General features: G+C 38.7%; 1 protein-coding gene across 3 annotated transcripts; it reads left to right on the forward strand.

The window, feature by feature from the left end:
* The first annotated feature begins 11,644 nt into the window (after positions 1-11,644).
* Positions 11,645-20,608, forward strand: LOC114305637 (protein ATAF2). Of its 3 annotated transcripts, none has more exons than XM_028250758.2 (4): positions 11,645-12,008; positions 12,306-12,571; positions 13,429-14,087; positions 14,333-15,708. In XM_028250758.2, exons 1-4 carry the CDS (start codon positions 11,795-11,797, stop codon positions 14,415-14,417), a joined length of 1,224 nt encoding a protein of 407 aa, XP_028106559.2. In that variant the 5' UTR covers positions 11,645-11,794; the 3' UTR covers positions 14,418-15,708. The 3 variants fall into 3 exon arrangements, with proteins under 3 accessions (XP_028106559.2, XP_028106562.2, XP_028106563.2); XM_028250761.2 differs by lacking the exon at positions 14,333-15,708 and adding an exon at positions 15,733-18,166 and having other exon boundaries at positions 11,648-12,008; XM_028250762.2 differs by lacking the exon at positions 14,333-15,708 and adding an exon at positions 20,105-20,608 and having other exon boundaries at positions 11,650-12,008.
* The last annotated feature ends 51,481 nt before the right edge of the window (positions 20,609-72,089 follow it).

Below are 72,089 nucleotides of genomic sequence, written 5' to 3' on the forward strand. Positions count from 1 at the left end.
TAAGCCTTATCATCCCCTCAAATTACATCCCAAATCTGTGTCCTGTGTTTTCCTTGGTTATCATCCTTTTGCTAAAGCTATAGATGTCTTGATCCATTCATAGGTAGAATCTATTTGTCTCAACATGTTGCGTTTAAAAGGATATGTTTCTTCTTGTTTCACTGCCTTCTTCTTCTCACTCTCCATCACAATCCTCTCTTTCTGTCATTACCTTATTCTTTTGGCCCTCATCTTCTTCTCTTTTTTCTTTTTTCTCTCCGTCTTCTCCTTCTCTTGTTGAGCTTTCTTTTACATCATCTTTATCCAATTCAAATTCTCCTCACGCTCCACCTCACTCTTTTCATGCCTTAGTTATTTCTGTTGTTTCTATTCATTCGATTGCTATTGAATTACCTCTTCCACCACATTCAAATCAGCATCCCATGGTTACTAGGGCCTCATTTGGGAACCCTCAATTTTAGCTAAAAAGTCAAAAAGTTACTAAATTAGCCAAAAAGCCAACAATCCATACCAAAAAGTCAAAGATTCTCTTTTCTCTCTACTTTTTATACATTTTTTCGTAAAAAGCCAAAAAGTCATCCCAAACATACTAGTTTTTTTTAGCTCATATTTTAGTCAAATAGCCTGTTCCTAAACGAGGCCTAGGTCCAAATTTGCAGCTGGTTCTTATTGTTTGGTTGCTTCTACTGCTTCTTATTCAAATTCAGAACCACCTTCTTACAAAGAAGCTTTACTCTATCATTTTTGGCATAAAGCTATGCTTGAGGAATTTTCTGCTCTTCAGAAGCAACACACTTGGTCTTTGGTCTCTCTACCACCTGCCAAAAATGCCGTAGGTTGTAAATGGGTTTTCAAGGTTAAAAGGAACTCTGATGGCATAATTGCCAGGTATAAAGCTCGGTTAGTAGCTAAAGGGTACTTACAGCAAGAGGGTATTGATTTCCATGAGACTTTTAGTCCAGTGGCTAAGCAACCAACCATTAGAATTTTACTTTTTCTTGCGTTTCATCACAAGTGGTCCCTGAAATAGTTAGACATTCCAATGTTTTCTTCATGGCCTTCTTGAGGATGAGGTGTTCATGCTTCAGCCATCAAGATTTGTGAATTCATCATTCCCTACTCATGTGTATAAACTCCATAAGGCATTATATGGCTTGAAACAAGCTCCAAGAGCTTGGTATTCTACATTTTCTGCCTTCTTGTTGTCTCAGGGCTTTACTAATAGCAAGTGTGATTCCTCCTTATTCATTCAAAGAGCATGCACTTCAGTGACTTATTTGTTTATATATGTGGATGACATCTTGATCATTGGTGATAACTCCTCTTATATGCAGACTCTCATTACTCAAGTGCATAGTGTTTTTTTCCTCAAAGAATTGGGAGACATTTCTTACTTTCTTGGAATCTCTGTATAAACTACTAGCTCAGGTTATCTTTTATCTCAGTCCAAATATGCCAATGATATTCTTCTTAAAGCTGGTTTATCCTCTTGTAAGCCTTGCTCTTCACCTATCTTTGTCAAGCCTAGTACTCCTCCTAATGCTTCCTTGCCATTTTCCAATCCTGCTCTCTATAGAAGTATTGTTGGAGCTTTGCAATACCTTATTATCACTAGACCTAATTTTTTTGTCTTTGTCAACCAAGCTTATCAATTTATGCATGCTCCTACAATTGGAAATTTTGTTGCAGTCAAGCGCATTCTCAGATTTGTTCAAGGCACCCTCACTCATGGCTTGAGTTTTTCTCCTAGTACCTTTGATGTTCATGGGTATTCAGATTCTAATTGGGTAGGAGATGTTCATGATAGGAAGTCTACATTTGGTTATTATGTTTTCTTCGGCTCTAATTTGGTTTCCTAGTCTGCTAAACAACAGGCCTCTGTGTCCCGTTCATCCATTGAAGCTGAGTATCGCACATTAGCTAATGCTGCTACTGAATTGAGTAGGATTTCTATGCTCCTCACTAAAATGGGTATTTCCTTCCCAACTACACCTATTCTTTGGTGTGATAATCTATCTGCTCTAGCTTTGGCCTCCAACCCTGTCTTTCACTCGCATTCCAAGCATATAGAAATCGATTGTCATTTTGTTTGGGATAAGGTTTTTGCTAAGCAGTTTCAACTTCAGTACATTTCTAAAGTTGATCAGTTGGCTGATCTGTTTACCAAACCATTATCTGTATCTCGATTCCAGTATCTTGTCATCAAGCTCATGGTTCTTTATCATCCCATCAGCTTGTAGGGGAATGTTAAAGATACTGATATCCAAGCAGCTCTCCAAGCAGCTCCACTTGCAACTAATTTAGTTGTAACTGCTTCAGCTCCAACTGCATCACCTGCAATCTTAAGAAGATATAGCTAGCTCAGCAATTCTGTTATAACTAATTAAAGCATGTGCGCATTGTATTTTCTAGTGTATATATAGACACTGTATTGGTCCATTGAGACTATTCTTGAATAATGACAATTGAGTGTTGAATCATGCATTTCTTTACATTTTACCCCTCGTGATTTCAGGTTGAAGCACTTTACCTTCTTATGGTTTAAATATAGTCAGAAAATTTATATGTGATTTTGATTAAAGTGTCATTGTTTGTTTTCTCATTCAAAATGACGGAAGACGTATCACACACATCATTTTTTAGACTAAGATTGATTTTTTTTTAAATAAAGTGAAAATTTTGCACCATTTTCTCTAAACCTAAAATTAGATTGATATATTAATTAAAATATAATTAAGGATTGATTTAAAATATTATTAAATAAAAATATAAAAAAATAATTATGAATTGACCTGAATATATAAGTAAATTAAAATTTGATTAACATATTAAGAATTACAATAAATAATTAAGAATTTAAGATTAATTGTGATCTAAAATATAATTAAATTAAAATTAGATTTAAAGGTTAAAAATTACAATACATAATTAAATATTTAAGATTAATTGTGATCTAGAATATAATTAGAATAAAAAACTAAGGATTACAATAAATAATTAAGAATATATAATTAATTGTCATTTAATTGAATTACTGTTGAACATTATAAATTTTGTATGAAAAGAAAGAGAAAAAGAAAATAACAAAAAAGATATAAGATTTGAAGGTATTATAGTCTTCTAACCATATTTAAACCATAATTAAAGTACTCAAGTCTCAACCATTTCATAACCACAGCCATTTTGAACCATAGTTATAACTCTTGTCACTTTTTCTCATAACTAAGTTTTGACCCATACCATTTCATAACCACAACAACCATTTTGAAGCACAAACAACCCCACTTTCTACATAACCATTATCAACCAACATCAAGTTGTCTAGTAACCACACCACTTCACTATAACCAATATCACTTCATTCAGAATCTCAACAAATTTAAAATATAACCAATATTATTTTTCTCTTAATTTGTACCGCTGAGTTATAACTAACACTATTTTATTCAAAATTTCAACCAATTTAAGATAAAACCAATATTATTTTTCTCATAACCTACACAATTGAATTATAATTAACACCAGTTATCTAATAACTAAATTAACTCTCACTAATTCGTTAAGTAATAACCGATTAGTTTAGATTAGTTAACCGATTATGACAAATAAGAGAGAGATCATAGAATTGTATAAGCAACCAATTTAGTGGGTGGCCCATTTTTGTTAACGAAGTAGGTATAAAATAATTTAAACATAAATTTAAGATTAAATTTGAGAAATAGAAAATAACAATATAAAAAAATTATTTAAAATTCTTTGTACTAAAGATAATAATTATTCAAGGGTGGTGCTATTCCCACTTTTTATTGTACAAATGCACTCTTACTTTTTTTTGTTTTTATTATGTCAAAATGGCAATAAAACTCTTGCAAGGTATATCAAGTATTATAAATAAATAAAAAAAAAGAAGAAAATTATTTTAAAAAATCCAATCTAATAATTGTTAAAGACACTAGGTTCAGAGAATTTTATGTTATTTATTTATTTATTTTTGTCATCGGTTCACCCTTTGTGCAATAATTTGGTGAGAAATCCTTTTGTTGTTTTGAATGACATTTTATTTTCAGTTTTGTCCCTTAATCTATCTATTAATTTTTTTGACTATCTGTTTCATTTTTTTTGTCTATCTATTCAAATATTTTTTTGTCTGTTTAATTTTTTGTCAATTTGTTCAAATATTTTTTTTATTTGTTTAATTTTTTGACTATCTATTCAATTTTTTTCGCTTTCAGTTCAAATATTTGTCTAAATTATTATCTGTTCAATTTTTTTGCTTATCTATTTAAATCTATTTGTCCAAATTTTATTATCTCTCTCTATCTCTCTCCACAAACTCACTATCTAATGAAATATTTATATTATTTTCAACAGATCTAAGCCATTTTGATCTTTCAATCTCTTGTCTCTCTCTTATCTGTTTAATTTTTTTTTCTTTATCAATCAATAGTAATAAATCAAAAACAACATCAACTAAAAAAAAGAGTAGAGATTTGTTCAATTGAATAGATCGATGAAGGAAAATAAACATATCGGTGAAATCACAACATAGATTCAATCAAGGAAAATAAAATCAACACTATTAGCAATCAAACACATATACATCCAAGACTCAACAAGATCTGGATCTGGTTTTGATGATCTAGATTCGTTCACTCAACAATCTGTTTATTTTCAACCTCTGGTGAAGGAAAAACGAAGGGGAATGAGGGCGAAACAATGGCAGTCGAGCAACAGAGAAGGGCAACAAGGGAGCAGTAGCGGTGGAGCAGCAGAGAATAGAGGCGAATGAGCAGTGGCAGCGAGATCGAGGAAGAGAAACGAAAGTAGTAGTGTGGAGAGAGAGAAATAGAGACAGATACAGAGAAAGTCCAGATCAACAGACGGAGGTGGTGGTATCAACGGCAAAGATGAAGACGAGAAAGAAAGAGAGAGAGAGAGACACACACACACACACACGAACTATTTCATTAGGTTTTGTTTGAGAAATAATGTATATATACGTAATTTGGTCATTTTACAGGAGCTTGTCCTTATGGACAAAATATTTTAAAATGTGGATCTTTGGTCAAAGAAAATTAAAAATTGGGTTTATGGACTGAGTACCTTATAAAAATTGGGTTTATTGTAACTTTTGTATAATAAGATGAAAAAAGAAAATGGAGCGTATCGGGACTAAAGTGAAGTGGAAATGGCTCCATCCAATATGGTAATAAAATAATTATTTTTTATTTTACTTTGTTTCTCCCTAACCCCCTAGTAGGGAGAAAATACAACAAAATTACTAATTTTACTTTTAATAAGGTTAAAAAAATCATAAGTAAAGCAAGTAGTATGAAAATGTAAAAATAAATAAGATAAGATAATATAAGATTATATATATATATATATATTTGTCATTATGTAAAAGATGAAAAAATGATATAGAAACTCACATTTTAAACCCAGCGATATGTAAAAGCGATTATTGCTAATGATTAAAGAAGGCATGAAATAAAGGGAGTTGATTTAGATATTTTAATAGACTGTCACATCATTAAATTTGAAAGTTGCTCCGACTTTTGGGTTAGAGTTGATGAAAGGTAAAGTAAAATCTAAAATATCTTCCTTAAAATATAATGAGAGATTACAAATCATATTTATACACCAGTACAGTTAACAAACTAATTAACCTAACCATACCTCTAACTAACTACACATCATCTAACTAATTAACTAACTAAAGTTGTTACAAGCTCACAAAATCTATTACAATCTGTTAAAGAATATTGTCTACAACTGCAGCACATTACACTTGATGGACCAGCACATTACACTCAATGAACCTCTTGGACCTCTTCCTTATCATGCCCCCTCAAGCTGAGAGGGGGAAGACCAACACGAAGCTTGGAAGTGAGAAAAGAAAATCTGGCAGTGGACAGAGACTTTGTGAAGATGTCAGCCAGTTGATCCAAATAAGGAACATATTTGAGAAAGAACTGACGACGAGCAACCTTCTCATGAATGAAATGACAGTCCACTTCAATGTGCTTAGAGTGGCTGTGAAAGACCGGATTAGCAGCCAAGGACAAGGCAGACATGTTGTCACACCAAAGAATAGGTGCAGATGGTTGAGAAATTTGAAAATCAACAAGAAGCATTTGTAACCAAGTGAGCTCTGTAGCAGTGTGTGCTAAGGACCGATATTCAGCCTCGGTCGAAGGGCGAGACACAGTGGACTGTTTCTTTGAGGACCAAGAAATAAGATTAGAACACACAGTAACCAAAGGTGGAACGTCTGTCGGTGGCATCCCCAGCCCAATTGGAGTCAGAGTAGGCTGTGAGATGAAAAGAACCAGGAGCAAATAGAAGACCATGAGAAATTGAGCCTTTAATGTATCGTAAGATACGTTTAACAGCAGAAAAATGAGCCACAGTAGGAGCATGCATATGTTGACAGGCTTCGTTTACAGCATAGGAGAGCTCAGGTCGAGTTATAGTAAGATACTGAAGGGTACCCACATGGCTACAATAGAGAAAAGGTTGGGAGAATGAGAAAGAATCAGCAGCAGTAAGAGAAGGTTTAGCTGATGTAAGTGTAGCACATGACTTGCAGGTAGTCATGCCAGCTTTAAGAAGAAGCTCCAAGGCATATTTCTGCTGGGAAAGAAAGAAACCTTGTGCAGTGGACTGAACTGAAATACCTAAAAAATAGGAAATATCCCCTAATTCTTTCATGGAAAAAGTATTGTGCATTTGAGTTAATAAGGAATTAAGGTAGGACTGATCAGAGCCAGTAAGAAGAATATCATCAACATATATAAGAAGAAAGGTAATGGAAGAAGAGGTAGAATGAATAAAGAGAGAAGAATCACGACTCTGAAGAAATCTTTTAGAGAGAAGAAAGGATGAGAAAGTAGAGTACCAGGCCCGAGGAGCCTGTTTCAAGCCATAAAGAGCCTTGTGAAGTTTGCAAACAAGAGTAGGCTGAGAAGGATCCACAAAACCAGGAGGCTGTTCCATGTATACTTCTTCATCTAACTTGCCATGTAAAAAGACATTAGATATGTCGAGTTGTTTGAGAGGCCAATGATGATGAAGAGCTAAAGAGATAAAAATGCGAATTGTTGGTTGTTTGACCACAGGGCTAAAGGTATCATGAAAGTCAATACCATGTTGCTGATGAAAACCCTTAGCCACAAGTCTGGCTTTGTGCCTAGCAACTGAGCCATCAGAATTTTTCTTAACTTTGAAGATGCATTTACACCCTATAGTTTGCTTGGAAGGGGGTAGGGAAACAAGAGACCATGTTCCTTGATGTTGAAGAGCAGCATATTCATCAATCAAGGCTTGGAGCCAGACTGGAGAATCAAGAACAGATTTATAAGAGATGGGCTCAATATCAGGAGAATGAGAGGAGCCAGTAGAAGAAGTGAGAGTAGAAGAGAAACAAGTAGAATGAGATTTGGTTCTGATTTGCATAGGATGAGAATTGATAGCAGTAGGAGGAGGAAGAGGTAAAACAACAGAAATAAAATTAATAGGAATGGATGGATGGAAAGAAAGTGCAGTTGGTGAAGGATCAGAAGAAGACAAGACAGAGGAAGGCTGGGCAGGGCTAGGCTGTGCAAACTGGGCAGGTGGTGCCAGATCAAAAGACTGGGGCTATGAAGAGGACTGTGGCTGTGCAGATGTAGACTCTGGCTGTGAAGAGGACTGTATCTGGGCAGATGTAGACTGTGGCTATGAAGAGGACTGTGGCTGTGCAGATGTAGTCTGGACACTAGACTGTTGAGCCAAAGCAGACTGAGAATAACTATGCTGAGGAGATGGTAACCAAAAGAAATCCTGTAAAAAAGGAAGAGAAGAAACAGAAGAAACAAAAGTAGAAGAGGAAAAAGGAAATTCATGTTCATGAAAAGTAACATGTCTAGATAAATGAATGTGACAAGTCTGAGGATCTAAACATCTATAGCCCTTAACACTAGGATGATATCCTAGAAAAACACAAGGAGTCGACTTAGGAGCCAACTTATGAGAAGCATAAGGTTTAAGCCAGGGAAAGTAAAGACAACCAAAGACTTTTAGTAGAGAGTAATCAGGAGAAGTATGATACAGCAACTCAAAAGAAGAGCAATTATTAAGAGAAACATTAGGTAAACGATTGATCAAATATGTGGCAGCTGCTATGGCATCAAACCAATAAAGAAGAGCCATAGAGGACTGATGAAGAAGAGAAATAGTAGTTTCAGTGAGATGTAAGTACTTTCTCTCAGCCACTCCATTTTGAGAGGGAGTATGTGGACAGGAAAATTGATGGTGAATGCCATGAGTGTGAAGATAATGTTGAAGAGGATAATTCTTGTATTCACCACCTCCATCACTACGAAGAATTTTGAGAGGAAAACCAAATTGTTTTTCCACAAAAGCTTTGAATTCCATAAATTTGGCACACACTTCACTTTTATAAACAAGAGGATAAAGCCAAGTGAATCTGGTAAAATTATCAATGAACAACACATAGTATTTGTAAGGAGAAACAGATTTATTAAAGGGACCCCATACATCAGTGTGAATCAAAGCCAGTGGATTATTTACAGTGGAATTAGACAGTGTAAAAGATAGCCTATGACATTTGGCTACGGAGCAATGTACACAAGAAAATGTGCTTTTATTGGAAGCTACTGACAAAGGTAATTTGTGCTTAAGCAAATGAAACTTAAGAGTAGAAGGATGGCCTAATCTCTGATGCCAAATGTCAGTGGAATCAGCAGATGTAACTGAACTACTGTAGGCATGTAAGGAAGCAGTGGTTGGAGTGTGGAATTGATATAGTCCATTGGCATAAAAACCTTTATGGAGTATGGCCTTGGAAAGCTTGTCCTGAATAGTAAAAGAAAAATGATCAAATGTGATAGAACAGTTATTATCTTTAGCCAAGTGATGCACAGAGACAAGATTAGAGTTAATAGAAGGAACATGCAAAACTTTGTTTAGTTTGAAAGAATGGTGAGGAGTAGGTAGTATACCTTGGCCTGTGTGAGTGATAGGAAGGGAAGAGCCATTACCAATAGTAACTTGATCACCAGCAGTGTAGGGTTGAATGGAGTTAAGTTGATGAAGATTATTAGTGATATGATCAAAAGCAGCTGAGTCCAAAAACCAGGGAGAACAAGAACCATTGTCCTCAGTTAAAGAGGTAACATATGCCTTTGATTGCTGAGACTGATATGGTTGAGAGTGAGACTGATATGTCTTTGATTGCTGGGATAGAGACACTTGTGAAGACTGAAATTGAGTATCTAGCATATGCCAACAGTCAAGAGCTATGTGATTGGCTTTGCCACAGATTTGGCAAACAATGCCAAATTGTCCTCTTCCTTGAGATTTGTCACGAGAGGATCTTCCTGAATAGAATCGAGTGCCTCTATGAGAACCTCTAGAATCACCACGAGAATAACCTCTGTTATGATGATAAGAATTAAATCCTCTAGAAGTATTAGAAGCATGTGAATCTTTCACAGTTGCATAAGTAACAGTTAGATCAGAATTTTGTTTTAATTTTCCTTCAATGTGAATAGCTTCTAAACAGAGTAGAGCAGAAAGATCCTCCATAGAAATGGACTCTGCACGAGTTCGAATAGCCACTTTAACTGCATCATATTCAGAAGGCAATCCATTCAATGTAAGAAGAACAATATCCTCATCTTCCACAAATGACGAAGCAATACTCAACTGATCAACAATACTTTTGATTTTGATCAAATACACTTCCATTGAATCTGATTCCTTTGAAATAGAACTCAATTTGTTCTTTAACTGGTGGATATGAGAGGTAAAGCGTTTATCAAGAAATTGCTAGACTTGAGCACTGGTGTGAAGATGTAACACAGAAGTGAAAATCGCAGGAGAGAGTGTAGCAGTGATGTAGTTGAGTAGATGTGCATCAATCATCTTCCATTTAATAGCTTCTGGATTTTGGATCTCCATTCCTGCAGACTGTCGCACTGTGTCAACAGGACACTTCTTTGAGCCATCAACAATGGCGAGTAGATCTGTTGCTCGAAGCAGATTCTGCATTTGATTCTTCCAAATAACAAAATTTGAGCCATCCAGCTTCACTGTTACAAGAGAACAGAGATTCGATAGCAGTAGATTGAGATTTGAAGGAATAGCAGAAGACTCCATTGATGAATCTTGAGAATTGCTCGCGAGAGCTTCTTGGTGCTCTAATACCATGATGAAAGGCAAAGTAAAATCTAAAATATCTTCCTTAAAATATAATGAGAGATTACAAATCATATTTATACACGAGTACAGTTAACAAACTAATTAACCTAACCACACCTCTAACTAACTACACATCATCTAACTAATTAACTAACTAAAGTTGTTACAAGCTAACTAAATCTGTTACAATTTGCTAAAGAATATTGTCTACAGCTGCAGCACATTACACTTGATGGACCAGCACATTACACCCAATGAACCTCTTGGACCTCTTCCTTATCAAGAGTATCACTACTCCTAAAAGAAATGACTTCATTTTTTATTTATTTATTTTATTTTATGTATTAGCATATGACTTCATTTATTTAATCCATAAGGCTAACGAATTTCCAATGAAAATAAGTTTAAGTGTTATATGATAAATTTTAAAATAATTTAATATAATTATGTTAAATTTGTAAAACTTATTATATTTTTTTGAAATTTGAAAGAAACCTTAGACATTTTAAAGCTCATTTAAATGTAAAAATTTAATATTATTATATTTGTAAAACTTGTTGTAATAACTTTTAACACATTTTAAAGCTCATTTAAGAATTAAATTATTTAGTGACTTTTTGAATTTTTATAAAAGATGTGTATAAAAGTAAAGAAAATAAATTTACATTATACGCTACTTTTGTTTAGGTAAAATATATTTTCCAACAGAACATTTTTTTCAAAAAGTATTTCCCAGAAACAACATTTTCTATGTTTGGTAGTAGTAGTAGTGAGACAAAGGTGGAGATAGTGGTAGGGTGATGGCAGCATTGATGGCAATAGGTGATGGTGGTGTGGTGATGTAGGTGAGAGTGAAGATAGTAGTATGGTATCATTAGTAAGAGTTTAGTTCAGAAAACGTTTTTTATCTTTTAAAATTGAAGTATATATATATTTTTTATCCAAATAGACTTGTTTTTGTTAACCATAAAAAATATTTTTTTGTTGACTTTTATTTTCTATTGTATCAAAATTTAAAAAAAAATATTTTTTATCCAAACAAACAAAGTGTCATAGTTATTTTTTTAAATCTTTTTTTGACTAAAATTTTCTCTTTGAGAGGGCAAGAGAAATTCAACACCATCTAATAAAAATAAAAAAATGAAAGAGTTAATGGTAGCATTAAGAAAGCTCCAAACCCACCGCTAAGGGGCTGTGGCCACCCTGTCCTCTATTTGAGATGTCCTTTTCTCATCTTAATCACCTTAACTACGCTTACCTCTCTTCCCATGTGGGCCCTCAATGCTATGTACATCTCTCTCTCTCCTTTTTCTTTTTCCTCCTCATTTTACAGAGAGAGAGAGAGGGGGAGATTTTACACGCGCACAGAGAGAGAGAGAGAGAGAGAGAGAGAGAGGGGGGAGGGAGGGAGACTAAAAAGACTATAATGACTATAAGACTTAACTTTTTGATAGTACGACATTTTAACTCAACCACAAGTTGCACCACTACCCTAAAAAAAGTACCAATAACAAGGGTATAAAGAGGGAGGGTGAGGCTAAAGAGGAGTTGATGAGCTTGATTACAACTCAATAGTAGTAGTAGTTTTATGGCAATTGCAGCCACCATGAGCCAAGACAACAACAGCAAAGATGATCATGATGAGCATGACCACGACCTCGTCATGCCTGGTTTTCGCTTCCACCCTACCGAGGAAGAACTCATCGAGTTCTACCTTCGCCGTAAGGTTGAGGGCAAGCGTTTCAACGTCGAACTCATCACCTTCCTTGATCTCTATCGCTACGACCCTTGGGAACTTCCTGGTATTCTTTAGAGTACCTGTGTTTCTTCTGTGATTTGTATTTTTGTATCTTTTGTTCTCTTCCCTTTTAACTCTATTGTCTATCAATACTATTTAAGGACCTATTAACCCTAAATGTCTAAGAGTATAGTTATAGAATTTTCATACAAAATTGTACTAAAAGAATCAAGACTTGCTAAATCGTTTTGTATTTTTATTTGTATATGACTACTCTTAGGTCAAATGGTACTGATTTTTCTCAATTTTAGTTGTTTCAGCTTTTGATCTCAATTTATGTTACTTGTTTTGTTCATTTCAGCCATGGCAGCGATCGGAGAGAAGGAATGGTTCTTCTATGTGCCTAGAGACCGCAAGTATCGAAATGGAGATCGTCCTAACCGTGTAACAACTTCTGGGTATTGGAAGGCTACGGGAGCTGACAGAATGATCAGAACTGAAAACCGGTCAATTGGGCTGAAGAAAACCCTTGTTTTCTACTCCGGGAAGGCTCCCAAAGGCATCCGGACTAGTTGGATCATGAACGAATACCGGTTGCCACACCATGAAACAGAAAGGTTACAAAAGGTAGATAGATCTTGGACCTATTATGAACTAGGTCTAAAATAAAATCATGGGACTTAAACCAATCCTCCAATTTTCCTTCATGTGTAGGCAATCTAAAGTTCATATATATACTACCTATATACAGCTTAATCAAACCTTCATAGTGACTTCATTGAGCTTTTGAACAAACAAAAACAACACAAGAAAGGCATCAATGAAAAGGAAAGGACTCTAGACCACTTCTTGAAGTCACTATGAGGGTTTGATTAAGCTGTATATAGATAGTATTGAACTTTAGATAGCCTACCCATGAAGGAAAATTGTAGGATTGGTTTAAGCCCCATGGCTTTACTTTAGACCTAGTTCATAAGAGGTTCAAGATTGTTTAAAACTTTTACAGAAAATCCCTTCTCCTCCTACTATGGTTTCATAGTTTTGACTTTTTTGAGTCTCTTTTAATTTAAGACACAGATCTGTTGAACACCATCATACAAAGAACAGATCTGAGATGCAAACCCGAGATAAAAATAAATAAATAAAAAAATTAAAAGAAGAAGAAGAAGAAGAAGAAGAAGAAGAAGAAGAAGAAGAAGAAATGTCAAGAAACACCGCTGACAAGACATAGTTTTGTTTCTTTTATTGGTTTCTTTCATCTTTATGAGAGAAACTGAGAGTGACATTCAAAGAACTTAGAATTCAGTGAACTTGTCATCAAGATCCTTTGCTTTAAATACTACTGACTCTTCTCATAACTGCAACACCAATGAGACAATGATAAATTCTGGGCAAAATCTGAAGTCTTTCAGTCCCATATTTTATGTGAAATTAATTTACTGAACAAAATCATGACATCTCTATTTGCTCTCACTTTGTTTCAGGCAGAAATTTCACTTTGTCGTGTCTACAAAAGACCCGGTGTAGAAGACCATCCATCGCTCCCTCGTTCACTCCCGACAAGGGCATCCTCATCAAGGACCACACAGTTTGACAAAAAGCAACATGGCACACCCAATTATGCTTCCATAGATAGCTTCCAAGCTTTTGGGGGCCAATCTCAGGTAGATGACACTGAAAAATTGAGCGAAACAAGCACAAGTAGTAGCGCAGACATTGGGACAGCGCTCGGGCTTTCCAAACATAACTCATACATAGCATTAGCCTCAATGACCTCCTCACTTGCACCACCACAAGCTTCAATTGAAGATGATGGCTTTTTGCTACAACAACAGTCTAAACAAGCTCTCTCTTTAGTCCCCAATTGCACCACAGTCTATGCAGGCTCTTCTTTGGTGCCTCAGTATGCTGTTGATGATCTCCATAGGCTAGTTAACTTCCAACAAGCTTCAATCAGTCAACAGTATCAAAATCATCACTACCAGTACCATCCGTCTCAGTTGTCCCCTCCCTTGCCACCACAATTACAGTCACTGCCGCCTCTCAACATGCCGCCAAGCTCACTTCAGGCCAGCTTCCCGGAGAGACTCTGGGAGTGGAACTCAATCACAGAGGGAAACAAAGACTACACCAACCATTTCAAGTAATCTATGAACTGAACATAACTTATATAGATAGCTAATGCTGATTTGTTAAGTTTTTCTCTAGTCTAATATTGTTATCTTATGACTGATGTTGGTGAATGTTATTTGTTTCTTTTTTAGGGTTTAGGTTTTAGTGAGGTTATTTAAATGCTTGCAGTGACTTTTATTGTTCTCCAACTTCTAATAATTATGTTTTAGGTCAAATGGGTCTATATGGTTTATGATTTCAATCTCAACTTCTTAGGTTTGGAAGAGTTCAATACATGACAGAGGTGATTACGGCTTCAAAACCAATGGTCACGTGTTCAATTTTCTCTCGGGAATTTTGACCGTCTTCATTTTATGAATGGAAACGAAATCCCCATTTCATTTTATAAAGTTGCATATATTATCAAAATTCAAAATTGAATATTTATAACATACATGTCATTATAAATTTCAAAAATTTTCCTCACTAATTTTAACGTTTAAATAAAGATTTTGCAATGTACATCTTTCATAGCCATTGATTATAAAATAGGCATTTCCATTTCATCCATGAATGTAAAGGATCTAAATCCCTTCATTTCATGTGCACAAACATTAAGTTAGAAAACATTACATATGTTATATTTTATTTTTTATGAAAATGAACATAAAAATTATATTTGGTATAGATAAAATGTTTTCCAAAATTTGTTTTTAGAAACAAGAGGTTACCAAAAGGGGTCGTCAAAGGGAGGCCATTCTTGGCGATGATTGCTAGTAGACAAGGATGGTGGCTGACGATTGAAGGTGGTCGGGGAGTTGTCAGTAGTTTGATGTGGTGGTCGTAGGTAGTAGCTAGCGGTAGTGGTCAGAAGGGGTTTAACAAAGGTGGTGATGAGCGATGGATGGTAACCAGAGAGGGTATGGGAGGGAGGAAGGGATCAAATCTTAAGTACAAATAAATATTTGTATAAAATTTCTTAAATTTTGTAAATTGTTTATATTTTTTTGAAAGCAAAAATAGACAAGAAACAATTTTTTGTTTCTAGCTTTTAAAGCTTTTGTAAATATAAACTAAACAAATGTAAACATAAACTTTATCAAATAGAGCCTTGAAAAAGCACATTTGTAGTGGGTTGGCAAGTAGTAGTAGGAGGTAGTAGAAAGGCCAACGTGAAGGTGGATAGATTTTGTAGTGGGTAAGGGGTTGGTCGATGGTGGACTGTGTAGGTATGGAGAGAGATTGTCTTTTTGAATTTTACCGCGCTTAGAAGTAAATGCATACTAAAAAGAGTGTGACTACTAAAATTACATGTGTTTTGGTATTTTGTTTTCCCCATTCCATCTACGGGAATATTTATAAATATTAATTCTAGGTTCTCAAAAAATTTCAAATGATAATAATAATAATAATAATGTAATCCAAAGTCAATTATATATAGGGGGATTCATACTCAAAATGCCTCTAAACCGTTGACTATTTTTATAAATAAAATTCTGAGTTGTAATTTTATTATATGAAATTACTAATTCACAAAAGTAACCACTAGATTATAACATTTTGATGGACACATAAAATGCGATGGAGAGAGTGCCTATTTTTAACCTAGCAATTTGTTTGGAAATGGACTTTTTTAGGAAACTGATAGGCATCTTCTCTTTTCTGTTTACTGTTAGCCATGAGAATGAGAAAGCCGTGACTGATCCCACAGACTGACTAGAGACAAAAGAAGTTACCTTGGGATTATTGGAGAAGGGTATTGGACACATCCCACAAGCCAATATTCACAAATGAAGACAGTAAAGATTTGTCCCACTTTGTTTATATTTTGTTGGTGTAGTAGGGACTAACTAACCCACATAAACCAAAAGCAAAAACAAAAATGTCTTTGATGATCACTGTTTTATAATGAATTGTAAAATTTAACTTCAAATGGTCAGACCTAGGAGGTAAATCATCAACAACTCCTGAATTCAGTATTAAGAATTGTCCTTTCTATAGCATGCAACAATCCTATGAGAGCCTCTCTCTCTGTCTTGCAACAATATTCTCCTTGGGATCTGATTTATATTTATGTGTGTTTATTGCAGTTTATTCAGATTGCTTATAGATTTTTTGGAGATATATTAAACTTTTTACTCGTATGATTTGATTCAAATTTCAGTTTAATCTTTACATTTCAAGTTTAGTGTCAATTTTGTTCTTCCATTCAAATTATCATTAATTATTTATGTGTGCACTTCAAAAAGATTGACACTTGTCACAGAATTGTTAATTTGAATGGAGTAACTAAACTGAAGCTATATATGAAGGGTAAGAACTAGTGTGTTCAAGGAATATTTGGTTCTCCATCTAGTGTGTTACTATTTTTATTTTCTTTTTTTGGTCATTGACTTTGCATGACTGGTTTTATTTCATGTTTCAATGTAGGCGTTTTATGCCTTCTTGATGTAAATTTTTTGTACATTTTGTACTTTTTTTTTACATCAATGAATCTCTTTTTGCTAATTAAAAAAATAAAAATAAAAAATAAAGTATAGGGACTAAATTGTTTATCAAATTGAAAAAATTAGGGCTAATGTAAAATTAAGGTCAAACTAAAGGGTTAAAAATGTAATTTACCCGTTTTTTTTTTTAATTTTTAAAATATATGTTAAGTATTAGGTATAACTTTTGTTTTACAGCTTATAAAGGAAGAAGAAGAAAAAAAAAGTTTACCAAAAGCTAGAGGAGTGATATTTCTTATTTTCAGCTTTTAGCTTGTAGTATGTTGCAACAAACAGTCCATAACAGTATCTCTAATTGTGCAATATTTTTTGTGCTATTTTAGCACAACACAGTGCACTTAGTATGGATTTGCTACAAACAGCTCCACTAATACGTCTGCCTTATTTGGGAAGTTGGTTATTTAATTTTTGGACAAATTATGCAAATTATCCCTGTAGTTTACACGTTTTATCATTTTGATCCCTTTGATTTCAATTTGCTCGATTTTGACCTTAAATTTTGAATTCTGCATCATTTTGGTCCAATTGAAAACGGAAGTTAAGAAATTGGACGGAAAATTTGCACGTGGACAACATGTGCAGAGCTTTTAAGGGCAAAAAAGTCAATTTGCTCTCACTCTCAGTTAACTCAATGATTAATCCATCTTACTCAAAGTGAGTTAACTCACTCCCATTTAACTCAATGATATATATGTATATATATATAAATATATATCTGTACACAAAAGAGAGAGAGAGAGAGGAGAATAGCATTGATGGAGTCAACCACCGGCGCAAAATGTAACCTCACAACGCCGGAAAAACCAGCAAGGCAACCATAAATCTAAACCAAAACATAGCCCGAGTCGGAGTAGAACCAAACCAGTATCGAAAAAGAGGCAAGGTTACGCCGAAAAAGACAAACTTGCGTCAGTTAGCCACCAGCAAAGCCAAACCCACCCACACTGTAAATCAGTTCCAGCTACACGAACCAGTTCAATCGGCAATTCCACTCAAAGGCGGATGAATGCCACTCTCAACATAGAAGCAAAGGGTGCACTCCATACTCAAACACAACCACAAGACCGGTGTAAAGCCACCATGAACGGCAATTCAGGCAAATCCTATAGCTAAACCCAAGTTTCAATATACTTACATTGCTGTACACTTCCACCATGACATTTAGACTTGACATCATCTGCAAGCAACCACCATTACGCTGATAGAACCGAACATGGCAATACACTTACACTAGCTATGACAACAGATGAACCAAAACATAACACATATTCACTTAAACAGATAAAAGGCAGTGGAATGGCGGACCACAGTGGTCAGTGGCTCTTTCGAAGGTGAAATCGTCGATGAGCGAAGGGTGAGATGGCTTCGGAAGTGTCAACGATAGTTAGTGCTAGTGACAGAGAATAGAGAGAGACAATCGAAGAAGGTGTGAGAGAAGAAAGAAGAGGAATGACGGAGGCTGAGGTGGTGGTGGTGGACCTTGCGAGGTTTCTTTGCCCGCCGTTGTCGCCATGGAAGAAAGTTTCGGTGCTCGATCTCGACTTCTTCAAGGCAATGGCGCTGCTAGGGTTTTGAGAGAGAGAGAGAGAGAGAGAGAGAGAGAAAGAGATGCAGAGAGAGAGAGAGAGAGAGAAACGTAAGAAGAAGCTGAAAGCGAAAGGGAAAGTAAAATGTCTATTGTGCCCTTGGAAACCAATAACATATCATTCACATGCAAATTTTCCGTCCAATTTCTTAACTTCCGTTTTCAATTGGACCAAAATGATACATAATTCAAAATTTAAGGTCAAAATTGAGCAAATAGAAATTAGAGGGACCAAAATGACACGTGTAAACTATAGAGACTATTTGCATAATTTGCCCTTAATTTTTTGACTATTTTAGCTTAACTGAAATAGTTGTGTTTTGGAAGTTGGTTTGCTTTTTGTAGCTGATTTGATAGTTATGAGATAAAAAATAAAATGATTAATAGACTATTTTAGCCCAACCCTATTCCCAAACAAGGCCCAAGCACTTGGGGGTATTTGGTGGAGATTATTTTAAGTTAAAAGTTGATAATCAGGAATCAAAAACTAAAAACACTCTTCACTAGCTTCTGAAAAATCAAGTTTTTCAACTTATTTGAGCTATTTCTGATTAATAAGTTTAAAAGCAAAAGCTAAAAACACCCCTCACCCAGCTTCTGAAAAATTAACTTTTTTTTAGTTTATTTAATCCATTTCTACCTATTAAGCTATAAGCAAAAGTTGCACTAAACATTTTAAAACAAACTCTCATATTAAAATAAGTTATAAGTTACTTCCATAATCCCTACCAAACACCCCCATTAAATACTAATTTAAGTCTAATTTATTATAAAAAAAATTGCATTTTAAACAAAACAAACACTATATATAATCATGCATGAAAAATAAAAACAAACAAGACTCAAACAAATTGGAATTTGTTGAGTATGTTATTATTTTAGCGTAAATGTCATTTTTATGTTGTTGATAAGTTTTTGTTTGATAAGTTTGTATTGTATTACTCTCTTTATTTTTTAACAATTTAAACTTTTAGATGAGTTGGTAATTAACAATTTAATATAATGTTAGAGTAGGTAATACTATTTATGAAAGAGAATTCATCCACACAACTATGTGTGAGAAAATATGTTTAAAATATAATATAAATAATAAAATTATCAATCTCTTTTAACAACTTAAATCTTTTAAAAATATAATATAAATAATAAAATTATCAATCTCTTTTAACAACTTAAATCTATAATTTTGTGACAATTATCATGAAACCATTAAAGGCCAACGTGTTCCAATTTGTGGGCGGGTGTACTCTTTTGAGTGTTCATAGAGAGGTCCATGGCAATAAATAGACACTACTCTCATCACCATCCCATTTTATTCTTCGTATTATAGCACATGTTGTTGCCCTTGCAATGCCAATCCAAAAACCCTAGCTAGCCTACGCTTTACAATGTGCAATTAAAAATTACCAACCAAAATATTTAAAAAAATAAAAAAGTAAGGAATTACGAGAAAAAAGATATTACGAGCTGTTGAAGGTAGAAGTGGATAAACTTCGGGCCTAGTTCGGGCAAGTCTTATACTATATGTTAAGAGGATATGCGTTATTTCAAGTTCGGTCCGGCTCAATATTGAGCCTAATTTAACCATCCTAAATTCAGTCCTAAAAAATTTAAAATTTGAAACTCGTCCACTTAACCGGATAAATATGAGCTAATAATTATTTAATATTTTTTTTTAATTTTTTTGACTTGAATGAATATTTCATTATTTAGATCCTTTTATTTATTATTTGAATTGGTACGTCAACAAAATTTAATGGTAAAATAAATACGATTTTTAATAAATGTTTTAATTTATACCCTAGAAAAAGGTAGAAATGTACATTTTTTTTTTTTTTTTTGTCTTTTCATATTTTTTTCTGCTTTATTTTATAACTAAAATAATAATAAATTATAATTAATATTTTACAAATGGGCGGATCCATGAATCTTGTGCTGACATCCTGCCTTTTCTAGTGGCAAGTCTGGATGAATATACTTAGCTGGTGGAATGTTCAAGGTGCTTTGCCAGGGTCAGTTGAAGAAATGCTGCATTGGTGGGCTGGGGATTGGGTTACGAAGAACGTGAAACTGATTTGGAGTGCTTCCCCTTTAGCTGTACTTTGGTCCTTGTGGAAGCTACGGATTGACTGTCTGTTCAGGAATTCTACTCCTATTTTGGTTGAGGTCTGTGAGTTAATTAAAACCAGAGTTGCTATGCGGGTTAATCTGAAACTCAAAGAGTTTAACTTCACAATCAATGACTTTGTGTTTAATTTTAGGCAGGTAAGAGCCTGCCTTGGTCATAGGATGGTGGTGGCTGCTTAGATTGAGTTTATTTGGGTGTGAGCTATGGGCGTTGTGCAATTTTCTTGTGCTCGTATGTTGTCTTCTTGGTTGGTTACTCATCAACCTTGAGGGATGCTAGCAGATGATGTGCTAGTTCTATGGTGCCATCTTAGGTGGGAGTAAAAAGCTAGTTGTGATACTTTTTGCATTCTCCCACTTTATTGATGTGATTTTCTTGTTATTATCAATAAAGTATCTTTTTGCTTGTTCAAGTCAAGCTGGGTTAGAATTCTTTAACCTAAACTCAATCAGAATATTAAACCCAAACTCAATCAGAATATTAAATAGGCACAAAATCTCAACTTAGTCTAGCTCTATGAGCAAAATAAGTTTTTCAAATCCTAAAAATAGCGGATTGAGTTGGGATGATGGATTGGATGGAGCAACGATTGGGTCGACGACCACCCTAGTTGAAGCCATATGTATGGGTGATTCTAATAGTTTTGAGAAATAATATAATACTTTAATGTCTTAATTACCATGATATTGAATTGTTTTTTAAAGACCATTTTTTTAATGTCTTACTCCAGACCTCCCAAAATAATTCGTACCACAAATTTTGTAAGATTGATAAAAAAAATGTTAGCTATGTAAAATCTCATGTTGATTGGACAACGATAGGCATAAGATTATATTATATTTGTCTTTACAAAAAATAAAATGTTTATTTTCATAATCACATTTGTCGTTTAATTTTTTTAATTCGTTTATATAATTTTTGATATTCAATTAACCTAATTTTTTTATATAAATAATATGTTCAACATATATTATAAAATAAACTATTTAGATCATTTTATGGCACAAAGAAAACCAAAAAGGTGCATAACAAGCCTTATATGCCATGGGGCGCAATAGGCACCCCAACTCCAATAATGCTATTCATGAAAATAAATTTTACCATGTACAAAGATAGTGAGCTCTACATTCTTCGCGTTTAGTCATAAAAAAATCCTTTAAAATATAACATTTTTCTTTTCATTAATCGTTTTCTTTTTCCTTTTGTTTCATCTTTTGTTGGTTATATATTGATTTATACTGAATTTATTGTTGTACTTAAAATTAGGATCTAATTATATAGGATTTGGATTCTCTCAATTTGATCATCTCAATTTAAGAGAGCATTTGGGCTTGGTGGGTTCATTTGGAGCCGATCCAAACCGTTCACTTTTTAAAATTCATTGAGTAGAATATTTATGAAAAAAAATTAAAATGATCGGATATCAGTAGCTATATGTTTGAACTATAGTTATATTACAAAAAATAGATGATTATTCTAAAAATTATATTTGCCGTCCACATTTTTTTAAAACAAATGTAATTAAAACATGTAGCTAAAATGTCCAATTATTTTCATTTTTAACATGAATATTCTACTTAATAAATCTTAAAAAGTAAATGTTTCAGATCATCGAGGGTAGTCCCAAAATAAACCTATCAAGTTTAAACGCTCTCTCAAATTGAATGACTAACGTGAAAGAATCCAAACCCAATTACATATAAGTGCGATCCCATTCCATTCCTGCATGGTCTTTCATAATGCAGTTTGTCAATTGACTAGCATTTAATAGATTGGTGTGTATTTTCTCTGCATCTCAAAAGTCTTCTTAAATATTCCTTGGACCAATCTATTAGCTATATAGAAGCTTGCATTTTGTAGGAGAGAAAATAGGCATGAGAAATCACTGCAGTCTCAATCCTATTAATAGTTTGACATAATTAAGGGTGCACTTTTTTCCTCAGTGGACACACTGTGAACTGTGTAAAATTGCTTTTATAAGTTGGCCTTTTTTATTAGATTTATGATTCTTTAACCATTACACCTAAGATCACTAGCTTAACAGATTAAACACTGTCCTGTTAGACGTGATGCTTTATAGACAAGTAATTTAAAGATAAAAGGCACCAGTAGAGATAAAACAATTTATATTCGGTATGGTGTAAAATTTAATCGAGACATGAAATATGTCGTGGAAATTAGGACCCATCGTTTTGCTATTGCCTACGATAGATTTTGAGCAAATTTCAATATTTAGCTTTTCAAATTCGCAATTTTATCACCATCAAAAAAAAAAAAAAAACCTTCACAATTTTACCATTTTTAAAAATATTTTACCGATTTTACCATTGGGGTTAATTTTTTCTAGTAGACATATTTTTCATTATAGCTTCTAGATTTATAAGCTTGATAATTTTCGTTATATATATATATTTATTTAGGCTTGATTATCAAGTATTATCTTTTCCGGTTTATTTTCTAATTTAATAAGGACTTTATTTTAGTATAAATAATGGTGTAAACCATAGGACAATTCAGTTTTGATAATAATATACTCTTTTGTTGAGAAAATTCTCTTCTTTTTTTTCCCCTATAGTTCTAGTAATCTTCAAAAAAAAGACTTCTTTGGCCGATCAAAAAAAACAAGTTGTAGAAGAGTCGCAAGCATTCTTTGTTGTGTGATTTTACTGTTGTTCACATTCTATGTTGTGTCACTTAGATTCAAGTCTTATCATTATTTTGTGAAGCTTTCCCTTCCCTTATTCTCCTCATACTGATTGTTAAAAATGAAAAATTTTAAAAAAATAAATAAGCCTGCAATTTTAAATTCTAACTTTTATTTTAATTTTCTTAACTCAAAGCCAATCCCTTCACTCAAAATTCGGAGTTTTAATTTCTTAATACTTACCATCGAAAAAGAAAAAAATGAACAAATTTTGATCCTTGTAATTTTAATTGTAACAATTTTTATATTAATTTTTTTATTTTATTTTTGTTTGATTAATAATGTCCGTCAAAATTTTTTTTTCTTTTTTTTTTTTTTATAAAAAATGATCACGTGCTCCTCACTTGTTCATTATGTATGGTCAAAACAAGAAAATTAATAAATTTTAATTACATTAGTGTCCTTACAATTTGCACGTTCGCAATATATGTACTCTCAGTTTGTAACAAATTTGCCTCATTAATTTTGCAACTAATGATAATGTATCGTGGGATTTTGACCCAAAAAAACCAGCAAAAAATGTAACTAATGTGGTCGCTATCCGTGGCTACTCCAGGAACATTTATCAGAATAAACATTTAAAAACTTAGGTTCCGTTTGGTGGAGTTTTCAAAATCTAGTTCCACACTTATTTTTGAGTATGGTGTTTGTTTAGGGTATTCAAATCATAATTCTACACTCATTTCTCAAAACTCAATTCAAAACATAATCATTACTTTTCAGAACTCATAACCAAACACATAATTCAAAACTCTTTTCAAAACTCCACTCAAATCAATATTTTAAAAATATTTTAATTTTGTTAAGATTTTAAATATTTTAATATTTAAATATGTTACGATTTTTTTAATTTTTTTAATTTTTTGAATATTTTTAAATATTTTAATTTTTAAATATTACGATTTTAATTTTTTAAATTTTAAAATATTTTATAAAAATAAATTCAAACTCTATTTTATAAAAATATTTTTAAATATTTTAATTTTTTTGTTATGTATTTGGTTACGATTTGAGTGTAGAGTTGTCAAAGTAGCATGGAGTTTCGAGTTATGTGTTTGGTTATGAGTTTTAAAAATAATTTTTTAATTGAGTTTTGTTTTATGTGTTTGGTTACGATTTGAGTGTAGAGTTGTTTTTAAATTTAAAATATTAAAATTTTAAATTATTTTAATTTTTTGAATATTTAAATTATATAAATTTTTACGATTTAAAATTTTTGAATATTTATTTTAATTTTTTACTTATTAAATTTTTTAGATTATTTAAATTATTTAAATATTTATGATTTAAATTTTTTGAATATTTATTTTGAAAAAAAAATTATTTCCTTTGTAGTATTTTCAATTAAAAAATTGATTAATGTTATTTTTTGTTAATAATAAATTTTTTTAATTGAATTTAAAAAGAGTTTGGTTATGAGTGTTGATCAAATTTTTCAATAATGTGAAAGTAATGTGTTTTGTTATGAGTTATAGCAATTTGAATTAAGTTTTGAAAACTCTTTTCAAAACTCATAACCAAACAAATTTTCTTACTTCACATGTCAAATCAAACTTTCAAAACTCAATTCTACACTCAATTCAAAACTCAATTCCACACTCAATTCAACACATTATTCAAAAACCATAACCAAACAAATTTTCTACACTCAAATCATAATTCTAAAACACACAAACTCAAAATACAACTCATATTCTCAAATCATAGTTACAAAGCTCTACCAAACGGAGCTGTACATTTTACAAATTCACTAATTTAAAAAAAAAAAAAATTTCTAATATATCAATATTATTGTAAAACTAAAAAAATAAAATAAAATGTGCATACATGAATTTTTACAATTGCAACTAACCAGATATCATATTTTGAAATTATTGTATAATAATTTCGTTATTTATACTATCAAATATTTCATATTTCATTTTTAACCTACATAATCAAACAATCATTCATCAATTAGTTATTCATTAAACCATGAAAAACTTGTCATTAGCACCCAAAAATTTTTTTGAACAGTGACTGAAACCCCCAAAAAAATGAACACATGAGATTCTTAAAAAATAAAAGCATAGATTATTTGATATGAAAAGGAATAAGAAGAAAAGAAGAGAAGGTTAGAAAGAAAAAAAATATATTTAAGTGAGCTTAATTTTTCAGTACACCTTATTAAATTATTTAGGATTATAATTTATTCTTAGTATACTATTTTATTTTATTTTTCAAATTTTACCCTTTTGAGTTACACTCAAATTAAATAAATTAAAAAATTCAAATTACTTTTGAAATTTTTTTTTCGTTCACGTATATGCATGGAACATGATCAGGAAACTTGGCACCGATAAAGGAGGACGGCGAAGGAAAAGGAGAACGACGAAGGAGGATGACAAATATTCAGCCTGTTTTTCATCATTATTGTTTGGATTTTCAAAACCAAATAAAGTGAATTTATTCAGACTTTCAGAACCGAGCAATTTCACTTTGTTCAGCTGTAAGTGAAATTGTTCGGTTCTGAAAATCCAAACAATAATAACGAAAAACAAACTGAATATTTGTTTTTATCTAAATAAACACAAAAATCAATAATTGTACTTTAATATTTATGTGAATACTTACCTCATCTTTGATAGGTTGTTTCAAAAAACTGTGTTGATTATTACTTTAATCCATTATTTGATTTTGTTCAAGTTTTCTTCTATTTGTAATTAACAATATAATAAAAAATAATAATATTGATGATAATGGTGAGTTCTGGTGAGGTGGATTGGAGTTTTGAAGTGAGGAAGAGAATAAGATAAAATAATTGAAACTTGGGAAAGAAGATGAAGAGATTTTGAATAAGAAGAATATGTATAATTATAAGAATGTACCACGAAAAAAAATTAATATTTTATTTTAATATTTAATATGTGTTGTCCTAATTAATAAATTTACATTAGAGTGTAATAGGAATTAAAATTTTAAAATTTAAATTCAACATAGTGAAATAAACTTTGAATTCAAATAGAATGGCACACCACCTGGGTATTCAATGCAATGGGCTGGAGTGTTCAAACTGAAAGATTGGACTGAATTTACAATATAAAAAAATAAAATAAAAGGTTTAATGAACTTTGAGGATCTTGAAAACTTTTTTGACTAAAGGTAAAGTTGGTGCATCCTGTATTATCTTAGAGATACCATACCTATAAGATTGTCACATCTCCTGATGCTCGTTTTTGGGCTAATCTTGAAGTGCAGTTGCTGTGGTTGGTCTGAGGCTGGTGATCTGTGGGTAGTTTTGGTACGTTTATTTCATTATTTTATTATTGTCCGGTAGTTTTGGGCTGTTTGGTCTGTATCAAGTTTGGTTAGTTTTTTCTTGGGTGAGATTGGTTTTGGTGTTTGTGGTTGGTTCCTCATTAATTCGTGATGATGTGCTAGCATATGATTGGACGGTTTTTTTGGTATCAACCTAGTTGGGATCGATTTGGTTCGCTATGATACTTTTTGCACTTATCCTCTTTTTCTTTTATTGATGTAATAATTTTTTGTTTCATCAATGAAGTTCTATAGAAGGGTTCAAGGTTAGAAAGGTGGTTAGAGAGGCAAAACTATGCTAATGGTTCACTAATGGTGGAAGTGGCTTGAGAATGAACAACAACAACTATCTAGGAGTTGGAGAGTGTGTAGTTGGGTAAGGGTGAAGCAAGTGACTCAAGAAGAAGATAATGGCAGTGCCAAAATGGGCAGCATCTCCTCCAAATCCCCAAAATTCCTCTCTTTGAACCTTGGGAAATGGGTCCTATTTATAGGCTTTTCCTTGGCATCAAGATGACACTAAGTGGCCAAATAGAAAGAAGGCATGTGTCCCAGAGGATCACATGGAATATTCTGCCTTGAGCCACCAGGCTGAAGGTGCCACGTGTCCCTCTGCATGTACTGTGTACTATCTATTTGCCTCCACAACTACCGTTTTTGAGCATCAGCAAGTGTAGTTGCGGCGGGACTGTTTGCCTCTGCACTTGCCTTCTCAGTTCTATTTGGCCAGTACATGCATTCTCAAGACTCCATTAGTTTGCTATCGACCATGTTCGTGCTCACCTCAGCGAAGCCTCCACCCTTAGGCACCTAACCACAAACTCCCCAGCTTCCTAAGGCGAAGGCCACAGCCAGGCCTGCTATTAGCCATGCTGTGCCTTAGTACCAAGCCCAAGGGGGCTTCCTTAGTCCTGCTTGTGTGACCAAGGTAGGTCCATGACTTCGGTAATGGAAAGGAAGTCCCTTATACCCGGGCTACCCTGCTCCCATCTTCGCGGGGTTGCCGCGGTAAATTGGTATTTCTGGGCCTACTATTAGCTCCAACCAGTCAGTCTCGGGGCCTGCTATCACTGCCAAGTTAAATGAACTGTGGGGCCTGCTATCAGCCCTAGGCCAGTAATGCCTTGGGGCCTACTATCAGCGCCAGACATTAGCCTCTACTTGCAGAAGGAAGCCTCTCTTCAAAGGCTGCTATCAACTTGGCAGAATGTTCCCTCTGCGACTTAGTTGTTGGGGTAGTAGTTGTTGCGGTAGTCATTTTCTGTGGCAAGTTCAGACGGCATGACCGAAGATATTGGAGATGACGGTGCCGATAGAATGCCTCCGCAACTTGGGCACTGTAAGTATTGCCTCTGCAACTTAGCTGCCTCAATTTTCTCTTTTCCTTGGCAACTCCACATGATCGTGACACTGACATTACTTGGAATGGCGGCGGCACCAAAGATACTTAGAATGCCGGCGCTAAGGCAAAGTGGCTCAGCAACTCTGTCGCTGCATATGTTCTCTCGACAATTTCAAATGGCGGCAGAACCGAAGTTAATAGGAATGGCGGCGCTGAGGCAAAGTGCCTCAGCAACTCTGCTATTGCACATGTTCCCTCCGCAACTTCACTGCTGCAGGCGTTGCCTCTGCAACTTAACTTGGGCATTTCTCCTCGCTGAGTCCGTCTGGAGCCTTGGTGGGTCGGACTGGCCTCGGCCCACTTGTTGGCCCATGCTCTTTTTTTATCCCTAGTCGCCTTCTCAAGGCGATCTTAGTGCTTGGGTCCATACTTAGTTTGGGGCTTAATTTCTGACCTTCTACACTTTTCTTTGCTGATCAAAAAAAAAAAAAAAAAATGAATACCCTCTCCATGTTGTAGAGTCACCCATGGTCACTTTAGAGAGGTATAGCAACGATATTGAGGACATCAATAACATTTAGAGAGAAGAAAAATGCAAGACATAGATATGGTAAAGTTGTGTAGGTGTTATTATTGTAAAACCAGAAAAAGAATAGGGTAAAGTTGTGTGGGTGTTATTATTGTAAAACCAGGAAAAGAATACTAGCGCGTAGAGCGGGAAAGAGAGAAATGATGGAAATATAGAGAAAGAAATGAGAGAGATAAGTGATTGCTTTGGTGCTTACTATTGTGGTGATCAGTTGAAGAAGAGGTTAATCTGCAGTAATTTTTGGAGAAAAAGTATATTTATTTCTTGATTATGCCCTTCTAAAAATACAGTTTCTTTCAATGTAAACTATTGGCACCAAATTAACATAATAGGTAAACTAAATGAACCTTTGGCTTAATTAGAATTAGTTCATTTTCTCATTTTGTCCATGCCGAATGGGCACATCAAATCCAATGGCTATTTTTTGTCAAGTATCTTCACAATCATTATTAATTAGATAAATTTGACACAAAATAAAAAATTAAAATGTAAAATTAATATTTTTATCGAGAAAAGGGAGGAGATATAAACCCGAGATAAAGTAGTAAATCGAAAAAATCAGAATTAAGGGTAAAATTGTTACAACTAGAACAATATATGGACCAAATTGTAGATGGACTACTACTGTTATTTGCCCCAAAAAATTTCTTAGGGAAAATTACAAAAAAAAAAATCCCCAGGGTTTAGCGCGTTTTTCACGTTAAACACCAACATTTTAATTTTAACAATTTAAATCTTGAATTTTTAACTGTGTCCCAATGTTGACCCTTCGTTTGTTTCCGTTTGTTTTTGTTAACTTTTTTACTTATTTGATACGCGTGTCACTTTTTGAATCATCCATAATTATTATAATTATTTGATTTCTAAATTACTATTTTTTCTCTCTATCAGCTCTCTCTCTTTCTCTTCCAGGATGAACAATCATTTCTCACGAAAGCAACCAACCAAACCATTTCTCTCTCAGCTCTCTCTCTCTCTCTCTCTTCCGGATCGCCAATTTGAAAAAGCAACCAAACCATTTCTCACGAAACCACCTCTCATTCGCTTTGGATTGCCGGAGATCGTGACAGTGGCAAGCTTTTCCTAGGGTTCCGAAGAGTTAGGGTTTGAATGGCCTCTGAAGATGTGGTACCGAAGATGAATGAGACTATGGTGTCGACGATCGTCTATCTGGCTGAGGAAGCGAAGATTGCCAGAGAAAGAGTCAAGGCTCTGAGGCACGCACTCTTAAGCATCTGCAAGTCTTTCGTTGCCGGCAGTGTTGCTAGAGGAGTGTCACTGCAATGTAGTCAAACATGTATTTCGATCTTTGTCTCTATCCCTTCTCTCTTTCTTCTTTCTCTTCGTCATCCTCATCCTTTTGTTCATAGCGATGAATCTCTCACCATTTTCTCTCTTCCTTTCCTCTTTCTTCCTCCTAACCCTTCCACATACGCCTGCAAAAAGCACAAAAAAACCTATAAACAATCTCTCTTCCTTCTCTTCTTCCTCCTTACCCTCTCGTTGGCGGCCACCCATCCCCTACCCTTCTTTAGCCGCCGACCAACCATTGCTCCTTTTTCTCATTTTCCTTTCCCTCATCCTCCTCATTCTGAAGTGAGAGAGTCCACAATCAATCGATGCTCAATTCAATCCTCAACAAAAAATAAAAAATAAAATTGAGATTAGCCTATCAAAATTGTAGATCTCAATTTTTTCAATCTATACAAACCCTAGATTAGATATGGATAGTTTACTATCTTTTTTATGTTGTTGTTGTTGTTGATTTGAGACTTGTTTGAATGATAAAGAGAGAAATAAAGAGAGAGAGAGTTGATAGAAGAAAAAATAAGTAATTTAGAAATAAAATAATTATAATAATTATGGACGAATCAAAAAGTGAAACGTGTATCAAATAAGTGTAAAAAGTTAACAAAAACAAACGGAAACATAAGGAGGGTCAACATTAAGACACGGTTAAAAATTCAGGGTTTAAATTGTTAAAATTAAAATGTTGGCGTTTAATGTGAAAAACACACTAAACCTTGGGGTTTTTTTGTAATTTGCCCAATTTCTTAATAGTCTCCATCACTATATGTCCATAGCCAACCTCTCAAGGATGGCCTTAGGGAGTGACAAGTAAGGGCAATCATCACCTTTTTTTTTTTTATTTAGAACTAGGAAATGCCAAAGACTTACAAAACATGAGAAGACAAGAGGGCCAAAAGCTTAGTCGGAGGATTGATAGCTCAATCTAGAGGAAGTAAACCCTTAAGATTACTAGAAACTATCTAATGAGCAACCCAATTAGATTCTCTAGAAGTCCAAAGAAAGAAGATGTTGCACCTCGCCCGAGCATGGAAAATGTCATGGATGATTTCTTGGCAATCCCAAGGAGGAACCAACTCACATATACTGTAGACGTCCCTGAACGTCCTGGGAGGGAATCCCGTTTTGTTCATTGGGCTCACTACTGTTCGGACTCAATGTCGCGGTTCTTGTATCTAATCTCGCGGAGTGCAATGCAAGACCGATGAATCATCAAAGAGTCCAAATCTGGCAAATCGTTTTGAAAAACTAATTTTAGAAAGAAGTGCCAAACATGGACTGCTTTGCCAGATACAGAGTCGCCACGTAAATATTTTATTTTGGGGGAATTTAGAAAACCCTGACTCGTGCCTAAGGCCATGTGTCCGTCATTACCAAAGTTGCCTCGGCTAGGGAACTTGAGTACGATTGGGGAAGGTCATTTCATGAGCACCCCCGCTCGCCCGATCAAAGATCGGCCACTACTAACCATGATATCGAGTTTTGAAAACATTATGTGCTCTTATTCCGGCTATTAGCCTAGAATTACTATGTGATGCGCACAGCATACAAGTATAGACTGGATTGCCTAAGTTGGAACAAAGCATCGCATATCCGTTTGTTTCGAAAATGGATTGAAGTTTGCTACTCGCAAGTAGGCTAAAACACGGGTTTCGACGAATTATTCCAACTCAAGCAACCCAACCTTCACCCACAGACATTCAGGCAGTTATATCACGTAAGCACATAGCCTCATGGTAAGCATGCTATCATGGTAGTCACTCACACACATGCAAGGATGCTAAAGCATAAATACTTACCGAGTACTCCAAGCCAAAATAGAAACTAGTTAGTAATCAATACATGATCCTAGTTTATGTTAAGATGGCTAATGCAACACATGCAAAATGCAACTAAGATAGGCTCGGCTATTCTAAACATGGCATATGAAATGTAACAGATAACATGTATGCAACTTGGAATCAAAATACAATACAGTTAGTATGACGCGCCGAGCCCGGTGCATGCAAGACAGATGGATGGATGCAAACATGCGAACATATAGATGCTAATTGAAACATGCCCTAAAACTAACCATCATAAGCAGGTAAATAAAAGGGAGAAAGACGTGGGGTTGGAATACATACATCATACACACGCACACTTATTACAACATTGCCCTCCTCGGAGGGTTCGAATAAATAATACACAACCGAATGAATAGCTAATTATTACAAAATCCTAATTAATTAACAAATTAACTAAAATAAATAAGCTATCATGCAAAACATATGAAATGGACTGCCTCGGCTCGGTCTTGAATGATAGGGATGCATGCATGCTCGAGTCGCCTTGCCAAAAAATCCATTGCGATGCCCCGGTTTGCCTCTGTTTGTAACTGGTCCCAGAACACTGAACAATACTCCAGAAGGCTGAAACTCCATCATGCTGTAGGGATACTACTGACCAGTTTTTGCTGCTGGTTTTCAGTTTGCTGCAACAGAGAGCAAGAAAGGGGCATGGCAAAGTATTTTCAACATATGTGTGCACGACCACTCTCCCCGTCATTGCATAAGCTCTAGGGAGTGTAGTCCTCGATCCTCGTGCCACCAATCACGCATCTCGATGCATGATGGCTGAGGAGTCGAATTGCATGACTCAATGTCAAATGGATGCACATATAAACACAACAAGGCCTAAACTCCATCATGGGTAATCCGGAGTGTTGGTGACCGAGAATCGAGGCACGTTTCGTCACTTGGAGTACGAAACGTCCCTCGTTTCCCGTGTTTGGAGTAAACCCTACTCCAAACACAATGCAATACACATGGCATGCATGAATGCAACTCTAACATGCAACCTAAACATAATGCCACTAAATGATGCAAACATGCTACTAGCATACACAATGCTATGAAATAATCAATGGCATACTCAATGCACATGAAAACTATATGGCATACGCAATGCACACATGAAGACTAATAATGAAATGATCAAGGCATACACAATGCAATGGTCAATCATGCAACAACATGGACTAAATGGCATACACAATGCAAGATGGACTTAAACTAAAATGAATCGGCCTCAGCCACACTCAAATCAGTGGCCAAACATGATGAAATTAAAGGCAAGAACACTCATGCAAACATGCCCAATGCAAGGGACCGAACTTAAGGCATCAAATGCCACTCTACCAAAGCATGGAAAGGGATGAAATATGGCATACAATCATACATTTTTCAGCTCTGAATTAACATGCAAGATGGTCCTGAATCATGCAAACACCTCACACAATGCATGCTAGATGGCCCGAATACTAAAACTAGTGAAGCGCATTACACTAGAGGTACATAAAGCAATGCACGAATGGCAAAACCAACCCCAAACAGACCCTAGGTAGGTCCAAGACAGTGGGAAAATGGTCTAAAATGATGGTTCGAAAGACACGGGAATGAAGCTCATGCAATAGTCCAAAAACGAGGCATACAAGCACGACTCTCAAACGCATTTAAAGAGTGGAAAACATGGGAATGTGGCATGAATGTAAGCTCTGAAATATGATGCACAATGGCCCTAAAACATGGAAACACTTCAACGTAAGCATGCAAGAGGCTCCAAAACTCAAAGCTAGGCAAGGGTATTGAACTACAACCATGCATAGCAAGCCTCATTCGACCATGAGGAATAAAAATAGAGCTAAAGTAGTCCAAAAAATGCACAAGATCAGTTTAAAGCATGGCCAAAAAGTGCTAGAATCAAAGGCCAAAATAGCATGCAATGTAAGCTAGTAAAGAGGATTTGCACTACAAGCATGTGAGGCAATCAAGAGGCCATCAAACCAGAAAAATTCAGAGGTATGATATGCCAAATAAAGCCCAAAAACCCACTGAAACATGGTCTATGCATGCAAGAATGATAGGCTCCTTTGATAGGCTATAAAGAGGGTTGTTCTACACATGCAAGATGGACACCCAAAATGGAAAAATGGGCTCTGGAAAGAGCCTATGCAGGTCCTAAAACCCACCAAAAATGGCCTGAAACATGGCTTGGAAGCATGCAAATAAGGGCTCCTTTGTAAGGCCAAAAATGCTAGAAAACAAAACAAGGAGAGAGAGGGTCACCCCTCTCTGATTTTGGCACTCAAAAAAGCATGCTAGCCACTGAAAATCCATTGAATTTCAGTGGCTAAAAGACCAAACAAAGGTCAATGCAAAGGCCCTAAGGCATGGCTCAAAATAAGATGAAATGAAGCATGCAAGGGGGTAGATGACCCCCAACAGAAAAATGGTCTTAAACAAACATGTTAAGGACCTCAAAACAAGACTTTTTTCAGTTTATGAAAAATCCCAAATATGCTTGCAAGTATAGCTGAAAAATGAAGCAAAATAAAGGCCAAAAGAGGGAAAGAAGTGTTACCCTTGAAGCTCAGCAACTCCAGCAGCTTTGAGGCCAAAAACTCAGACCTTAGGACCTCTCAAGACCTTCCAAGAAGCTTAGGTTGGTGTTGGAGGTGTTAGGCTAAAAGGTGTAGTGTAAAGGTGCAAGAACAAGGGACTTTGGAGCTTGAAATAGAGAGATAGAGAGGGGTGTATGTATATGCCTTAACCAAATTTTCTGAACCTTTGCAAATGAGGGAGAGGGTCTCTCTTATAGAGGAACAAAGGTCTAAGCTTCTTCAAGAAGCTTGTGCAAAGGTCCAAGCTTCTTGAGGAAGCTATAGCAAAAAGGATCAAGCTTCTTGAGGAAGCTAGAACCAAAGGGTCAAGCTTCTTCAATGAGCTAAAAATGGTTCAATCTTCTCTTAGAAGCTTAGAGAAAAGGCCAAGCTTCTTTAAGAAGCCAAAACAAGGTTGCCAATCCTCCATACACGTGTATGGAGGATGCAGTCTGTGCCTTCCAGCTGGCACACACTCACAGATACAGAAAAGGGGGAAGTAGGTCGACCAGTTCAAGTGGTCGGCCGACCACTTGACCTGGTCGGCCGGCCAGGGTCAAAAGGGTCAGGTGGTCGGCTGCCTCCAGGGTGGTCTCCATACTGAATGCAAGCTAGTGGTGTGGTGGGAGACCAGCAATTGTGGCCCAAAAGTGAGGGAGACCAGCTACCTGACAAGAAAATCGGCCGACCGGGAAAAAGTGGTCTCCAAGGAGAAAAGGTGGTCTCCCACCCTAGTACCACCTTCCAAACAATGAAAATAGGGTCCATGCCAAAAATGAACCAAGACGGATGCAAAACGAGGGTTCGGGGGCCAAAACATGCGGCCAGAGGCCCCGAAAACTGACTGTTAAGCATCAAAAGTGGCGTGCGACCACGGAGGTGGTCTCGCGGGCCACAGTGTCCCTCTCGAGAGAGGAAACAAGGTGTGTACCAAAACCCGGAGCAAACGGAGAAAGTTAAGCGGTCCCGAGAGATGGTCTATAACTCTCTATAACTCTCTAAGTGTGTGTGTTGCTGACAGACATTCACAACCAACACTAAAGAACCAATATCAACATGTTTCATATCATTCGAGGAGAATTCATCAAAATTCATATATATAAAGAGGTTTTCATAGTGTATCTAAATTTCCAAAACATATACTTCCCAATTTGTGTTTCCCAAATATTTGTACCCAAAAAGTGTTTTTACCAAGACATCCATATACATCTATCATCTAAAAGGCTATATAAACATCCAAAGACTTAACAGTTAACAACTAATCAACTACAATTAGAGCCAACTACAACAACTACAACTACTTTCCCTTTGTCATCAACAAAAAGAGGGGGTCAGAGCATCAGCAAAATGAAGGAGGAGTTCAGGGCTAATGTGGTGCAGCTTCACGCCAACCTTGGGCAAACCACAACATGAATTTTTGAATTTGTTCCCCCAGATCATCGTCCCAACGCTGTTGGAAAATTTGATGGAATTCTTCATTGGAGTCCTTGATCCCATAGACCACAATCACCATGCCCTCCACACTAACTTTAGCAGCTTCTATGACTTAGGCTTGCTGAAGCTTCATGCGATCAATGTCTTGTTGCATTTTAGTCTATTGAAACAGCAGCTATAGAACCAAGGAGGCCAACTCATCCACCTTTTGTTCCAAGGCAGAGGAGAATGAAACATGGACAGAGCGAGAGGATGAGGGAATGTTAGAAGTAGGGATAGATTAGGAATTGAGGTTTAGATTGTTAAGCTCTGAATTGATTGAAGCAATCCCATCCAACAAGGGATCCTAAACCATGAAGTCAAGATGGCCGATTTTTTGAAAGAGAAATGAGAGATCAGAAGGAGGTGGTGGAGTAGAAGGACCAGGGGTGGAGAAAGGAAGGGTGAAAGGACTGGGAAGGGAAGAGCCAGGGGTAAAGAGACCAGGAGAAGAACCTGTTTTCTTGGTCTTGACCCAAATGTTGTTGATCAGAGAATACCCCATATTTCTCAGTGTTTTAGACCCATAAAAAGAAAGGTCTCTAGGGACTTATTCTTTCCCTTTAAGATCAATTTTGAAATGCTTGAAAATCTTTGTGAAAATCATTCCATAGGGAAGGGTTTGATTATTTTGTTTATGAGCATTTATGATACAATAAACTACCAAAAAATCAAAATCAGTGAGAAAAACCAGTGGATAGGGCCTAAATGAGGTAAGTGTGACCATACGTGACGGCATCAAAATGACCTGACCGAGGAATAATATTGTGCGTGATGATGTGATGTAATAGTCTCATTTCAAGGGAAAGGTTCCCAGAGACAGTGACATGATGAGTGAGATCGGGGTGATGAGTTAGATTGGGGTTATTAGTGAGGAATCGTAGACCAATGAGATGAGAGTATTGGGGTGGTTTAAGAGCAACTAATGGAGTGACCCTGTGTCCATCATTAGAGGTTTTTAGAATGGAGTTAATGACAAAGGGTGTCAAAGTAAAAGGAACACCTTTTACAAAATTGAGGGTATGAGGAGAAGTTTCCTCATCATGTGAGAGATTTGCAAAAAACTTTTTGATGAGAGTAGGATAGATGTCACAGTCAAGTTTCAAAAGAGATGACCATTTTTGGTTATCAAACCAAGCTTTTATAAGAATGGAGTGTTTTCAAAGAATAAGATGTCTATTGTGCGACCAGAGATTACCTTTCGCAGATTGAAGTCCTTGTTGAAAGCAGATCTGCACGTAGGCGTAGACTCGACTTTCTTCGCACCCCCCCTTTCAGAGAGGGCGCGAATTGGTCTTACTACAGTTCAGACTCCTGTCATGGTTCTGAATCTAATCTCATAAAGTGCAATGTGAGACTGATAAACACCAAAGAGTCTAAATCCGGCAAATCGTTTTCGAAAATTGATTTTGAATAAAAAGTGCCAAACATGGACTGCTTTGCCAGATTACAGAGTCGCCACCTAAATATTTTATTTTGGAAAATTTAGGAAACCTTGACTCGTGCCAAAGGCCACGTGCCCGTCATCACCAAAGTTGCCTCGGCTCGGAAACTTAGGTACGAGAGAGGAAGGTCATGACATAAGCACCCCCGCTCGCCCGATGAAAGATCGGCCTCTACTATCATGATATGTTGTTTTATAGACATGTGCTTTTATTCCGGTTATTAGCTAATTTTACTATGTGATGTACACAGCATACAAGTATAGACTTAATCACGAGAATTGGAACAAAACAACTCATGTTTGTTTTTCAAAAATGGTTTGAAAGTGCTACTCGCAAGTAGGCTAAAGCGCGGATTTGCCACCCTCAAGTGGGCTTGAAAACATGATTTTGCCACTTTGCAAAGCGGGCTTAAAACTTACAATCCTTGAGTTGTTCCAATTCAGGCAACAAAGCCTTCACCCATAGGCATTCAAGCAGTTAGGCATTTAAGTAAATAGCCTCATGGAAAGCATGCTATCATGGCAACACTCACACTCATGCAAGTATGCTAAAGCATAAACACTCACAGTGTACTCCAAACCAAAACAGAAAACTAGTTACAAATAATGCATGATCCTAACTATGTCGAGATGCCTAATGCAACGCATGCAATAATACAACTAAATAGGCTCAGCTATCTAAGATGGCATATTAATGCAACACTTGATAACATGCTTTGAAACACGTATTCAAGTAAGCCTATTGAAATACAACGCAGTTTGAATGATGCGCCGAGCCCGGTGCATGCAAGACAAATGAATGATGCAAACATGCAAGCATAAGGTATGCTAATCAAAACATGCCCTAGACTAACCATCGAAAGCGGTAAGTAAAAAGGAGAAAGAAGTGGGGTTAGAAGACATGCACACACACACGCACCCTTATTACAACATTATGCCTACTCGCAAGAGGGTCCGAATGAATAAGCTAAGCTAATCTAAGCTAAGCTAAGGTAACCAATCTAATTAAACTAATTAGACTAATTATTACAAAACAAACGAATAACTAGCAAACTACTTATTAATTATTACAACACTTTAACTAATTAACAAATCAGCTAATTAAATTACAAATTCAAGCTAACTAACAAGTAAAGTTCTAAACTAAGCTACCCCAGCTTTGTTTGAAGATGTTGAACATGCATGCGTGCATTCGGTTTCTCGCCCCGAAAAGCCTTCCGGTTTGCTCTTTAGAGGCTCTGTTTGCAAGGTGTCTTTAAGAACTTGTTGCTGAAATTTACCAAACCAATGCTGGGAAGTGCACCAGTGGCCTGCCGGCCATGAGGAGTTACTGCCGGCCATTTGCCGGCCAAGAGTGGGCCTCTGCTGGCCAAAAATGCAAGGGTGCCGGCCATCAGTATGGCACTGCCGGCCACTGGTGTGCTGTGACACCAAACTGCAACAGAGCACAAAACAGAGGAAATGGAGGGTCTCCCTAGGGCATATATGTACTGTGCCACTCCTTATCATTTCAAAACATCAAGGGAGAGGCACTATTGGATTCAAAACCATCAATCGAGCGTACAATGCATGATGGCAAAAGATCCAACTTGCACGTATTTCAATAAATGCAAGACAAACAAGAATCTAAGACCACTACCTTATCATGGAAGATCAAAGGCAATGGAGACAAACGGAATTGGCTCATTTTCATCACTTTGAGTATGAAATGGACCAATTCACCTTATGTTCAATAAAACGTCCGATTGAAGACAATGTAATGCGTACATGCAACATGCTTATCTTGGCATGTTTTACTTGATTCACTTCTTGTTTACACATTTTACATTACCAATTAGTCCTTTAACCAGTTAAGTCCAATGTGAAAAGTCCTCTAATCGGAAAGATGGCCTTAGCCACAAGCACCTTAAGCATGAAAGAAGCCTCATGCTTTTGGTTAGTAGAAACCCTTGAGAGAAGGCTAAAACCATTAGACATGAGAGCCTCAATTCCATGCTCAAGCTAACAAGGGGCTTTAGACTACTTTCAAAGCAAATGAAAGAGTGAAGCATGGAGGAAGATTGCAGAAATTCAGTGCTGATATAGCATGAGAAATAAGACTATAACATGTAAACAACTCATATACAACATGTTAAGAGCCAAAAACATTGAGGCAAGTGAAAGACACAACACTAGAGGCATGCAACACAATGCTCAAAAGGCCAAACCAACTATGGACAGACCTCAAACATGCCAAAACAGAGGCTAAAATGAGCTGAGATGATAGCATGAAAAGCAAGAAAAATCATGTTCATGCATTGGCCAACAAACAAGGCATAAGGCTCAACACTCAAAAGCAATGAAAGAGTGGAATATGTGAGAGTGTGTGTAGACACCCCATTTTTGACCGTCCTCAAGACTTGGATGTCACCGTTTGAACACTCGGTGATCATCCATGTTCGTGTTCGTTTTGAGTTCTCGGAGGTCTCGGCTACGCGCCTTGCCTTAGGATCTCTCGATTTTCTTATTTTGTGTTTGGTTTTGCACCAAAAACTTGTTGCTTTGCTTCTGAGGGCAGGGAATGGCTTGTTGGTCATCCCCACACCTCACCAGCTATGACTTGAGACCACCGACTATGTTTTGTTGGTACCGGCCATTGGTGATGGCCGGTCAGCACTCTGTTTGGTCGGCTGACCATTATTTTGGTCAATTTGTCATTTTTCGCTGGCCGACCACTGTTCATCTACTTTTGACAGATATTTTATGCCAGCTGTGATAGCTGGCATCCACAATGCCCCCCCTCCATACACGTGTATGGAGGGATTTCCCTCTTGCTTAGCTTGTTTTGTAAGCTTTGCAAGATTAGAATTCCTATGAAGGGAGGGGTTTGTCTCCCTCCTCAAGGGTTCCAAAAAGTTCCAGAGGTCTGATATTAGGGTTAGAGAAGTCCTATATCTATCTATCTCTATATCACCCTCTCCTTTTGATTTGTGTGTGTATAAAGGTGTTTTGTTCTTAGTTTTGCACTAAGACACATAGTATTACACCATACCCTGGTTGCTGAGGTGCCAAAGGATTGTTCTTGGAGTTTTTTAGCTGGTTTTGACCTAAGGAGGCTGCTGGAGTGGTCTTCTTGAAGAAGGTCTTCAAGGGTAAGAACCTTACCCCTTTATTCTACATTTTTTCACAAGCTTTTGACCTATCTTGCATCTATTTTTGAGCTTAGTGCATAACTAATAAAAGTTCTGATTTTGTGTGTTTAGAACTTTGTTTGAGATTGCTTTGAGGTTTGGGATTGTTTCCTCCCTCCAAGGCCTTGTTAGGCCTTGTTTAAGGCCATACCTTTTGACCCTCGCTTTGAGCTTTGCATGACCTCTCTACCACTGAAATCTAGAGGATTTTCAGTGGTGGAGAGGTGGTTTTGAGGTCCTAAATGGGAGAGGGTCATCTCCTCTCCATGTTGCCTTTGATGCTTGCACAAATGGCTTGTGTTATAGCTTGTATGCCTAGCTTGCTTTAGCTTCATTTCAGCCAATATTTGTGCTTATTTTGTCATGATATAGCACTGTTTTAAGTTGGTTTAGGCACACCATGCATGCTTTGTATACTTGTCTTGTAATGCCATGAAATTGCCTTAACATGCATCATGATGTACCATGACTTTCTAGCATGATTTTGGCTTAGTTTTGTGGAGCTTTTATGCATGTTTTGGTATGCTTAAGGTTTGATTTTGGTTGTTTGGGTCATCCATGACTTGCTTTGTATAGCTACCATGCAACCTAGCTTGTAGGCTTTGAGTATTGGATCCTCTAGCATGCTTTACTTGCATTGTTTCAGTGACTTGGAGTCACCTACCATGTCATTTCAGTCCATATGGCATGCTTGTTTACTCACAATTGATGCTTCTTTAATGTCTTAAAGAGTTTGTGTTTCATGCTTCATGTTTGTGCCATTGTGTATGCCATTATGTGTAGGCATTTGGGATGTCATCTAAGTGTGTCTTTGGCCATGTTTTGGTCTGCCTTGGGATTGTTTTGAGTCCCTTTGGCCCTTTGAGTCTTGGTCGGCATGATCATGACTTGAGCCCCTTGGCTAGCCTTGAGCCTTGGACCTTGTTGCATGCTTTGTTTGATTTGTTTAATTGGTTTGGCACCTTTTCTAACATGATTTCAAAGCTTACAATGTATGCCATTTGTCCATGTTTGTTCCTTTTAAAGTGTGCTTAAAAGTTGCCTCTTTATGCTCAGGTATTGGACCATGTTTGCATGCATTTTTGTATGTGCATTTGCCTTCATTTCCTTGGCATATTGGTCACTGTTTTGGACCTATTAGAGAGCTGTCCATCTTGGTGTAAGTCCATCCTTCGCGTGTTGTTGCATGCTTGCTTTGCGTGTTGTTGCATACTTGGCCTATCGTATGTTGTCGCATGCTTGAATCACATTGCATTTGGCATGCATCGTCTTTGTTAAGTTGCCTTACATGCTTCCATGCTAAGTCCCCTTTACATATTGTTGCATGTTTGTCATTAGCATGGTTGTTACATGCCTCGCATGCTTGTTTGCTTAGGTTGTGTGCCTAGTACACATTGCTTGTTTGCATGTTCATGTTGCATACTTAGCTTGCATGCTTAGGATGCATAACATTGTGCATATCATGCATGCCTTGCCTCTTGATCAAGCATGATAGAGGTTGGGTCCTTTATGTGTTTTGTGTGCATTCCATTTGACATTGAAATTGTACACTTTGAGCTCTTGGACCATCATGCATTGAAATGCGTGATTGGTGGTCTGAGGGTCGGGGACCAAACTCCCTTGAGTTCATGACATGATGGGGAGGTTGGTTGTGCAAACATTTGCTGTGAAATGCATTGCCATGTCCTGTTTGTCCTCTGCTGCTGTCAAAATAGGGTTTTGCAAGAAGATATGGTCGACCGACCATTTTTAGTGCCTATCGACCAATAATGGATGGCCGAGAGCATCATAGATGGTCGATGACCACTTTACCATGGCCGGTGACCATTCCTCTTGGTCGGTGACCTTCTACAGTGATCAAGGAGTGATGCTGAAGCATCCTTGGGACTTCTGCAGTCTTCAGAGAGGCAGAGCAGTGTAAACAGAGGCAGCTTGTGCATGGTGGTGGATTTCCGAGCAGAGCCGAGCACGCATGCATTGGACCCTCTTCCCAAGGCTGTTTTACCGCTTTATTAGCTTAGTTAAGTTGCTTAAACTAGTTAAGTGGTCTGTAACTATTTAATTAGCTTGTTAGTTAGTTAAATTTGTATTATTCTTTTGGTCCCTCCGAGAGAGGGCAATTTGTAATAAGTGTGCGTGCGTGCCTGCGTGTGTGCATGTCTTCCAATCCCCACTTCTTTCTCCCTTTTATTTAACCGCTTATGATGGTTAGTTTTAGGGCATATTTGATTTAGCATACCTTATGCAATGCATGCGTGCATCCATTCATCTGTATTGCATGCATCGGGCTCGGCGCATCATACTAACCGCATAGTATTTCAATTCCAATTTGAATACGTGCATCGAGTTGTTGCATTTCACATGCCATCCTTAGATTAGCCAAGCCTATTCTAGTGACATTTTGTATGCGATGCATTAGCCATTTTAACATGGACTTGGATCATACATTGATTGCTAACATGTTCTTCATTTTGGCTCGGAGTACACTGTGAGTGTTTATGCTTTAGCATATTGCATGTATGTGAGTGTTAACATGAAAGCATGCTTGCCATGAGGCTAACTGCTTAGTTGATTCACTGTTTGAATGCCTGTGGATGAAGGTTGGGTTGCTTGAATTGGAATAATTTGTTAAAACCCGTGTTTTAGCCTATTTGCGAGTAGCAAACCTCAAATCATTTTCTAAACAAAACGGCTATGCGATGCTTTGTTCCAAATTAGGCGATCTAGTCTATACTTTTGTGTTGTGCGCATCACATAGTAAGATTAGCTAAATAACCGGAATAAGAATGCATAATGTTTTCAAAACTAGATATCATAGTTAGTAGAGGCCAATCTTTGATCGGGCGAGCGGGGGTGCTCATAGCTGACCTTCCCCAATCGTACCCAAGTTCCCGAGCCGAGACAACTTTGGTGATGACGGACACGTGGCCTTAGGCAAACGAGTCAGGGTTTCCTAAATTCCCCCATAAAAAATATTTAGGTGGTGACTCTGTATCTGGCAAAGAAATCCATGTTTGGCACTTCTTTCTAAAAATCTGTTTTTCAAAACGATTTGCCGAATCTGGACTCTTTGGTGATTTATCAATCTCACATTGCACATTGTGAGATCAGATTAAGAACCGTGACAATTTGAGTCTGAACTGTAGTGAGCCCAAATGAACAAAACGAGATTCCCTCCCGGGATGTTCGGGGACATCTACAGTTTCTGGCGACTCTACTGATGACTTAGAGAACTTGACTCGAACTCATGATATCTTGTTTTGACTATACTTATGTGTTTCTTTGCATTGCATTTGCATTGGTGCACCTAGGACACCGTGTTTTCCATCTGCTATTCCTGAACGGTTTGTCGGTGGCTCGCTCCGAGAATCGTGCCATAAGGCTGACCGGTTACGGGCTCTGCCACGATGGGAACACAAACCCCGATTTTTACCGGGGCACCCTTTCGACCATTCGACCTAGTGCATATTCGGAATCCATAGTGACCATCCCAAACTAGGACAGGTTGCTTACCTGATTGTAGGTTGTTTGAAATTGCTTTATGCGTAGTGAAACCCTAGTTCTTGACGAAACTAGGATAGGGAAACTCTACCCCAATATAGGGGTGTATTGGCTTTCATTTGCTTGTTATATGTGCTTTTAGAGTTGACCTCTACAGGGAACGCACATATCTGTTTACAAGTCTGGGCATCTGGCTTGCGGGCATTAGTGTTAGTGTTTTGAGAATCAGTAGTATCTGCGGGTATCAGATTCAGTTTTGGGGCAGTAGTTTTGGGGAACAGTGATCAGTGATCGAATACCGTTATTCAGTTGTGCTTGCAATTGTTTGGGTAAAATTGGGCTGAGACGCTACCTGTTTTCTCTTTCAGGAGAAGGGGGGAGTTTTAGAGATTTGAGTTCAGAATAGCCAGGGTTCTCCCTCGCTGAAGCAAGGCAAATATCTGATCAGTCATGTCACCAGTCACATCACCTCCGTTCAGTTCAGCGGATTTATGATGTCACAGAATTCAGAGGAAGTTGTGGTTATGGCAGCCGCACTAAATCAAGGGATCATCTTAGAGGATGAGACCAATGTTGAGATATCAAACCCGCCCAGGTCGCCTGCTGCGCGCCCGATCTGGGAACCTTAGATTTCAAACTCGTGAACCCACCACGTTTGAGTTAATGGGAATGATCGGCGACCTCCAGAGATCTGTGGCTGATCTAGCCTATGGGATGTCGGCTCCACCACCAGCCACATCATACGCGGAGAACTTCATGCCACAGGAGCCCCCGCTACTGGGGCGAATTGTAATTGAGCTCAACCAGCCTGAAGCTGTCTCAAACTTCGGCAATGATGTATCAACGACAACGGGGCTTCGCACTGAAGCAATAACCCAAACCTCTCACCAAGCTGAGGCTAGTGGAAAGAACAAGATGAAGGCAGATGCAGATCCCTATGCGCAACTCTAGCAAGCTGTTGAGGCTCTGAAAGCCGGGGGGTTGAATAAGCAACAAGTACTCGCAGTTTTGGCTAAGACTGTGGATGACATGTTCCCCACTCAAACCGAGAGTAGTTCAAGCCAGAGGGACAATCGGGATAAGGACCGTCGCACCGGAACTGTTCCTGCCAATCCTAACCCTACACCTGGGAAAGATCAGAGAGCCAAGGCAGCACCCGCTGATCCTTTTGCTAGTGAGCCCAACAAAAATCCACAGACTTCGAAGTACCTGCCCCGAGGGCTCTGGTCTTTCATGCCCTTTACATGCCTTTGTCCAAGGCTCTTCGAATCCTCACGGAAAAAGGTCATCTCAAACCTCTTGAGCCTCGGCCTCTCCCTGCTTATCTACCACCGGGTTATGATACTACCCAGTACTGTGCGTACTATCAACAGGCTAGTCACACCACCGACAATTGTTTTCGTCTTCGCCACGAAGTGCAAGACTTGATCGATAATGAGGTCATCCTCCTGCCAAGCTCAGCCAAGTCTGTCACCACCGAGTTTGTAGACTTCGAAGATAGTACAAGTATGTGATCAGGGGTTGGACCACCTGCGGGCGGCGCTCGGCTTATTTCAGATATGGTGTTTAGCACGTACTGTTTTGAGCGTTTTGCAAATGATGACTATTGTACACTCTGACTTGGGTATTGAGTCAGTTCTGTGGTTTTGTTTTGAGTCTGTCTCTTTGTTTTGAGTTAGTCTTTTTGCTTGAAGGTCTGTTTTATTGTATCAAGTCAGTCCTGTTGTATAGGAGTCGGGTGATCCCGGAGTTGTTACCTCGGACACCATTGTCGTTTTGTGCTTGTTTTTTCTTTTCTGTTGAGTCTGTCTCTGCTGTGGAGCCAGTTGCAACCAAGAAATCTGATTGAAATAGCTGTGGCTGTCATGCTTTTGTGCTTGTTGCTACTTTAAGCCTGTTGTGCCAACAATGTTCAGAATGAAGTGGCAGTGCTTTTCACTTACTTTTCTGTGCTTTAAACTCATTGTATTGACCTAAGTTTTTCAAAACCTTTTTGAACATTGTGATGAAAACGAAGAGGAAGGAATTCCTCGGGTTTTGCAAAATTTGATCAAATTGAGAGAAAGAGAGGCATGCTAAGCCTTTAATGATTAAGATCATGCTTGTTAGTGTGAGTACTGAGAAGGATCCTGGCTTAACCCAGATTGGTTCTACACTGTCTTCAGCGCGAGCGATTTGTCGCTTTCTTAAAAAATTTCAAAAAATGTTTTGCGCGGTCCTGCGAAGACCTGTGTGGAATTGCTCTTGAGATTGTGCAGCCTAGGATCGCTCTCAGCCTCGAGACTCAACCCCTTTGCTTCCAAATCTTGAACCTCAATTCAGAATGTTCAACGGTCAACCACAATGTAAGGCCCGTGTGGCCGGATCAAAAGCAGCCCATGAACTAGGGGCGAAAATATCAGATGTGATCAAAGGAAGCTTACAAAGCTAGATCAGAGGCACCCCTGGAACTAGGGGTAGAAAAATCTCAGATGTGCTCGAAGAGCGAAAGATGAGTCATTCCTGCAAACCAATGAAGACTGGCAAGAGTGCCAAATCCCAGAAGGGAGGAAAGAAGAAGGTATTGTTAAGGAACAACTGAGTTCCTATCCGCAACACTAAGGGGCAAATTCAGCCCCCCATTGGATGGACTACTACATCGCCAGCGAACAGCAGCCATTCTCCTAGATTCAGATGACTTCGGGATCTCAAAACCATTTGACATGGACAAAGCTACACTTTTACCCTTGAGAGGCTCGCTGGGCCAAAAACCCAGAAGGGCGACCCAGGCAAAAGTTAGAGCAAAGAAAAGAACAAGAAAAAAGAAAAAAGAGAAAAAATGCAAAGATAAAAAAAATGAAAATGAAAAAAAGAAGAAAAGAAAACAGAAAAGAAAAGGAAAAAGAAGAAATGAAAAGAAATGAAAAAAGAAAAGAAATGCATAGCTCGCAAGTTTGAAAACCCGGAAGGGTGGCCTTGGCAAAAGTTAGAGCGCAAAAGGAGAGGTTAAATACCCGAGTGTCCCTTAACTGGAACTACGTAAGGCTTGATTCTCATGTTTGGGATACGTAGGTAACTTCGTCTTGAAGTCCAGCCACAAACACTTCCAAATTGATTATGTCCATGTAATGGTTTTGATCATCTTTGCCTTATCTGTATCCAAGAAGTTTGGTCGTGTTCATCACTCTGAGGACGGACTACAATGCACTGTGGTGCCACATTCAAAGAAGGGGCAACTTGCCGTTGCCATGCAAAGCACTGCGGTGCCATTCAAACAAGGGGCAAATTTCTGTTGCCATGTAGTGTCCTTCAGACAAGGGGCAGTTTTCCTTCTGATTTGAGGTTGTGCATCTCAAGAGTAAGTTCTGTGCTCGTTGAGCATTGGCTGTTTGCCAAAATGATTTTTGAGAATTTTTACTGAGGTTGACTGATTCTCTTGAAAATTATCCTATTTTTTTCCAAAACTGGACCATTTCTTGGACCCAAAAAAGGAAAAATTTCAGTGCTCATAGCCTAACTTATATGATTTTAAGTCTGAAAGTTGAACAAGCATGTTAATTTAACTCTTATTTTGGTCAAAATTGTTTTAGTAGAAAGCAAAAACAAAAAAAGGTCAAAATGATGAACTAGGGGCACAGTTGAGTCAGGTTTCCTGTCTTTTCCCCGTTATCCATGCGTTTTCCAGAAAGGGCACTCTACCTGCCAAAAAAGCGCACAGTTGAAGCTAACAACAAAGGCCCAAAAGCTCTCAGTATCCTCCGAGCAACGAGGTATCAAGCCAAGTGCGAAGCACGAACTTGAGTGGATCAAGTTACTCCATTCCCTCTTTCGGGGCCTTGACTAAATGACACCAGAGGAGATAGCCACGAGCTAATAGTGTTGGGCATGAACCCACAACCTTTTGTTTATCATCAAACCACCCAGGGGAGGGATAAAAAATGAGGGATTGAAGAATAGAGAGATGTGCGCTGAGAGAAAAAGCGAGGAAAAGGGCTTTTTAGAGAAAAACAGAGATTGAGTGCCAGAGTGACGGAAGAATCACAAATGAAAAAGGGTGGGAAACAATACCCGGAGAAATTAGCCTCTCGCTTTTGTAACACGTCCGAGTGTTATGTCTTTTTGTTTGTCTCGATTCTTGTCTTGAGTCGTTTCAGGTGTCTGTGTTTGTCTTTAGGTTGTATACCTTTTGTTTTCTGTTGTTGAGTCCTTTTTTCGCTATGTTCAGTTGTAGGCTCAATACCCAATTGAAAACTCATTTCTCGATTTTCAAAGTGAATCGCTTTATGCTCAGAGTGCTGTGCCATTCTCCACATTTTTTCTTCCACATATGGAGCATCTGAGTATGTTTCAACTTCTGCCAATCCCATCTTTGCGTCCCGTCTGTTCGGATCGAACTGTTTGTTCAGAATTAGTTGTATGCCGAATAAACCGAATGTTGTGTTATGGGCTATGAGTTCAGAATGAGCAATATTCAGAATAGGCCGTGTATTCAGAATCAACAGTGTCCTGCATAGGCCGTATGACCAAAACGAACAGAGTACTGTGTTGCGAACGGTGTGTTCGAAACGAACACTCTATATGTTGAACATATTGAGAACTTGTGATTAGTTCCATTTTCAGTGCCTTCCGGTGTTGATTTTGCAAAGTCACACTTGAATTACTTCAATTTGCTTATCGAGTTGTTCATTTGCTTATCGAGTTGTTACTCATTTTGCTTATCGAGTTGTCGCTCATTTGTTTATTGGGTTGTCACTCATTTGATTACCAAGTTGTCGCAATTTTGCTTATCGAGTTGTAAACTTGTTAAGGTTTCATTCTTGCTTATTGAGTTAATTTTGTTACGTCGGTTTACCTGACCTGGTAGTACATGCATGTTCAATTTCCATCCGATTACATTGTCATGTGATATGGTATGATACGATGCGATGCGATGTGATGTATAAATGCAACACTTTTTCAACAAAAAGCTTGTGTCATTCCATCATCTTTTTAAATACATAGTTTTGAAGAAAACAAAACCTGCCTGCGGCAGTATGATGCGCTCAATCTACCAGCAAAAAGAAAAGCAAAAGAAAGAAAAGCAGCAAAAGTCTGGATCAATGTCAACTGGTCTTAGGCATGAGAGTCTGTCCTCGTCCTCTTCCTGGACGAAGGTCCATGCGCATCGTCGCCGACTCCACTATCTGAGCTCGAGCCCGAATCATCTCCAGTCTCATCCTCCAATGACTCTGCCTCTGCCTCTGCCTCCGTCTCGGACTCATCATCGTCCGGAATAGGTGCCCGTGAGCTGCTCTTAACATGAGTGCCCCCCGCCTTGGTACGGGGGTGTACTACGGTCCCTCGCCCTGCTCTCCCTCCTCCTCGGGTAGATGCAGATGGTTCTGCTGGAACACCCCCTGCAGCTGGAATCTGGAATGAAGGCTGAAAAGCACAAATGACAAACGCATCAGTATGCTACGCAAAAGGAGGGTATGAATATCAAATACAGTGACTGAGTACAGTGTATGAAAACTGTGAACATGGTATTAGTGCAGAATGCAGTAACTGGGTACAGTGTATGAATGCTGTGAACAGGGTATCAGTACAGAATGCAGCGACTGAGTGTAGTGTATGAATGACGTGAGCAATGCTGTGAGCAGTGTATGATTGCAGCATACCAATGCCGTGAGTGTCGTGTATCAAGTGCTGTGTTGGCAGTGCGATGCATTAGATTATGTGAAACAGTTTATGCAGAGTTTGAGACTATGTTTGAAAGACTGTGGTTGACAAAACTTACCGGGATACTGTAAATGGCCAGCGGGTCGAGGCTGCGCTGTAGCATCCCCATCACGGAGGCGGTCAACTCCAGGGACTGGCGAGTATACTCGGAGGAAGCCTGCAAAAGTGTGCATCAGTATTCTGCAGAATATCAAACGAAATGAAATGAAATGACGGTACAGAATACAAAATGCAGTAGTATATACCGGGGGCTAGTCGTAGAACCCGACTGACTCATGATCAGCTAGAGGGGGAGCAATGGGGATCTGATAAGTCTCCCCACCCTGCCCTCTACATGTCATCATCGTAGGCAGCGCTGGCCACCTAGCTCTCTGCCCTCTCCGGGGCCCAATCCTACCACGGGCTCGAGCCATCCTCGTTCCACTCAAAAGGTTGCCCTTTACGTGTCAGTTGGGTAAGAGGCACTGCTAATTTCGAAAAGTCCTTCACAAACCTCCTGTAGTACCCAGCCAAGCCCATGAAGCTGCGAACTTCTGTCACATTGGTCGGTGTAGGCCAATTCACAATTACCTCTATCTTCTGCGGGTCCACTGAAATTCCTTCCTTGTTGATCACGTGCCCTAAGAAAACAACCTCATCCAACCAAAACTCACATTTCTTTAATTTAGCAAATAGTTTTCTTTCCCGAAGTATTTGTAAAACAGTCCTCAAATGATGTTCATGTTCAAGTCTATCTTTAGAGTATATCAAAATATCATCGATGAAGACTACAACAAATTCATCAAGGTAGGTTTTAAAAATTCTATTCATTAAGTCCATAAATGCTGCCGGAGCATTAGTCACTCCAAACGGCATAACAAGAAACTCAAAATGACAATACCTCGTTCTGAAAGCGGTTTTCTCAACATCCTCTGCCTTAACTTTCAACTGATGATACCCGGATCTCAAATCAATCTTAGAAAACACATGTGATCCCTGCAACTGGTCAAATAAGTCGTCAATACGGGGCAAGGGATATTTGTTCTTTATCGTTACCTTGTTCAACTCCCGGTAATCAATGCACAGGCGCAAAGTACCATCCTTCTTCTTTACAAATAACACTGGTGCACCCCAAGGCGAAGTGCTAGGCCGGATAAACCCTTTATCAAGAAGGTCTTGCAACTGTTCCTTTAATTCTTTCATTTCGGCAGTAGCCATTCTGTAGGGAGTTTTAGAAATAGGCTGGGTGCCTGGCACAGTTTCAATGGTAAACTCGATCTCCCTGTCTACCAATTCCCCTAGTAATTCATTCGGAAACACATTCGAAAATTCTCTAACAATAGGAATATTATTCAATTCAACATTCTCGGATTGTTCAGACAACACATAGCACAAATAACCCTGGCACCCTTTCCTAATCAGTTTACATGCTTTCATTGCGGATATAAAATAAGGTGGAGGCACTACCCCATTACCCACAAACACAATCTCTTTCTGTTCTGGTAGATTAAATACAACCCTTTTTGTCACACAGTCTATGGTGGCACAGTACTTGGTCAACCAATCCATGCCCAAAATTACGTCGAAATGTCTAAAGTTCAAGGGCAACAAATCTATATATAGGGTAGCATCCTCGATATGCATGTCACAAAATCGATATAAGTAATCACATAACACAGATTCCTCCGATGGAGCAGACACACATAACAAATATGGCAATAACTCTAGGGGTCTATTCAGTCTAAATGCAAACGTATGTGTCACAAATGAGTGCGTTGATCCAGAATCAATTAATACAAAGGCATCCTGATTACATATTGAAATAGTACCTGAGACAATGGCATTGGCATTCCGTGTATCGCCCAGAACAAGTGCAAAGACTCTCCCCTGTCTCACTGTATCCCCAGTAGTAGCAGATTTCAAAGTGTTCCCCAGCTTCGGGATCGATGCAGTGGAACTAGCTGCTAGTTTCCCACTGTTCTGATTATATTCTCGGGCTATGTGCCATTGCTTCCCATATTTGAAACAGGCTCCTGTTGCACGGTAACAGACTCCACGGTGCCTTTTGCTACAAATATTGCACATGGGAGCTGTGTCTCGGGAAGAACTCGAAGTATTTGAGGAGCCCTTGTTTTGCTTTTTCAGAAATTTCTTCTTGGAAAAGAAGCCTTGTCTTTTGTTGCCTTTCTATTCTGTTACTGGCTTAGCTTGTCTGGCTATGTTAGCCTTTGATATGATGGCTCTATCAAGCACCCCAATGTAGGTTTCCAATTTCAGGACATTTACCCTTTCTAGGATGTCATTGCAGAGCCCACCTTCAAAATGTCTTGCCTTCTTATAGTCTGTGTCAATTACATGTGGTGCAAACCTGGCCAATTCAGTGACTTTGGCCTCATACTCAGCTACCGTCATGCTGTCTTGCTTGAGTTCCATGAATTCTGCCACTTTCCTATCCCGGACACACTGCGAGAAGTACCTGTCATAGAATATTTCTAGAAACTTTACCCAGTCAACATTCCTATGATTTTCTCGTATCAACATCCACCATCTTCTTACCTCGTCTTCTAGCATAAAAGTGGCTAAAAGCACTTTCTGAGTCTCTGAACAGGGGAACACTTCGAATAATTTCTCAATGCCGAGGACCCACGTTTCGGCTTTCAACGGATCTAATCCCCCGTGAAACTGTGGTGGTTTCATTTTCTTGAATTCCTTAGTGAGAGCTATAATCCGGTCATCATTCTGATGATCTGGCACGGGTGGTGCCGGAGGTGGAGGTGGCGGGTGTGGTTCATGCCACTGTTGTTGCCACTCTTGTTGTTGTCTCAAAGCTTCTGCCATTTCCTGTATCAGTCTTTCCATCCTGTCTATTCTGGCAGTTGAGGATTCTTCTATTTCATCTCCTCTGGTTCTCACCATCTGATTAAACTTGCATTATATTTTATACAAAAGATACACACATATGCATGTAACAAGGAGCATACATATTCAGGTAGTTTGCAATGCAAGTAATTCACAACTCATAACCTATAATTGTTCATATCAAAACATTTAAGCATATAATCAATGTTTCCAAATTCATATTTATCACATAAATGCATCCTAGATCTTAACTAGACGCTTATTGCTCTTATTGGACAAGTGTGTGAGTTATTAACTCGTGCTCTGATACCACTCTGTCACGCCCCGAACCCGTCCCCTATGCGTTAAGGACGTAACCGGCCAGTAATCCTGAGATTACCTACGGCCTCAAACCAAAATAGACATAACCCAACAGAGTAAAGGGGGCCGAACGGAAGCAATAATCAAAAACTTTGTCCATAGAGCCGTGCTTATATGCATTTCAAGACAAACCATACTCATATACGTTACTAACCCGCATCAAAAGTACAGTACCATAAAATTCTTTTCAAACAGGATCATCCAACTAAGTCAACCCATGACAGACTATTTACAGATATACATAAAGTCCTTGCCAGCAAGACAAAATATAGTTACATAGCAAAATGGCAAGAATAGGTCTCGTGTGTGAGACACAAGGCTGACTTTCTCAAACTCATGTTGTTCCTGGCAGACTTCACTGGGTTGGGTTTGGACTTCCCTCGGCTCACCTACAAACACATGAATGAGCGTGAGCGATAGCCCAGTGAATAATATTGAATACATAAATTACATAAGCTGTATGAAGAACAACATGCTCCGAACGGCCTTAGGCTCAATGCATATTTCTGCTTAATATATATACACTTATACAAAATTCAAATCAAATGACTGTAGTCCCAAACATACTGGCCTTTGGCCTAATCAGATTTCCATTCATGTCAAAACGGCCTTCGGCCCATTCACCTATGTCAGAATGGCCTTCGACCCATTCATTTACGTCAAAATGGCCTTCGGCCCATACATTCGTGTCAAAACGACCTTAGGTCCATTCACTTAGGTCAAAACGGCCTTCAGCCCACTCATTCATGCCGAAACGACTTTCGGTCCATTCATTTCTATCAAAACGACCTTCGGTCCATTCATTTCTATCAAAACGACCTTCGGTCCATTTATTTCTATCAAAACGACATTTGGTCCATTCATTTCTATAATGTCAGACTTTTGTCCACAATCCCAATTAGCAACTCATAAAGCTTATAAGGGAAATAACAATTGGACATTGACAAGCTTTCAAATATCGATATTACTCACAGTGATCGGCTTGTGGACTCGCCCTGGAGCTTGACCCTACACATTCCATGAACACAAAAGGGTCATTATCAATTAAACCCGTTCTTTAATTTACATATTCCTCTTTAGGCTTTATTCTTATCTCATTAACTCATTTACAATGCTTAACACATGCCTAAGAGTGCTTATAAGTGAAAGAGAACGGAAAACAAAACACAGAACGAGCATATAAAATTTCAAAGAACAGGGTCCCCGCTCGAGCGTGGACTCCCCCGCTCGAGCGAACCCAAGGGGCCTGCAAAAGTACTGGTTACTTCAAAATGAAGCTCGAGCGTGAGTTAGGGCGCTAGAGCGGAAGGCCTGTTTACAAAAACTCCCCGCTCGAGCGTGAGATATCCCGCTCGAGCGTACATCAATTTCTGCAAAAAGTGCTGGGAGCACGATTTCTCCGCTCTAGCGGCCCTTCCCCCGCTCGAGCGGAAGTCAAAATTCTGGAAATTCCAGGTTGTGTTCTTGAGCTTCAAATCGATTTTCCAGCTACATTACTTGCATGCAATGGCTCAAATCTCAAATATAATCATACTAACATGATGCAAACCCAATTCACGACCCAATGAAGCTCAATTCACAATTAATTCACATGCATGCCCCAATCTCCCATCAAACTCATTCTAACGTAACAAATTCATACATTCAAGCCCATGTCTTCATAATTTGTACATGCATGTGATGAATTAGCTACGTTCTCAACTTAGATGCACAATTGGTGATCAAAACATGAGTTTCAACTACAATTTACATGGATCATACCCCTTTGAGCTCAAAACATTCAATATTCAAGACAATCACACACATGCATGCATATATGGGTCTCCATTATAACAAATTCAACTCAATTTCCTTGTAGTCAAACAATCCCATGCTCTAGACCCTCTTTCAACCTTGAATTCACAAAATGATAGTTAAAAATTTACATGAACTACTCACCAAGGAGTTTAATCTTCACAATCTATGGCAATTCTTGTGTTATCTTCAAGGCATTCAAGGATCAAGAGCAAAACTTAGATTTTTCTCCCCTCCCTCTCTCTAATAGCCGGCCCTCCTCTTCTTTTAGAGTTGATCAGCCCAAAATCAATGTAAGGGAAGGAATTGGTTTTTAATAAAGTTTATAATAGCCCCTCTCACATATTATTTCAACATAAAATAATTGGGTACTCAATTCATCAATTAAACCAATTTAATCTGACCTGAATCAATTTTCAATTAAATTTCACCGTAGACTCTAAAAATTATGCCAATCATAATGGCGTAATCAATTTCGGGTTCCGTGGCCGATAAGGCCTTTAATTTAATTTCCAAAACAGATTATTCAGACAGGTATTCCTACGGTGAACAGATAAGACTTCAAAATCACAAATATTCACATAATGGCACATAAAATCATGCTAAACACATAATCATACTCAAATTAAGGACCAATTAGCATATTACGGGACAGGGGTATCACAGTCTTTCCCCCCTTTAGGAAGTTTGGTCCTCCAAACTTAATTTACCTTCGTCGAGAAACAATTGTGGATAGCGTAGACGCATTTCCTCCTCTTTTTCCCATGTAGCATCTATCCCATAGTGTTCCTTCCATTCCACTTTCACCATTGGAATGGATTTGTTTATCAATTCTTTCACTTGTCGGTCAACAATTCTTTCCGGCCATTCAGTATATTCCATATTTTCATCAATAGCAACCCGGTGATAATCAATCACATGCAACGGGTCCTGGAGGTAACCCCTCAACATTGACACATGAAACACATTGTGGATTTGCTCAAATCCCAGTGGCAAGGCAACTCTATAAGCAACTGGACCGAGTCTCTCTAAAATCTGGAACGGCCCAATGTAACGGGGCGACAATTTGCTTTTTTTCCCAAATCTGACTTGGCCTTTCATCAGAGAAATACGGATGAACACATGGTCACCAACCTCATACTCAAGAGGTCTTCTTCGAATGTTTGCATAATTCTTTTGTCGGTCCTGAGCTGTATTGAGCCTTTGACGAATAGTCTTGATTTTCTCAGAAGTGTCTTGTACAATTTCTGGCCCAAGCAAAGCTCTACCCCCGACCTCTGTCCAACAGATAGGTGATCTACACCTCCTACCATACAAAGCCTCGTATGGTGCCATACCAATGCTAGAGTGGAAGCTGTTATTATAAGCAAATTCTACAAGTGGCAAATAATCTTCCCAGCTCCCCTGAAAATCCAAAGCACACATGCGAAGCATATCTTCCAAAGTTTGAATCGTTCGTTCTGATTGCCCGTCTGTCTGTGGGTTGAATGCAGTACTGAACCTTAGTTCTGTTTCCATAGCTTCCTGCAAACTCTTCCACAATCTAGACACAAATTTCAGATCTCTATCCGATACAATAGATACTAGAACACCGTGTAAACGGACAATCTCATCAACATAAATAGTAGCCAATCTATAAGCGGTAAATGTAGTTTTGACAGGAAGAAAATGTGCAGACTTAGTCAGTCTATCAACTACAACCCAAACAGAATCCGTACCTCGAGAAGTCCGAGGTAGGCCAACAACGAAATCCATAGTCACATGTTCCCACTTCCATTCAGGAATAGGGAGAGGTTGAAGTAGGCCGCCTGGTTTCTGATGTTCAGCCTTAACTTGCTGACACTGTAGGCACTTGGACACATATTCTACAATCTCTTTCTTCATTTTGGGCCACCAATAGGTTTGTTTCAAATCCTGATACATTTTATTGTTACCCGAATGCATAGCAAATATGGACCTGTGGGCTTCATCTAAAACCCTCTTCTTCAGTTCTGGGATATTTGGGACACATATCCGGTTTCAGAATTTCAACATTTCATTCTCAATACCGAATTCTGCTTTTGGGCTTACCTCGAATTCGTCAATCACTTTCTTGAGGTAATCATCCTCTTTCTGTTTCCGTTTGATTTCATCAATGATCGCCGATTTGGCTGTAATAGCGGCTATCAATCCGCCCTGTTCACACATTACCACTTTAATTTCAGACTTCTCAAAATCTTACAAGATCTCTCTTTGTTCGGTAAGCAAACAGGCCATACTCCCCATTGATTTTCTGCTCAAGGCATCAGCAACTGTAATAGCTTTCCCGGGGTGGTACTGAATTTCTAGGTCGTAATCTTCTATTAGTTCCAGCCACCTTCTCTAATGCATATTCAACTCTTTCTGTGTGAAGAAGTATTTCAGGCTCTTATGATCCGTGTAGACTTCACACTTTGCCCCGTACAAATAATGCCGCCAGATTTTCAAAGCAAAAACGACTGCGGCCAATTCAAGGTCATGTGTTGGGTAGTTCTTCTTGTGTGGCCTCAACTATCGGGAGGCATAAGCAATAACCTTTCCATTCTGCATTAACACACAACCAAAACCCATATAAGATGCATCACTAAAGATTACGAAATTTTTCGTACCTGAAGGTAGTGTTAAAATTGGTGTAGTAGTCAATCTTGTCTTCAATTCATGAAAGGCTGATTTCCTTTCTTCGTTCCACTCAAAAGATTGCCCCTTACGTGTCAGTTGGGTAAGAGGCACTGCAAATTTCGAAAAGTCCTTCACAAACCTCCTGTAGTACCCAGCCAAGCCCATGAAGCTGCGAACTTCTGTCACATTGGTCGGTGTAGGCCAATTCACAATTGCCTCTATCTTCTGCGGGTCCACCGAAATTCCTTCCTTGTTGATCACGTGCCCTAAGAAAACAACCTCATCCAACCAAAACTCACATTTCTTTAATTTAGCAAATAGTTTTCTTTCCCGAAGTATTTGTAAAACAGTCCTCAAATGATGTTCATGTTCAAGTCTATCTTTAGAGTATATCAAAATATCATCGATGAAGACTATAACAAACTCATCAAGGTAGGTTTTAGAAATTCTATTCATTAAGTCCATAAATGCTACCAGAGCATTAGTCACTCCAAACGGCATAACAAGAAACTAAAAATGACCATACCTCGTTCTGAATGCGGTTTTCTCAACATCCTCTGCCTTAACTTTCAACTGATGATACCCGGATCTCAAATCAATCTTAGAAAACACATGTGATCCCTGCAACTGGTCAAATAAGTCGTCAATACGGGGCAAGGGATATTTGTTCTTTATCGTTACCTTGTTCAACTCCCGGTAATCAATGCACAGGCGCAAAGTACCATCCTTCTTCTTTACAAATAACACTGGTGCACCCCAAGGCGAAGTGCTAGGCCGGATAAACCCTTTATCAAGAAGGTCTTGCAACTGTTCCTTTAATTCTTTCATTTCGGCAGTAGCCATTCTGTAGGGAGTTTTAGAAATAGGCTGGGTGCCTGGCACAGTTTCAATGGTAAACTCGATCTCCCTGTCTACCAATTCCCCTAGTAATTCATTCGGAAACACATTCGAAAATTCTCTAACAATAGGAATATTATTCAATTCAACATTCTCGGATTGTTCAGACAACACATAGCACAAATAACCCTGGCACCCTTTCCTAATCAGTTTACATGCTTTCATTGCGGATATAAAATAAGGTGGAGGCACTACCCCATTACCCACAAACACAATCTCTTTCTGTTCTGGTAGATTAAATACAACCCTTTTTGTCACACAGTCTATGGTGGCACAGTACTTGGTCAACCAATCCATGCCCAAAATTACGTCGAAATGTCTAAAGTTCAAGGGCAACAAATCTATATATAGGGTAGCATCCTCGATATGCATGTCACAAAATCGATATAAGTAATCACATAACACAGATTCCCCCGATGGAGCAGACACACATAACAAATATGGCAATAACTCTAGGGGTCTATTCAGTCTAAATGCAAACGTATGTGTCACAAATGAGTGCGTTGATCCAGAATCAATTAATACAAAGGCATCCTGATTACATATTGAAATAGTACCTGAGACAATGGCATTGGCATTCCGTGTATCGCCCAGAACAAGTGCAAAGACTCTCCCCTGTCTCACTGTATCCCCAGTAGTAGCAGATTTCAAAGTGTTCCCCAGCTTCGGGATCGATGCAGTGGAACTAGCTGCTAGTTTCCCACTGTTCTGATTATATTCTCGGGCTATGTGCCATTGCTTCCCATATTTGAAACAGGCTCCTGTTGCACGGTAACAGACTCCACGGTGCCTTTTGCTACAAATATTGCACATGGGAGCTGTGTCTCGGGAAGAACTCGAAGTATTTGAGGAGCCCTTGTTTTGCTTTTTCAGAAATTTCTTCTTGGAAAAGAAGCCTTGTCTTTTGTTGCCTTTCTATTCTGTTACTGGCTTAGCTTGTCTGGCTATGTTAGCCTTTGATATGATGGCTCTATCAAGCACCCCAATGTAGGTTTCCAATTTCAGGACATTTACCCTTTCTAGGATGTCATTGCAGAGCCCACCTTCAAAATGTCTTGCCTTCTTATAGTCTGTGTCAATTACATGTGGTGCAAACCTGGCCAATTCAGTGACTTTGGCCTCATACTCAGCTACCGTCATGCTGTCTTGCTTGAGTTCCATGAATTCTGCCACTTTCCTATCCCGGACACACTGCGAGAAGTACCTGTCATAGAATATTTCTAGAAACTTTACCCAGTCAACATTCCTATGATTTTCTCGTATCAACATCCACCATCTTCTTACCTCGTCTTCTAGCATAAAAGTGGCTAAAAGCACTTTCTGAGTCTCTGAACAGGGGAACACTTCGAATAATTTCTCAATGCCGAGGACCCACGTTTCGGCTTTCAACGGATCTAATCCCCCGTGAAACTGTGGTGGTTTCATTTTCTTGAATTCCTTAGTGAGAGCTATAATCCGGTCATCATTCTGATGATCTGGCACGGGTGGTGCCGGAGGTGGAGGTGGCGGGTGTGGTTCATGCCACTGTTGTTGCCACTCTTGTTGTTGTCTCAAAGCTTCTGCCATTTCCTGTATCAGTCTTTCCATCCTGTCTATTCTGGCAGTTGAGGATTCTTCTATTTCATCTCCTCTGGTTCTCACCATCTGATTAAACTTGCATTATATTTTATACAAAAGATACACACATATGCATGTAACAAGGAGCATACATATTCAGGTAGTTTGCAATGCAAGTAATTCACAACTCATAACCTATAATTGTTCATATCAAAACATTTAAGCATATAATCAATGTTTCCAAATTCATATTTATCACATAAATGCATCCTAGATCTTAACTAGACGCTTATTGCTCTTATTGGACAAGTGTGTGAGTTATTAACTCGTGCTCTGATACCACTCTGTCACGCCCCGAACCCGTCCCCTATGCGTTAAGGACGTAACCGGCCAGTAATCCTGAGATTACCTACGGCCTCAAACCAAAATAGACATAACCCAACAGAGTAAAGGGGGCCGAACGGAAGCAATAATCAAAAACTTTGTCCATAGAGCCGTGCTTATATGCATTTCAAGACAAACCATACTCATATACGTTACTAACCCGCATCAAAAGTACAGTACCATAAAATTCTTTTCAAACAGGATCATCCAACTAAGTCAACCCATGACAGACTATTTACAGATATACATAAAGTCCTTGCCAGCAAGACAAAATATAGTTACATAGCAAAATGGCAAGAATAGGTCTCGTGTGTGAGACACAAGGCTGACTTTCTCAAACTCATGTTGTTCCTGGCAGACTTCACTGGGTTGGGTTTGGACTTCCCTCGGCTCACCTACAAACACATGAATGAGCGTGAGCGATAGCCCAGTGAATAATATTGAATACATAAATTACATAAGCTGTATGAAGAACAACATGCTCCGAACGGCCTTAGGCTCAATGCATATTTCTGCTTAATATATATACACTTATACAAAATTCAAATCAAATGACTGTAGTCCCAAACATACTGGCCTTTGGCCTAATCAGATTTCCATTCATGTCAAAACGGCCTTCGGCCCATTCACCTATGTCAGAATGGCCTTCGACCCATTCATTTACGTCAAAATGGCCTTCGGCCCATACATTCGTGTCAAAACGACCTTAGGTCCATTCACTTAGGTCAAAACGGCCTTCAGCCCACTCATTCATGCCGAAACGACTTTCGGTCCATTCATTTCTATCAAAACGACCTTCGGTCCATTCATTTCTATCAAAACGACCTTCGGTCCATTTATTTCTATCAAAACGACATTTGGTCCATTCATTTCTATAATGTCAGACTTTTGTCCACAATCCCAATTAGCAACTCATAAAGCTTATAAGGGAAATAACAATTGGACATTGACAAGCTTTCAAATATCGATATTACTCACAGTGATCGGCTTGTGGACTCGCCCTGGAGCTTGACCCTACACATTCCATGAACACAAAAGGGTCATTATCAATTAAACCCGTTCTTTAATTTACATATTCCTCTTTAGGCTTTATTCTTATCTCATTAACTCATTTACAATGCTTAACACATGCCTAAGAGTGCTTATAAGTGAAAGAGAACGGAAAACAAAACACAGAACGAGCATATAAAATTTCAAAGAACAGGGTCCCCGCTCGAGCGTGGACTCCCCCGCTCGAGCGAACCCAAGGGGCCTGCAAAAGTACTGGTTACTTCAAAATGAAGCTCGAGCGTGAGTTAGGGCGCTAGAGCGGAAGGCCTGTTTACAAAAACTCCCCGCTCGAGCGTGAGATATCCCGCTCGAGCGTACATCAATTTCTGCAAAAAGTGCTGGGAGCACGATTTCTCCGCTCTAGCGGCCCTTCCCCCGCTCGAGCGGAAGTCAAAATTCTGGAAATTCCAGGTTGTGTTCTTGAGCTTCAAATCGATTTTCCAGCTACATTACTTGCATGCAATGGCTCAAATCTCAAATATAATCATACTAACATGATGCAAACCCAATTCACGATCCAATGAAGCTCAATTCACAATTAATTCACATGCATGCCCCAATCTCCCATCAAACTCATTCTAACGTAACAAATTCATACATTCAAGCCCATGTCTTCATAATTTGTACATGCATGTGATGAATTAGCTACGTTCTCAACTTAGATGCACAATTGGTGATCAAAACATGAGTTTCAACTACAATTTACATGGATCATACCCCTTTGAGCTCAAAACATTCAATATTCAAGACAATCACACACATGCATGCATATATGGGTCTCCATTATAACAAATTCAACTCAATTTCCTTGTAGTCAAACAATCCCATGCTCTAGACCCTCTTTCAACCTTGAATTCACAAAATGATAGTTAAAAATTTACATGAACTACTCACCAAGGAGTTTAATCTTCACAATCTATGGCAATTCTTGTGTTATCTTCAAGGCATTCAAGGATCAAGAGCAAAACTTAGATTTTTCTCCCCTCCCTCTCTCTAATAGCCGGCCCTCCTCTTCTTTTAGAGTTGATCAGCCCAAAATCAATGTAAGGGAAGGAATTGGTTTTTAATAAAGTTTATAATAGCCCCTCTCACATATTATTTCAACATAAAATAATTGGGTACTCAATTCATCAATTAAACCAATTTAATCTGACCTGAATCAATTTTCAATTAAATTTCACCGTAGACTCTAAAAATTATGCCAATCATAATGGCGTAATCAATTTCGGGTTCCGTGGCCGATAAGGCCTTTAATTTAATTTCCAAAACAGATTATTCAGACAGGTATTCCTACGGTGAACAGATAAGACTTCAAAATCACAAATATTCACATAATGGCACATAAAATCATGCTAAACACATAATCATACTCAAATTAAGGACCAATTAGCATATTACGGGACAGGGGTATCACAGTCTTTCCCCCCTTTAGGAAGTTTGGTCCTCCAAACTTAATTTACCTTCGTCGAGAAACAATTGTGGATAGCGTAGACGCATTTCCTCCTCTTTTTCCCATGTAGCATCTATCCCATAGTGTTCCTTCCATTCCACTTTCACCATTGGAATGGATTTGTTTATCAATTCTTTCACTTGTCGGTCAACAATTCTTTCCGGCCATTCAGTATATTCCATATTTTCATCAATAGCAACCCGGTGATAATCAATCACATGCAACGGGTCCTGGAGGTAACCCCTCAACATTGACACATGAAACACATTGTGGATTTGCTCAAATCCCAGTGGCAAGGCAACTCTATAAGCAACTGGACCGAGTCTCTCTAAAATCTGGAACGGCCCAATGTAACGGGGCGACAATTTGCCTTTTTTCCCAAATCTGACTTGGCCTTTCATCAGAGAAATACGGATGAACACATGGTCACCAACCTCATACTCAAGAGGTCTTCTTCGAATGTTTGCATAATTCTTTTGTCGGTCCTGAGCTGTATTGAGCCTTTGACGAATAGTCTTGATTTTCTCAGAAGTGTCTTGTACAATTTCTGGCCCAAGCAAAGCTCTACCCCCGACCTCTGTCCAACAGATAGGTGATCTACACCTCCTACCATACAAAGCCTCGTATGGTGCCATACCAATGCTAGAGTGGAAGCTGTTATTATAAGCAAATTCTACAAGTGGCAAATAATCTTCCCAGCTCCCCTGAAAATCCAAAGCACACATGCGAAGCATATCTTCCAAAGTTTGAATCGTTCGTTCTGATTGCCCGTCTGTCTGTGGGTTGAATGCAGTACTGAACCTTAGTTCTGTTTCCATAGCTTCCTGCAAACTCTTCCACAATCTAGACACAAATTTCGGATCTCTATCCGATACAATAGATACTAGAACACCGTGTAAACGGACAATCTCATCAACATAAATAGTAGCCAATCTATAAGCGGTAAATGTAGTTTTGACAGGAAGAAAATGTGCAGACTTAGTCAGTCTATCAACTACAACCCAAACAGAATCCGTACCTCGAGAAGTCCGAGGTAGGCCAACAACGAAATCCATAGTCACATGTTCCCACTTCCATTCAGGAATAGGGAGAGGTTGAAGTAGGCCGCCTGGTTTCTGATGTTCAGCCTTAACTTGCTGACACTGTAGGCACTTGGACACATATTCTACAATCTCTTTCTTCATTTTGGGCCACCAATAGGTTTGTTTCAAATCCTGATACATTTTATTGTTACCCGAATGCATAGCAAATATGGACCTGTGGGCTTCATCTAAAACCCTCTTCTTCAGTTCTGGGATATTTGGGACACATATCCGGTTTCAGAATTTCAACATTTCATTCTCAATACCGAATTCTGCTTTTGGGCTTACCTCGAATTCGTCAATCACTTTCTTGAGGTAATCATCCTCTTTCTGTTTCCGTTTGATTTCATCAATGATCGCCGATTTGGCTGTAATAGCGGCTATCAATCCGCCCTGTTCACACATTACCACTTTAATTTCAGACTTCTCAAAATCTTACAAGATCTCTCTTTGTTCGGTAAGCAAACAGGCCATACTCCCCATTGATTTTCTGCTCAAGGCATCAGCAACTGTAATAGCTTTCCCGGGGTGGTACTGAATTTCTAGGTCGTAATCTTCTATTAGTTCCAGCCACCTTCTCTAACGCATATTCAACTCTTTCTGTGTGAAGAAGTATTTCAGGCTCTTATGATCCGTGTAGACTTCACACTTTGCCCCGTACAAATAATGCCGCCAGATTTTCAAAGCAAAAACGACTGCGGCCAATTCAAGGTCATGTGTTGGGTAGTTCTTCTTGTGTGGCCTCAACTATCGGGAGGCATAAGCAATAACCTTTCCATTCTGCATTAACACACAACCAAAACCCATATAAGATGCATCACTAAAGATTACGAAATTTTTCGTACCTGAAGGTAGTGTTAAAATTGGTGTAGTAGTCAATCTTGTCTTCAATTCATGAAAGGCTGATTTCCTTTCTTCGTTCCACTCAAAAGATTGCCCCTTACGTGTCAGTTGGGTAAGAGGCACTGCAAATTTCGAAAAGTCCTTCACAAACCTCCTGTAGTACCCAGCCAAGCCCATGAAGCTGCGAACTTCTGTCACATTGGTCGGTGTAGGCCAATTCACAATTGCCTCTATCTTCTGCGGGTCCACCGAAATTCCTTCCTTGTTGATCACGTGCCCTAAGAAAACAACCTCATCCAACCAAAACTCACATTTCTTTAATTTAGCAAATAGTTTTCTTTCCCGAAGTATTTGTAAAACAGTCCTCAAATGATGTTCATGTTCAAGTCTATCTTTAGAGTATATCAAAATATCATCGATGAAGACTATAACAAACTCATCAAGGTAGGTTTTAGAAATTCTATTCATTAAGTCCATAAATGCTACCAGAGCATTAGTCACTCCAAACGGCATAACAAGAAACTAAAAATGACCATACCTCGTTCTGAATGCGGTTTTCTCAACATCCTCTGCCTTAACTTTCAACTGATGATACCCGGATCTCAAATCAATCTTAGAAAACACCAGTGATCCCTGCAACTGGTCAAATAAGTCGCCAATACGGGGTAGGGGATATTTGTTCTTTATCGTTACCTTGTTCAACTCTCGGTAATCAATGCACAGGCGCAAAGTACCATCCTTCTTCTTTACAAATAACACTGGTGCACCCCAAGGCGAAGTGCTAGGCCGGATAAACCCTTTATCAAGAAGGTCTTGCAACTGTTCCTTTAATTCTTTCATTTCGGCAGTAGCCATTCTGTAGGGAGTTTTAGAAATAGGCTGGGTGCCTGGCACAGTTTCAATGGTAAACTCGATCTCCCTGTCTACCAATTCCCCTAGTAATTCATTCGGAAACACATCCGGAAATTCTCTAACAATAGGAATATTATTCAATTCAACATTCTCAGATTGTTCAGACAACACATAGCACAAATAACCCTGGCACCCTTTCCTAATCAGTTTACATGCTTTCATTGCGGATATAAAATAAGGTGGAGGCACTACCCCATTACCCACAAACACAATCTCTTTCTGTTCTGGTAGATTAAATACAACCCTTTTTGTCACACAGTCTATGGTGGCACAGTACTTGGTCAACCAATCCATGCCCAAAATTACGTCGAAATGTCTAAAGTTCAAGGGCAACAAATCTACATATAGGGTAGCATCCTCGATATGCATGTCACAAAATCGATATATATAATCACATAACACAGATTCCCCCGATGGAGCAGACACACATAACAAATATGGCAATAACTCTAGGGGTCTATTCAGTCTAGATGCAAACGTATGTGTCACAAATGAGTGCATTGATCCAGAATCAATTAATACAAAGGCATCCTGATTACATATTGAAATAGTACCTGAGACAACGGCATTGGCATTCCGTGTATCACCCGGAACAAGTGCAAAGACTCTCCCTTGTCTCACTGTATCCCCAGTAGTAGCAGATTTTAAAGTGTTCCCCGGCTTCGGGATCGATGCAGTGGAACTAGCTGCTAGTTTCCCACTGTTCTGATTACATTCTCGGGCTATGTGCCCTTGCTTCCCACATTTGAAATAGGCTCCTGTTGCACGGTAACAGACTCCACAGTGCCTTTTGCTACAAATATTGCACATGGGAGCTGTGTCTCGGGAAGAACTCGAAGTATTTGAGGAGCCCTTGTTTTGCTTTTTCAGAAATTTCTTCTTCGAAAAGAAGCCTTGTCTTTTGTTGCCTTTCTATTCTGTTACTGGCTTAGCTTGTCTGGCTATGTTAGCCTTTGATATGATGGCTCTATCAAGCACCCCAATGTAGTTTTCCAATTTCAGGACATTTACCCTTTCTAGGATGTCATTGCCGAGCCCACCTTCAAAATGTCTTGCCTTCTTATAGTCTGTGTCAATTACATGTGGTGCAAACCTGGCCAATTCAGTGACTTTGGCCTCATACTCAGCTACCGTCATGCTGTCTTGCTTGAGTTCCATGAATTCTGCCACTTTCCTATCCCGGACACACTGCGAGAAGTACCTGTCATAGAATATTTCTAGAAACTTTACCCAGTCAACATTCCTATGATTTTCTCGCATCAACATCCACCATCTTCTTGCCTCGTCTTCTAGCATAAAAGTGGCTAGAAGCACTTTCTGAGTCTCTGAACAGAGGAACACTTCGAATAATTTCTCAATGCCGAGGACCCACGTTTCGGCTTTCAACGGATCTAATCCCCCGTGAAACTGTGGTGGTTTCATTTTCTTGAATTCCTTAGTGAGAGCTATAATCTGGTCATCATTCTGATGATCTGGCACGGGTGGTGCCGGAGGTGGAGGTGGCGGGTGTGGTTGCTGCCACTGTTGTTGCCACTCCTGTTGCTGTCTCAAAGCTTCTGCCATTTCCTGTATCAGTCTTTCCATCCTGTCCATTCTGGCAGTTGAGGATTCTTCTATTTCATCTCCTTTGGTTCTCACCATCTGATTAAACTTGCATTATATTTTATACAAAAGATACACACATATGCATGCAGCAAGGAGCATACATATTCAGGTAGTTTGCAATGCAAGTAATTCACAACTCATAACCTATAATTGTTCATATCAAAACATTTAAGCATATAATCAATGTTTCCAAATTCATATTTATCACATGAATGCATCCTAGATCTTAACTAGACGCTTATTGCTCTTATTGGACAAGTGTGTGAGTTATTAACTCGTGCTCTGATACCACTCTGTCACGACCCGAACCCGCCCCCTATGCGTTAAGGACGTAATCGGCCAGTAATCCTAAGATTACCTACGGCCTCAAACCAAAATAGACATAACCCAACAGAGTAAAGGGAGCCGAACAGAAGCAATAATCAAAAACTTTGTCCATTGAGCCGCGCTTATATGCATTTCAAGACAAACCATACTCATATACGTTAATAACCCACGTCAAAAGTACAGTACCATAAAATTCTTTTCAAACAGGATCATCCAACTAAGTCAACCCATGACAGACTATTTACAGATATACATAAAGTCCTTGCCAGCAAGACAAAATATAGTTACATAGCAAAATAGCAAGAATAGGTCTCGTGCGTGAGACACAAGGCTGACTTTCTCAAACTCATGTTGTTCCTGGCGGACTTTACTGGGGCTGGGTTTGGACTTCCCTCGGCTTACCTACAAACACATGAATGAGCGTGAGCGATAGCCCAGTGAATAATATTGAATACATAAATTACATAAGCTGTATGAAGAACAACATGCTCCGAACAACCTTGGGCCCAATGCATATTTCTGTTTAATATATATACACTTATACAAAATTCAAATCAAATGACTGTAGTCCCAAACATACTGGCCTTTGGCCCAATCAAATTTCCATTCATGTCAAAACGGCCTTCGGCCCATTCACCTATGTCAGAACGGCCTTCGGCCCATTCATTTACGTCAAAACGGCCTTCGGCCCATACATTCGTGTCAAAACGACCTTAGGTCCATTCACTTAGGTCAAAACGGCCTTCGGCCCACTCATTCATGTCGAAACGACCTTCGGTCCATTCATTTCTATCAAAACGACCTTCGGTCCATTCATTTCTATCAAAACGACCTTCGGTCCATTCATTTCTATCAAAACGACCTTCGGTCCATTTATTTCTATCAAAACGACCTTCGGTCCATTCATTTCTATAATGCCAAACTTTTGTCCACAATCCCAATTAGAAACTCATAAAGCTTATAAGGGAAATAACAATTGGACATTGACAAGCTTTCAAATATCAATATTACTCACAGTGATCGGCTTGTGGATTCGCCCTAGAGCTTGACCCTACACATTCCATGAACACAAAAGGGTCATTATCAATTAAACCCGTTCTTTAATTTACATATTCCTCTTTAGGCTTTATTCTTATCTCATTAACTCATTTACAATGCTTAACACATGCCTAAGAGTGCTTACAAGTGAAAGAGAACGGAAAACAAAACACAGAACGAGCATATAAAATTTCAGAGAATAGGGTCCCCGCTCGAGCGTGGACTCCCCCGCTCGAACGAACCCAAGGGGCCTGCAAAAGTACTGGTTACTTCGAAATTAAGCTCGAGCGTGAGTTAGGGCGCTTGAGCGGAAGGCCTGTTTACAAAAACTCCCAGCTCGAGCGTGAGATATCCCGCTCGAGCGTACATCAATTTCTGCAAAAAGTGCTGGGAGCACGATTTCTCCGCTCGAGCGGCCCTTCCCCCGCTCGAGTGGAAGTCAAAATTCTGGAAATTCCAGGTTGTGTTCTTGAGCTTCAAATCGATTTTCCAGCTACATTACTTGCATGCAATGGCTCAAATCTCAAATATAATCATACTAACATGATGCAAACCCCAATTCACGACCCAATGAAGCTCAATTCACAATTAATTCACATGCATGCCCCAATCTCCCATCAAACTCATTCTAACATAACAAATTCATACATTCAAGCCCATGTCTTCATAATTTGTACATGCATGTGACGAATTAGCCACGTTCTCAACTTAGATGCACAATTGGAGATCAAAAAATGAGTTTCAACTACAATTTACATGGATCATACCCCTTTGAGCTCAAAACATGCAATATTCAAGACAATCACACACATGCATGCATATATGGGTCTCCATTATAACAAATTCAACACAATTTCCTTGTGGTCGAACAATCCCATGCTCTAGACCCTCTTTCAACCTTGAATTCACAAAATGATAGTTAAAAATTTACATGAACTACTCACCAAGGAGTTTAATCTTCACAATCTATGGCAATTCTTGTGTTATCTTCAAGGCATTCAAGGATCAAGAGCAAAACTTAGATTTTGCTCCCCTCCCTCTCTCTAATAGCCGGCCCTCCTCTTCTCTTAGAGTTGATCAGCCCAAAATCAATGTAAGGGAAGGAATTGGTTTTTAATAAGGTTTATAATAGCCCCTCTCACATATTATTTCAACATAAAATAATTGGGTACTCAATTCATCAATTAAACCAATTTAATCTTACCTGAATCAATTTTCAATTAAATTTCACCGTAGGCTCTAAAAATTATGCCAATCATAATGGCGTAATCAATTTCGGGTTCCGTGGCCGATAAGGCCTTCAATTTAATTTCCAAAATAGATTATTCAGACAGGTGTTCCTACGGTGAACAGATAAGACTTCAAAATCACAAATATTCACATAATAGCACATAAAATCTTGCTAAACACATAATCATACTCAAATTAAGGACCAATTAGCATATTACGGGACAGGGGTATCATAGAGCAGCTGTCCGCTGAGGCGGGAGAATGAACTCATATAGCCGTAGAGTGTGGCCAAGCCTGTGCCACCCCAGTCGTAGCCCCGAATCCTGGTCACGTCAACCAGTGCACTCAGCAGGCAAAGGGGCACGGTGTTCGCCCGGTCGGCGAAAAGTGTCGTCCCTAGCAGAAACATGATAAAGCCACGAGTGTACTGCTCCTCCTCCTCCTGGGTAGTGGGCGCTTGGATCCGAAAATGGTCCTCGAACCATGAGTATCGCACGAACCCTGCCCGACTGAGAGGTGGCTGAGCGTTGAGCAGGTACATCTGAGCGGCGTTCCACTCGTCCATGTCGGTATCGAAAGGGATCGGATCACCCCCCACTCCGATGCCTGTGAGCATGGAGAAGTTGAAGGGAGTCATCGTCATCTCCTCGATGGCGGAAAGGTGGAAAGAGTCAGTGGTGTCCCACCACCTCTCCACCAGAGCAGCAAGGAGAGGCCTACTCGCAGTGAGGCGCAAGAGTCCCATGCAGAAAGTGCCGAAGCCGGCCTGGTCAACGATACGGCGAACCGCCTCAGGAAGCTCCATGTACCACCCCTGGGCCATGACGTTCCCATACCCCCGGAAGGCATGGGAATCCCCCTGTGGTCAAAACAGACAGTTACGAAGCAGTGTTACAAATACAGTGTTGAATGCACTCAAGACCAGCGAAAATGCAGTGCGTGTGTGCACGTTTCCAGTTAAACAGATGTCGGGTGCCGGTGTGCTCACAGTAAACTACAGCATATGATGTATCGGTGCAGTGTGTGTGCACGTATTCAGATTCAAACAAATATTGAGTATAGGTGTGCTCGCAGTAAACTAAAACATGTGGTATATCGGTGTATCCGGGCTAAGCAATTAAAGAACAAGATCGACTATTGGAGCTGTGTTCTACATTGCGGGAAATGAAATGGGGAAGAGTATACCTCGGAAGCGCTGTAAGACAGATGTGACTCTGGCTCATGCAGTAGAAGCTCTGGTGGCACGCCCCTGGCAAAACTCTTGAACTGGCGAAGTCCATCGGGAGGCAACACGTGTATAGCCGGCCTGTAAGCCGTCGGGTCGAACGGCCGGACATGGAGAGGTAGGAGCTCAACCTCGGGGTCAATATCCATCTCTGGGGGAGCCCCACCCTGTGGTATGTCGTCTGCCATCTCAAAGATAGTGTAAAAATAGCCGGAAGTGCGAAAACCGGGCAAGAATGTGAAAAGTCAACTGAAAAGTCAACCCCGAGAGGGTGAAAAATGGGCGGAAAGCTCGAAGTGCGGAAAAGGCACGAGAATCAAGGTAAACTCGAGGAAAAAAAACCCCGAGTGGTGGAAATCAAGAAAGAGACACCGAAAACAAGTTTTGTTCGGTTTAAAATGTGCGAAACGAGAAGGTGTTCGCGAATCGAACGACGAAACGGGCTCAAAAATTGAGGAAAATGGTGGATCGAAGCTTGGAAAATAACCTAGAGAGAGAGGGGAGGGATTTTTGACCAAGAGGCAAGTGAGAAATAAGGGGTTGAAGCCCTATATTTAAAGAGCCGTAGCGAATTGACAAAACTGCCCCGATACAGGCATTTTTGGCCGGTCGGCCAAATATTTGGCCGATGGCCTTGTTTTGCGGCCGGTGAATGGCCGATCACCTCCCCCGGTGGCCGGTGAATCTCCTACACCCTTGCTTGGGTCATTGATGTGGTTTGGAACCTTCTTTGCTCAAGACAGTACAAGGAGCTGCATTTTGAAGCTTAACCGGTCTCTGTGCCGTGTCTTCTGTACGTAGCACTCGAATACGTGCAGGGTGTATCCTTTTCGTATCCTTTTTTGTATCTTACAAAGGTTAGGAAGCTACTTCAAATACGTTGCATTGTTATGCTTGTCTGCATGCGTTGTAGTGCACACCATCTCTTGCATTGTTATGCATGTTTGCATACGTTGTAGCACACATCATCCCTTGCATTGTTACGCATGTCTACACGCGTTGTAACGCGCACAACTTGTATTGATATGCACTGCTCATTTGCATTGTCATGCATTTCAAAAGACGTGCGTTGTCACGCATTCAAGTTACTTGCATTATCATGCATCTCAAAAGATGTGCGTTATCACGCATTTTGAATTCATTTGCATTGTCATTTCAAAAGACGTGCGTTGTCACGCATTCAAGTTCATTTGCATTGTCATGCATCTCATATGTTATGCGTTGTCACGCATTTTGAATTCATTTGCATTGTCGTGCATCCCAATAGTATGCATTGTCATGCATTTCAATAAGTCATGCATTGACATGCACTTCAATTACACGCATCGTCATGCATCTTTGTCGTACATTTCAATTACATGCATTGTCATGCATTCTCATTCATGCATTGTCATGCGTGTCTCATTTCGCATTGTCATGCATCTCCATATCGCGCATTGTCATACGTTTCAGTACATGCATTGTCATGCATTTCCTCTCATGCATTGTCATTTCAATTACATGCATTGTCATGCATGCATTTCAATTCATGCATTGTCATGCATGTCTCATTTCGCATTGTCATGCATCTCAAATTACACGCATTGTCATGCATGTTTCCTACCACGCATTGTCATGCATTTCAATTACATGCATCGTC

Source organism: Camellia sinensis, chromosome 5 (genome assembly GCF_055761805.1).
Source record: "Camellia sinensis isolate YWXY chromosome 5, ASM5576180v1, whole genome shotgun sequence".
NCBI lineage: Eukaryota > Viridiplantae > Streptophyta > Magnoliopsida > Ericales > Theaceae > Camellia > Camellia sinensis.

Bases quoted from the DNA above. Each gene is read 5' to 3' on its own strand.
- LOC114305637 (XM_028250758.2), top strand. From the start codon at position 11,795: ATGGCAATTGCAGCCACCATGAGCCAAGACAACAACAGCAAAGATGAT. The intron at 12,009-12,305 runs GTATTCTTTAGA...TGTTCATTTCAG, and splicing joins CGACCCTTGGGAACTTCCTG to CCATGGCAGCGATCGGAGAG. The intron at 12,572-13,428 runs GTAGATAGATCT...ACTTTGTTTCAG, and splicing joins AAACAGAAAGGTTACAAAAG to GCAGAAATTTCACTTTGTCG.